The following is a 70,064-nucleotide window of genomic DNA, read 5'->3' on the forward strand; positions in this document are numbered from 1 at the left end:
CAAGCGCTCAGAAAATGTTAATTACACCTGTGGCGCCCGGCCTCCTCCCTCTCGGAGCTTCCCTGCTGCCGGACCCTCAGCTCGGGAGAGCCTGCGTCTGAAGGAACCAAGCCCCACCCCCTAGCCAGCAATCTCCGCCCCTCTACTATCACGCCTGCGCAGTCTACTTAGCTCGCCCTTTTCTTCCCCAGGGTAGCTATCAGGGCGCAGGCGCAGCTCCGCCCCTCACGCCCCTCTCTGGTCGGGCCCTCCCCCTGGGCCTAGCACCGCCTCTTCCGCGGTCTCGGCAGAGCGATTTGCAGGTGGGGGTGCGCGCGGCCGCTCCCGCGGGAGTCAGCGGAGGTGAAAGCAAGTCAGTGAGGTATCTCTCCGAGCAAACTGGGGCGGGGGTCTGGGAATGAGTCCGTGTGCCCGGGAGAGGGCAGTCAGGGCCTTCAGAGGGGCCCAAGGTAACCACCCGATTCTGCTGCCGAGGGACAGCCGGAGGGGACTTTTTTTAGGACTGTCCTCAGGGCTCCATCTGTGACCTGTTGGGTCTCCGTCCGTACGGGATCAGCGCACAGCGTGTGCTCCCGGGGTCAGGGCTCGGTCAGTGTCCGAGGTCGAGGCTCAGTCTGTGGCCGGTTTGAGACTCAGCTGTGGCTGGGCTCAAGGCTCAGGCAGTTCAACGCCATGAACAGTTTTCATACGAGGAATTTATGAAATCTTTGTACTACGTTATTTTAAAGTTAACTGCTGTCATTTATTTTGCAATATTTAAAAGCTCCTGACCGGTGCGAGTGGCTGTCCAGTGGGGAGAGGTAATAGTGTCAGGTGCACTCTGTCTCCTTAGACAGCCTCCAGGCTGCCTGTCAGTGAGTGGCACATCAGAGGCTGGCGCAGGTCACAGGAGTGAAATGTTGGAAGTGCTTGACTTTGGGGTCAGGCAGTCCTCGGATCAGACCTCATTTTTGCTACCTACTGGCTGTGTCCTTGGGCAAGTCATTTCCTTTCTGTAGAGCTTCCATTCCTTTTCTATAAAATGGGCGTGATAAGATCATTATGAAGGTTGAATAGGATTACATGTAAGTGTCGTAGTGTGGCACCTGTCATGTAATGGGTGCTGAATACATGGTACCTATGATTTCTAGCAACAAGGTCATTTTGGACTGGGGTACTTTAGAGAGGCCCTGGGTGAAGAGTTGATGAGACCTGATCCTTGAAGCCTCAGTGGGATTTACAGGTGGAACTGACCTTGCAGGAGGGGAAGGGAACTAATGTTTATTGACCACTGCCTGTGTGCCAGGCACCGTGCTGGGCAGGTGATGTATAGTGCCTCACTGGATTCCCTGGTCATCAACCAGGTGCTTTCAGCCCCTCTCAAGAGAGCTGGGCTGGAATTGAAGTGAAGGGGAGACCCAGGGTTAGGTTTTTATATGGAACTGAGCCAGCTAGAGACTTTGGTGCCCCATCCCACCAACTGCTCCCACCTCAGCTCCTCTCTTTCTGTTCCGTAGAGTTGTTTGGGCTCCTGACTTGGTCTGGGAGTCCTGTTACTTTAGTACTTTAGCAGGTATTGACAGGGCCTGGCAACTCAGACTGCATGAAGCCAAACCAGGGGAGAGAGAAGCTCTGTGAACAGGAGCTGTTAGAGTCCAGCACATGTTAGGAAGTATATGTGGCCTCCTATTATGTGGTCCCATAATACTTTTTAATAACTTGGTTCCTTTTGCATCTTCTTCATGGGTGCCCCTGTGATATTCCTGAGACACCCCTTAGAAACCTCATTGCCTACTGTATAGAGTTTGGACCCTTCAACCTCGTAGACAAGTCCTTCCATAACTTATTCCCAAACCTCTGTCCTGCCTTCTTTCCCTTTGTCTCCCCAAAGCTGCACCCTGTGCTCCAGTCAAAAGCAACGTCTTTGTTCATACACTCGCTGCATGTTCCTGCTCCAGTCTTTGCTTGTATTCCCTCTTCCTGGAGTTCACTCCTTCTCATCTTTCAAGGCTCATGTCTCATGGGACGTCCTTGGTGAAGCCTTTTTGATCCCTTTGCTGAATTAGTTGTTACCCTTCTTGTCTTCTGTAGCAGAGGCAAGGGACCATGTCTGTTTCCTTCCTTCTCTGCTTGGCATGGGGCTGGCACATAGTAGGCCTCTGCAGTGTTTGTGGTTAAATGAGTCAGTGACATATTTTTTTATATGCTTTGGTCCTTGTTTTATGAGCCATCAGGTTCAGAATGGGACTTTGTTTTTCCTCCTCTTTGTACCTAAGGAGGATCCTAGTTTAGATTGATGATGCTCTAATTACAGGCATCAAAAGCAAGAAAGTACAGAGATTATGCACAAGCCAGGATTCTTCATGGCTGTATTGTTTTCAGGCTCTTGTCTTGCCTTTACTGTGAGTTTCGTTGGGAGGGAGGTCTAACTGGGTGTGATATCATTCAAGCGGGGGAAATCTCACAGGTGGCTTACTAATCAGTTACTCTGCCCTTGGCCTTGGGAAACAGTAGTCCCTCCCATCTGGGACTAGCATCAACAAATTCACATTTTTCCTTGCCAACAGCCTCAGCATATGGAACAGAAGAGGTGTTTTTTTTTTTCTTTATGAGAAAGAGTCTCGCTCTGTTGCCTGGGCTAGAGTGCAGTGGTGTCATCATAGCTCACTGCACCTCAAACTCCTGGGCTCAAGTGATCCTCCTGCCTCAGCCTCCCGAGTAGCTGGGACCATAGGCATGTGCCACCACGCCCTACTACTTTTTCTATTTTTAGTAGAAACGGGGTCTTGCTCATTGCTTGAAGCAATACTCCCACCTCGGCCTCCCAGAATGCTAGGATTACAGGCGTGAGCCACTATACCCAGCCAGAAGGTTCTTTCTTAATCATAGAAACTTGATCATAAAATACACATGGTTGAAGGTAGAAGCAGGCCGTTTGCAGTGGCTCACGCCTGTAATCCTAGCACTCTGGAAGGCCGAGGTGGGAGGATCACTCGAGGTCAGGAGTTTGAGACCAGCCTGAGCAAGAGCAAGACCCCATCTCTACTAAAAATAGAAAGAAATGATCTGGACAGCTAAAAATATGTAGGAAAAAAAATAACCAGGCATGGTGGCACATGCCTGCAGTCCCAGCTACTCGGGAGGCTGAGGTAGAAGGATTGCTTAAGCCCAGGAGTCTGAGGTGAGCTAGGCTGACTCCACAGCACTCTAGCCCGGGCAACAGAGCGAGACTCTGTCTCAGAAAAAAAAAAAGAAAAAAAAGAAGGTAGAAGGAGCTTGGGAACCATCTGGTTCAATGCTTTCATTTTACAGAAGGGGAAAGGCCTAGTGAGGGAAAAGGACTTGATCAAGTTTACACAAGGAATGAGTCAGTGGTGGAGATAGTTCCAGAAGTGAAACATCATGATGGTTTTTTTTTCCAGTTTACTACATTGTTGGTATAACATCTAACACTTACTGTATACTTACAATATGCTAGAAAGTGTTTTTTAAGTGCTTTTAACTCTATTTTATAGACTTAGAAACTGAGGCAGATCATTCAGATCTATTTTCTGATTCCACAACTCTGGTTTTTAGCATGGTTTTAATGGCAGTCACCTCCTAACCAGGGAATAAACAGCTCTCCAAAGAGCTTATTCCCAGATCACCTACCTCTGTGAGTGAGAGGTGTCCTGTCCTCCCAGCAGTGTGTCCCAGTATGCTGGAGAGATACCCCGGGAGGAGTCCAGAGTGTGTTGGAAGAATGGATAAAGGAATGAAGCAAGCCCACATGAGTACAAGTGGGTCTTAGGAATATTAATATACTTCAAAAATTGCCTGTTTATTAAGTTAGATAGTAAATGCATAGTTTTAGAATAACCTGAAGTGTAGGATCTTTCTGTAAAGATTCCCAGTCTAGGGTGGAAAGATTCGATTCAATAAGTACATATTGAGCTCTTGCTATGTACAAGACCCTGGTATTGAGAAATACACACAGAGGAAAACAATACATTTCCTGCCTTCCTATAAATAATTGTCTTCCCAGAACCTTCTCCCTCCAGTGTAGTTGGGAAGATAGATAAGCACATAAATAACTGAAATCAGACTGACTATGGTAAATGTAGTTGGGAATGTAAACAAAGTGGGAGTTTGGGAGAAGGAGAAATCAATCCCAACGTGACCAGAGGATTCCTGAAGGTGGAGAATTTATGCTGGGCCTTGGAGGGAGTTTATTCCTGGGAGAAGGAACAGCTTGAGCAATGGTCTAGAGGCAGAAATGTGCAGGGGCGTGTGTATATGCGTGCATGTACATGCGCATTGGAGTAAGGGAGGGGAGTTGGTGAGGAGGGAAAATAAGCTGAAATTGTGGATTGTAGCCAAAATGTAGAGAGGGAAGGGGGAGAAGAACACCAACATTTACTGAGTGTCTCCTCTGCTTTGTGGCTTGCAATATGCTAGAATCTAGATGCTTTATTTGATCTTCACAGTCTTGTATCGCCAACATGAAGATGTAGCAACCAGACCCCAGAAAGATTAAAGTGACTTCCCCAAGGCCAGGTAGCTAGTAAGTGGCATAGCTTAGTTCAAACCTAGCAGTGCTGGATTCAAAGGCCTGTGTTCTTTCCCTTATGCTGCACGGCTTCAAATGCTATGACTATGGCTCTGTTTACTCTGGCTGCAGGATGGAAGTTAGACTGGAGCAAAGAAGGTCCCAGAATGAAAACCTCAATGAGGTAGCTTAAACTGTGAACCACTGGCCAATATGGAAGCTGCCTGGTCTAGGTCTGCTTGATTGATTTAATACGTGAGCATTTTGGCAGCTCCTGCAGTACCATAAATCAGTGCATTGCCATCGTTAGCTAGTAGAATCTCAGAACCAGTTTACAGAGGCTGTGGGCACTCTTGTATTTCAGGCACAGGTTCTAATGTGAGATTGGCAGTTCATTACAAAAGTGTGTCTGTCTGGGGAGGGAAACCATTTGGCATATCCTGTTCCTTTATTTTCTCACCCTCAAATGCAACAAGAATCTGTAATGGAGGAAAGAGCACTACACTTGGAGGCAAGAGGCTGGCATTAAAGTCCTGGTTCTGCTCACTATTATCTGTGAGTCCTCAATCTCAGCTTCTTTTCCCATAATGGGGGAAGTGTTTGGTTCACTTCTGAGGCCTTGTCTCTTGCAAATGTCCTGTGTTGCTTCCCTCTTCCTGGCTTGGGGCAGTATAAGGAAGTGGCTGAGAATACGAACAGGATTCAGAGAGACTAGGATTTAAATTCCAGCCTCTCATCATTATAGGGAGACAGCAGTTAGGTGAATAGACTCTAGAAAACGACTGTGTGGGTTTGAGTCCTGGCTCTGTCACTTGCTAGCCAAGTGACTTGGGCCAGTTATTTAACCTTCCTGAGTCTCAGTTTCTTCATCTGTAAAATGAGGATACAAATATTACCTACCTCATGGGATTGTTATGAGAATTGAGCTAACTTATAAACAGCACAGTGCCTGGCACACAGTAGGTCCTCAAGGAATGTTAGCTTTAATAGTAATAATATCAACAATTATATTAATGCCCAGTTAGGTACTGTTTTTATAGAAAGTATATTTATTAGGGCCATTTCCCTTACTCTGGCATTGTTGCCTTCTCTTTCTTTCCATTTCCCTATCAGGAAACTTTGAAATACTAAATTGTTCCTTTATGGGGTTGCAAAGTATAACATGACAGAAAGTGCCCATAGGAAAAGGGTCAATAAAAAGTCAGTGGCTTGTTAGAAAATCTTACCTGACTTGTGTTTTCACTCGCCTCTTTGCTCAGTAAACAGGAACAGAGCAGGTGTTTATTCCGTTTTGCACAGCCTTCTGCAGAAGAGCCTAGCAAGAACCCCCAGTTCACTTGCCAAAAAGTTCAATAACAGCATCTCTGGAAAAGTGGTACCTAATTTGGTGGTTCTTTCTCTCCAGCTTAAACCCCTCTGGCCTTAACTTAAGCCATTTCTTCTTGTTCTATTTTCCATGAATATGGAGAAGTTCCTTCTGATTATAAAAGGGAGGATGAGATCAAGATTTTCTCATGAGAACCTTTTCTGTGCTTAAAGCCAGAATCCAGTTAGGCCTCATCTCCTCTTCCCCCAGCTAAACAGCCTTGGTTTCTTTCACTTCACTATTAAAACCTATTTTCCATTGCTCGGATCACATTGGTCATGCTGCTTTTCCTTCTCTTCGGTTTTTCTACTTCCTGGCAGTGACCCAGACTCTGCTTAGTCTGCTATTAAGAAGAGTCCAACTAAAACAGCTTAAGGGAGGAATAACGTCAGGTGTTTGCACTCATTCATTAACATTATTGAGTGGTTGCCCAGTGCCAGGGCCTATGTTAGGTGTAGGGGACCCAAGGATAAAGCAGACATAGTCTGTGCCCTGTCCCTAGCTCACAGGGGGAGATGTGTGGTTAGAGCAATCAGGAGGAAATAGATAGTCTGTTTTGACTGGGCTGCAGGTTAAGACATCTGTAGAGGAGTGGCGAGACACAATGCAGGAGAGGTGATCTGGGGCAAGATTATGGAAGCCCTGAGTGACAGCACAGAAGCTCAGTTACTCCAGAGGCAGTGGACACCCATTAGAGGTTTTGGAGCAAGGAAGTGACAGACTCCTGATCTGGCTTTTTGGACCAAGAATGGAGATACCATAAGCCTTGGTCTTATCTGTGCCCCACTGGTGTTTTCTGTCCTAAAAGTAATGTGATGGATCCCTTGTTTGTATACTTGGGGGTTTTTTGTTGTTGTTGTTGTTGTTGTTGTTGGCTCTAAACTTTTATAAAAGGTCTAGTTCTTGAGCTCTGGGGAGATTTCATTCCCAGTACAGCAGGAAATTCATGAAGAATTGAAGAGAGAATTAGGTACCTAACCAGGCCCAGCCTATTGAAGACCCAGCTGCAGGCCAATCTGTATTGGTTTGGTCTGGCCATGGTCACCCTTCCCCACCCCAGCCCTGTAGCAGGAGGAGATGCAGAAATGAGGAGAGGGTTCCAGGGCCCTTTAGGATATTTGGTAAAGAATACTGAGAAGGTTTAAGCACTGTGAGAGTCAGACGTTCTTGCTAAGGAGGAAAAGAGGCCCAAAGGAATTTGAAATGGGGCCAGAGGGAATCAGGGCTAACCAGGTACTGTGTCTTCTATCTGAAAATCTCCAAATTCTCTCTCTCTGCCTTTGTACTTTGCTGTCAGTTTATTCCCTCCTGCTGCCCAGTTGTGGTTTACGGAGTGGCTGAGTTGCTTTCCAGATCTGGGTAAGCCATATCACAATCTAGAATAATAGTTACTAGTTATCAAGTGCCTCCTGTATGCCAGGCGTTGGTACCATGAGCTCCATATACATTAGCTCACTCAATTTTCACAGCAACCCTGTGATTAGGTGTTAGTGCCCCCATTTTATAGATGATGACAGTGAAGCATGGAGAGGTTAAGTATTATGTCCAAAGCTATCTGGTTAGCAAGTGGTAGGCCAGAACCTGAATCTAGGATCTAATGCTCAAAATCCCAAGTGCTTTCTGCTTCCCCAGCCTAAGGTGGCTCCAAATGGCAGAATAACACAAAGTCCATAAAGGAGTTCTGAGATTTTTTTTGTTTTTTTTTTTTACTGTAGGCCAAGGGGTTGGCAAACTATGGCCCATGGGCCACATCTGGCTTACCACCTGTTTTTGTGTGGACTGCAAACTAAGAATGCTTTTTACATTTTTAAATCGTTGGGGAAAAAATCAAGAGAAGATTAGTGTTTTGTGATACATGAAAATTATATGAAATTCAAATTTCAGTATCTATAAACATAGTTTTATTGGCATATAGCCACAGTCATTCATTTACATATTATCTGTGGCTGCTTTCGCTCTACAAAGGCAAAATTGAGTAGTTGTAACAAAGACCATGTGACACACAAAGTGTAAAATATTTACTGTGTGGCTCTTTTCAGAAAAAATTTGCCGACCCCTACTGTAGTCAACAAGAAGGGACCAAGTGGAGTTAAAGTTCAGAGGTGTTCAGGGCTGTCCCTGGAATTGCTGTGGCAGTGAGGAGAGGAAGTGTAACCTGAGTTTCCTCGAGCCCTGGAAATGGTTTCGCTGGGCTACAGAGATTTGTTTGGGAACAAAAAGCACAGTAGGGAGGACCATCCAAGGTGCTGGTGTCTCTATTGGGAATTAAGACAATATTTTGTGGCTGAAGCAATTCATTCAGATTCACTGGAGCCCTTTTTTTGTGCCAGATACTATGTTAGATGCTGGTAATGCAAAGAGGAAAAAGGTATGTCCCTGCCTTTGAGGAGCCTTTGGCCTAGTGGGAGTGGCACGTATGTGCATAGCCTGCTCTAAGCGTTAGCATGGTGTACTGTGGATTTGGTGTACTGTGGATCCCACTGAATGCTGGACGAAGTAGAAACAGAGTCAAGACTGATTCTGTAACTTGCAAAACTACTTTTTCAATGGGCCTTGAAGGATGAATAGGATTTATTTTTCCAGGAGCTACACACGAGACTAAGGGAAAGCCTGACAGTGTAAGCATTTGGAGTTTATGAGGATAGAGGAGAAAGGGATATTAGAAATGGTTTAGTCTACAGCCATACCACCCTGAATGCACCCGATCTCGTATGATCTCGTCTGATCTCGGAGGCTAAGCAGGGTTAGGCCTGGTTAGTACTTGGATGGGAGAAATGATTTAAAGGTTCTGTAGCTGGGTAACTTGCAGGATGATGTGATCTGATCAGAAGAAAAATTGGAGGAAGGAGGCAGTGGTTGGGGGTTGAGGACAAGTCTAGTTTGGGACATGTGGTTTGAGGTGATGGTGAAACACAGCCAGCTTACAGTTAGAAAGCCTTTTTAGAAATTTTGGCACAAAGGCCCAGAATTCAAATTTAAACTGCATTTTCAGAGTTTTACCACTGGGGAAAGGGGAAATGTATATTTATTTTGTAGAGAAGTTGATGATGCAACTCTGACTTGTGATAGCTAGAGCCATGGGATTAAAAATAGCACTGAACATACAGAAAATGAAGTAATCAGATTCAAAACTAGCAGCAGTTATGCATTTGGCACAAAACCTTGTTCCCGTTCATGCCACATGCTGCTCTCAACATCTACTTTATCTTTCTAGCTCTGTTGCCTCCTGCCTGTGAGACTTGGACCTGGTCACTAGGAGACAGAGCCAGAGTTCATTCATCTCTAAAAAAAGTGGGCAACAGAGAAATGTCAGCTTTTACCCTCTGCATGAGACTCTTCAGAACAAACAGAGGTGTCCATCTCTGTCATCCAGGTCTAGTTACATCTTTTTGGGTCTGTAATTCCACAATGGAAACAGAATCTATCTGAAAACTTTAACTCAGACCCTTGTTAAATCTTCTAGTGCTTAATGTCAGCATTGTCACATACTCAACTGTCTGATTTTAAAGGCTGGGGAACTCTGTGACTGCCTTGTGTATATCGACTTACTGGTGTAACTCATAGGTATGGGGCACATTCAGGTTGATCTTTATCTTCTCTGGTCCTCTTAAAGAAGTCAGCATTTTTTTGCACAAATTTATCGGGTACATGTGCAATTTTGTTACCTGCATAGATTGCACAGTGGACAAGTCAGGGCCTTTAGGGTATCCATCACCCAAATAACGTACATTGTACCCGTTTACCAATTTCTCATCATCCTTCCCCCTCCCAACCCCTCACCCTTCAGAGTCTCCATTATCTGTCATTCCACTCTCTGTGTTCATGTGAACATAGTTTTCAGCACCCACTTATGAGTGAGAATATTTGATATTTGTCTTTCTGTGCCTGGCTTGTTTCACTTAAGATAATGACCTCCAGTTCCATCCATGTTGCTGCAAAAGACATGATTTTATCCTTTTTATAGCTGAATAGTGTTCCATTGTGTATATATACCACATTTTCTTTATCCATTTATCCTCTGATGGACACTTCTGTTGATTCCATATCTTTGCTGTTATGAATAGTGCTGCTATATACACGAGTACAGGTATCTTTTTGATACATCCATTTCTTTTCCTTTGGGTAGCTACTCAGTAGTGAGATTGCTGGATCAAATAGTAGCTCCATACTATTTTCCATAGAGGCTGTACTAATTTACATTCCTACCAACAGTGTATAAGAGTTCCCTTTTCTCTGCATCCTTGCCAACATCTGTTATCTTGGGGGGAGGTTTTGTGGGGTTTTTTTTTTCCTTTTTTTTTTTTAAGAGACAGAGTCTCACTCTGTTACCCATGTCACCCAGGCTGGAGTACAGTGATGTGATCATAGCTCACTGTAACCTTGAACTTCTGGGCTAACGTGATCCTCTTGCCTCAGCTTCCAGAGTAGTTAGGACTATAGGCCTATGCCACCACACCTGCTAATTTTTTTTTTCTTTTTTTTAGAGAGATGAGGTCTCATTATGTTGCCCATGCTGGTCCCAAACTCCTGGCCTCAAGTGATCCTCCTGCCTCAGCCTCTCAAAGTACTAGGATTACAGGCATGAGCCACCATGTCTGGCCTAATTCTAGAATTTTTGTTTGGTTTTTTCTTTAAAATCTATCTCCTTGGTAAAATTCTCACTCATATCCTGAATTGTTTTTCTGTTTTTTATATTGGTTTTCAGATTTCTCTTACATCTCCTTGACCTTCTTTAAAGTCAGTATTTTGAATTCTTTATCTGGAGTTTCAAGAATTTCTTTTTGTTTAAGATCTATTGCTGGAGAATTATAGTGTTCCTTTGGGAGTGTCACGTTTCCTTGCTTTTTCATGTTTCCTATGTCTTTAAGTTGATATCTGCACATCTGGTATAACAGTTGCTTCTTTATATTTTTTAATTTATTTTTTGGTGGGGGGGACTTTTTTCTGAAGATGTGTCTGTGATGTTGGTTAGGTAGGGCCCTTTGGCTTTGCTTTTGGATGCATGCAGTAGTGAAGTCTCCGTATGATTTCTTTGGATATAAACAGCGTTAGTGGTATCTGTGGTTTCCCCGGTGTATTATGTTGCAGTTATTAGTGGAGGCTGTGGTGAAGTTGTGCTGGGGAACTGGAATGCCAGATAGGCCCATCTTCAAGCTTCAGTGGTAGCGGTGATGGGCTAAGCATGCCTATCCTGTGCCCTGGGGTGCCATATGCTGGTTGGTGGTTCCAGGTGGGTCCAGGCAGGCTGATTCTTGGGCCTTGGAGTGGCTTTCTTGGGTGCCAGTTGTGGTAGTGGTAGACTGGGTGGGTGAATGGGCTTTTGAGCCCCTGGGCAGCCTGCGTGGCATAGACGATGGTGGTAGCAGTTGGTAGCGAAAAAAAAAAAAAATTAGCAGGTGTGGTGGCATAGGCCTATAGTCCTAACTACTCTGGAAGCTGAGGCTTTTCTGGGTCCCAAGTGCTGTGCACTGTTGTTGGCAATGGTCGCATTAGGCTGTGCAGGCCAACCTTCAGGCCAGCAGGTGGCACTTGCAGGTAGGAGCCATCTGAGGTGTTGGCAGTAGGGTGTTTAGGCCCAACCTCAGTCCCTGCTGGAGGAGTGCTTGGGTGTCCCATGTGGTGTAGTTTGTTGTGCAATCCCCAGGACCCCAGACCCCACTCTATGTCTCAGGCAGAGTGAAGCTGAGTGAAGCCGGACTGAATAGGCTTATGCTCAGGCCCCTCAGTGGTAAGTGCACACACCAGCTGGGACAGGTGGGGGCAGGGTTCCTGGCAGAATGTTCAGGTGAGGGGCGGCAGCCACTGCATGGAAGTCCTGCCACAGGATGGGGCTACCCCATTGGCCACAGTCCCCAGTCCTAGTGGGGCTTACTCCCCAGTCTTGTGTGTCACAGCCAACCCAGCTGACCCATAAGACACAGCAGTCCACACCTAGCCTGCAACTCAGCCCCAGGCCATAGGAGCCCCCGCCCCGCTAAAGACCAAGACTCCACAGCAATTCCCATCCCACTTAATTCCTGGGGCCAGTACCTGCTTCCCAGTACTGGCCACCACAGCCCATGCCACTCTCACTTCTCAGTCCTGGCTTTGGGAGCTCACCCCTTATTTGCGCCCCAGTTCTGCAAATGCCAGCCTGAGTTTCCCTAACACCTAGGGCTGGCACAGCTGGGTCCCAGGACAGCACAGCCTGTTGAAAGCTAGGATTGTGGCTTACACCTCACACCTATAATCCCAGCACTTTGGGAGGCTAAGGTGGGAGGATTACTTGAGGCCAAGATTTCAAGACCAGCTTGGGCAACATAGCAAGACCCCGTCTCTACAGAAAACAAAATAATTAGCTGGGCATGGTGGCATGCGCTTGTTGTCCCAGCTACTTGGAAGGCTGAGGCAGGAGGATTGCTTGAGTCCAGGAGTTCAAGGTTGCAGTGAGCTATGATTGCACCACTGGACTCCAGCCTGGGCAACATAGTGAGGCCCTATCTCTAAATAATAATAATAATAAGATAAAATAAAAATAATAAAATAAAAGCTAGGATTGTAAATGGCATCTTGCTGTAACCTGTTAGGTGTGAGAAAGGACATGGGACCCAGGGCAAGTTCCCTCCCTGGAGAGCAGTTCCTTCTCACAGTCTCCCAGCGGTTCCCCAAGTTAAATTCAGGCCTTGGGAGGGTCAAGGTGCTCTCCTATGGCCTGGACTGTATGATTCCTCAGTGGGGAAGTGGACTGCAGAAAGACTCTCTCACCCTCTCCCCATATTGGGGAGTCGCTCCCAGTGCCTGGCTGGTCCTGGCCAAACAGGCTATTTTCTTTCTCCTTCCTAGTTTTTGGTGTTTCTTTTTGCTTTTCTGTTGAACTCCCACATTACCTCTTGGATAATGAATTCAACATGTGATTTTCTGTGGTTCTTCCAAGTGGATGAGCCGTGCGTGAAATGCTTCTAGTCAGCCATGTTTACCAGTTTATTATAAAGCATATCACAGAGGATACAGAGGAAGGGACGCACAGCACAGGGCGAGGTATAAGGGAAGCGGCGTGCGGCTTCCATACCCCTTCTGGGCGCACCACCCTCCAGGCACCTCCACGCGTTCGGCTACCCGGAAGCTCTCTGAACTGAAGTCAGCATCTGATATCCTTTCTATTTCTGCTTTTTGAAGGTTTTCATGCCAGAGTCCAACAGAGAACTGAAGAACACTGGCTGCATACAGAAGCCATTGAGACACTTCTTGTACCTGGAAGATACCAACCTCCTGACAGGAACATTATTTCATTTGAAATTCCAAGTTTACAGAGGATCATTTCTCGAAATTTGGGAAAACCTATAGGTAAGGTTGGGTGTACATTTTACTTATCCCTTTAGATTACTTCAAATTGAAATGAACTGATATGGCCAGAGGAAGGGGTGGGTCAGAGGTTGTCTAAGCAGATCGTGGTTTTCAGTATTTAGTTGGACAGCTAGGCTGGCATGCCTATGAGTTACTTGGTAAGGAGGGACACATTTCTTCCAGATTAACATGGCAGAGGGCCGTAAGGAAAAGCATGCAGTAAGTAAAACATATTTATTTACTTTTAATTATAAAAGTAAAACAACTGGATCATAACAAAACAAAATAAAATACAACAGAAGTACAAAAAGTGAGATTCTTGCATCTGCCCAATCTCATTCTCCCCAAGTAACCATTGTTAATAATTTGGAATGTATCTTTTCTGGTTTTTTTAAAAACTTATATATGACATACATGATGACATTTTCAAGTGTTCCGTGCTACACTCTAACCCGAGGTTCCGTCGTGCCTGGCGGGTTGTGAATAACACCTCATTTGTAGATCTGGGTCGGACGAGGGCTGAGTGGGAATGGTTGCAGCCTGGTCTGTGAGTTTTCACAGTCCCATGCTGCTGCGTGTTACCCTTCTTCACGTGAAGCTCCCCCGTGGCACTACTGTCTACCCTGCTCCCCAGCCAGCTCCCCGTCCTGAGTGGTACTACTTCTTCAATGGTACTGCAGTTCTCATGGTTACCTGACTTTAGCTAATAAACACGTATTCATAAGTGTATATTGAGGCTCCCCCACCCCCCGCCCGCCCCGTGCCTGGCTCCATATTAGGCAGTGGAGATAGAGAAGAATTAGACATGCCCATCCCTTCAAGGAGAGTAGTGGTCTTTGCCCCTCTGCTCTTTCCAGTTGCTTGGCAGGACTGGCCCTAGTCCTTGCCTTGCCCCAGGCTGTTGCAGCAGCCTCACTTAGCCCCCCGTCTCTCTCCAGCCTCCAGTTGGTTGTGCACATCACAGCCAGTTTGATGGCCCCAAGGCACAGCTCTGGTTGTACCCAATCCCTCCCCATCGCCCAGAACAGTGGTTCACAAGTGTGCCCTGCAGAACCCAGGGCTCCCTGAAACCCTTTCAGGGGATCTGTGCAGTCAACACGATTTTCATAATAGTACTAAGATGTTATTTGTTGTTGGAAAGCAACTGTGGGTAGAACTGCTGGTGCCTTGGTCAAGGAAGTGGCCCTGAGTGTGCTAGTGGCCATTGAATTCTTCCCTGCGGTGCACTCATGGTTTTTTTAAAATGCCATTTTTGTTTCAGATTGTCCTTAATGAAGCAGCAAAAATTATTAATTTTATTGCATTTCAACCCTTGAGTACGCATCTTTTAAATATTCCGTGTGACAAAACGGAAGTGCTCATGAAGCACTTCTGCTGTGTGCCCAAGTACAGCGCCGTCTCATGGAGCAGCGCTTGTGGGATTGCTCAAACTGCAAGCTGAACTAGCCACTGGTTTCATTTGTACATGAAAGAATGACTAACTGTTGGGTGTTGAGTCTGGAAGTTAGACGGGGAGCACAGGTGGGGAGGGCCTCATAGGCCATGTTAATAAGCTTGGGGGAACTGACCACAGCCTGACTTTCCCAGTTTTATACGCACCAGTCCTCACTCAAATCCAGTCCTTCCCTCCTGCTTGCTGTATCTTCAGCACACAGTTCCTTTTCCCCTGTTATGTCCTTCCTCTGTCGTTCCTTCCACCAAGAGATGCAGTGACAGCTCTGAAGTGTGCTTGGGATACCAGAATCAGAACAGAGGGAGAAGATGGGCTGGAGTTGAAACCTTTTGCCTCTGGGATTTACACTCCCCAGCCCTGCTTGAGGCCTTTGTGGATCCCCTGCTGGCACCCTGGCAGTCCCATCCCGTCCCTGTCCCCCCGCCCCCTCCAGCCAGTTTCACTACAGCTGAGTGAGACACTGCCGTCTGCAGGATGCTGGCCAGCCTCACTCCACACAGGCCTCTTGGGGACAGAAGACCGTAGCCCGTGCAGCCTCACAGACAGACTGCCCTGTGAGTGAGCTGATTTTACAGATGACTCCTTTCATCTAGCATGTTAAATTTGACTCAGGCCTGGCACGGTGGCATGTGCCTGTGGTCCCAGCAACTCAGGAGGCTGAGGCAGGAGGAGTGCTTGAGGCTGCAGTGAGCTATGATTGTGTCTGTGAATAGCCACTGCACTCCAGCCTCGGCAACATAGCGCGAGACCAGCTTCTGTTTGAGTGTACCCTTTCCTTGTCCCTGCATCAGAAACCAAATCAAACAGTAGGTCAGGCAGAAGAATGTGGCCTTGTACCTGATACCAGAACTGCCGTGAAATAATGGGTTTTGGCTTGTAGCTCATGTTTCATAATATGATAAAACACAAAATACAAAGCAATCTCAGAGCAAGAAGAATTGTCTGATAAATTAGATTTTAGACGAATAGAATACTGATAATGTGGTAATAATGCCTTTGTATTTATGTAATATAGAATGGTGCTGCCCAACCTTTTGACATCACAGCACACACATAATACGGTTGTGCACACTTGAGTACCAGTAAGCGCGGGGACCGCAGGCCTGACAAGAGGAGCCGTAACTCATTCGCTGCACATCAGCAGGGAAGCGCTGTGCTCAGGTCTAGGAACGAGAGCATTCTCGTTGGCGCCTGGCTAACTTTTACTGGCTGCCCCCTTCTACCTCTCAGCCTTAATGTTTAAATACAGTATAATGGATAAAAGCTTGAATTACGAGCCGTGCTGTCTGGACTTAAATCCCAGCTCTGCCACTTACTAGCCACAGGGGCAAATCACTTAATCTCTTTGTACCTCGGTTTCTTCATCTGTAAAATCTGGGTAATAATTACATGGACCTCATAGAGTTGTGAAGATTAAATAAGTTAGTGCATGTAAAGTACCGTATTTGTTAGGTGTTCGGGACGTTGCTGGCGTGTGGTGAGTACCATGGATGTGCTGTGTGCTGTAACCGCTCCTGCTACTGCTCTTGCGGCTGCAAAGACGTGAACGTTCTGGGGTCAGGCTGCCCAGGCCCGTCCTCCTTGCTTCCTCCTCTGCCTCACATTTCTGAATTTGGCCACTTCCTTAAGAGTGCCTGTTACACTTCCTTTCCGTTCCTCGTTTTCTGTTCGTTTTCTCAGCTTTCTGTTTGCTTTGGAGCCTCAGCGAGCGCCTGCCTGAGCGGGCAGCCGAGTCAGTCGTTAGACCCCTCAGCCTGCCCTCACCGCTGTTTCTTCTCAGGAGAGCTCTTATGGCTGAGGAAATAGTCCTTCCCGGTGGGGAAGACCTTGAGGAGAACTCTGCAGTGGCTGAGAGAGGAGCGTGAGCTACGTTCGCAGGGTGGCGTTGGCTGGCACGGTCACGTCCTTAGTGGGGAAGGTGAGCATCTTTGTGTGGCACGGCAGATGTGAGGGCTGGGGGGTCCTCTATAGGCTCTGTCAAAATTTGGAGTATAGATCTGGTGACTTTGGGGTCAATGTGGCTCATAAGACTTTATTCAGAAATGACGGTTCTTTCAGAATATGGGCCTTGAGGTCCCTTCTGGGACAGCACCGTGGATGAGTCCCTGCATACTAGGAATATCTGCTGCTTTTGCAGCCCTGGGCAAGACTGCTCAGCCCTTCCTCCTCTGCTTGGGAGTCCCCTGGACCCCTCCCCATGCAGGAGCCAGGTCGCTTCTTGGATCTGTATCCTTAACACCTAGGATGCCTCCAGTACAATTAGCTCTCCTGGACAGGTTCTACTAGGAAACAAAAATTTGCATCCCTATTTTAATGGAGAAAACAAGATAAACTTATGCCTAGGAATAGAAACATTTGTTGTTACTGATGATAATGGGACTGCTCAGTGATCTGACTTGTCAACTTGAGCGATGAGCAGTGGCCCTCACCAGTCCTGCCACCCCCCCTGCAGGCCTCAGCCCTGGTCTTTCGTCGTCTGGAACACTCTCTGCTGGGTCCCGGCCTGGCCCATCCCACGCCTCCTCCAGGCAGCAGCATAGCTGTGTCTTCCAGCTGGGTTAGCATCCTCTCCTGCTCCACAGTACCTGGCGCTTCCCTGTCCCAGCACTCGTCCTACTGTGTTGAAGTTGTTTCACAGGTCAGCAGACTCAGATGCCATGAGGGCAGAGACCATGTCTCCTCTTGTATTCTCACTGTCTGGCACTGGACAGTCAGGAAGTGCCCAATAAGTACAGTGTTGTTGAATGAATAAGTCAGCGGTGCTTTCACATCTAGTTTATTATTTGATCCTCACGGCAGCCTTGTGATGTAGGCAGCTGGGGCCTTCCTCTTACCTCGCTGCGTGTGTAAGGAAACTGATCCTCAGAGACGCCGAGCAACCTACTGCTGTCCGTGCAGAGGAGCGAGCCCCTGGCCCCCAGGCTCGAGTGTTCAGTGCATTTGTTTGTTGTTTTTACAAAGTATTTCCTTTTAAAAAGATAAAAATAAAAATAGCATGCGTTGTTTTTCATGATTCTAAAATTAATATCTTCAGGGCACCAATGTTCCTTAAATGTTTTTTCATCGCTGAATGTTGTATTTCAATATAGCAAAATCTAGACACAATTTTAAAAGCTGTAATCAGATTCTAAATTCCAGTGCGTATTAGAGCAAGATTATCATGTATTTTATTAAAAAATAAAACTTAATTTAAACAATAATAGCATAAAAATAAATTTTACTATATATGATTTGGAGAATACTGAAAACTACAAAGCATAAAATAAAAACCATTTCTTCACACAGAGAAAACTACTCACTATAGATTAGAAATGGCCGTACTAGAAAGAGCAGCCTGGAGTTTGACTCCCAGTTAAACCACGAACTGGATGTTTGATGTGGAATAGGTTACTTAACCTACCGGCTACCTGCTCTGAGCCTGTTTCCTTACCTGAAATGTGCTAAAATATTTACCTTTTAGGATTATTATAAGAATTAGGGATAAAGTATGCAAAATACCCAGCATGGCACCAGCACATAGTTGGCTATCTTTAAAATTATAGTAGGGTTGACAGTTTTGTGTATGTCTGTCTAGTCTTTGTAGTCTATTGTGTGTTGCTATGTGTATGTACATACCTGTGCATATGCGTATGTTTTTGAAGCACATTTATATTAAGTATATCATTGGGTCTTACAGCAACCCTGTAAGAGGGACAGGGCAAGTGTATCTTTAAGCCTATTTTATAGATGAGGAAACTGAGACTCTAAGAGGCAAAGTAACTTGACCTTGGTGCTTTGTCTGGTGGTATCTGAACCAGGCCTCTTACCTTGGTCTGCTGATGCCAGCCCAGTGCCTTGCCAGTCAGCAGTGTGCCTCTTCTCCAAAGCCACTTCCACCAATATACAGACGTGGCGCACAGCCGGGCCCTGCCCAAGGGGAAGGCAAGGGCTGGGGGCAGCGGAAGTGCTGGTGCCTTCAGACCCAGGTGGGAGGATCCCCTGAAAACTGAAAAGAAGCACTCACTTCTTGCTCTAAAATAACAGACACACTACCCAATCCTACAGCAAGGACTAGACTTCTGATTGGAAAGTTAAGGGCCTTCTGTGTCATAGGCCTTTTTTGGAGGGGGAGTTTGTCAGGGAATTGATAGAATTCCTGAGCTGAATTCCTAGAACTGAACAGCCGTACTCCGTGTTGTCCACAGGGCAAAGGTATGCCCACATTTCTTTCAGCATGTGCACTTGGTACCTGAAGGGCCTGAGCAACATGCACTGCGCCTGACACTTAGTTTGTGCATCATTTCATTTCATTTCTATTTCAGTGCCCAGTTTCTGATGGCTGATATGTGACTGATACTGTGCCACAGCTTATAGGTAAGACAGAGATGAGCAGGGCACAGCCCTTAGGAACATGGGGGAGCACTCGAGGCCAAGTAAAACCAGTGCTCCTATGGAGCTGCTCACAGGGTATTTGGGAGCAGAGGGTGGGGCACCACTGCTAGTTCTGCTCAGTCGTACCCTCTGTTTGCACGGCGCCTGATTTCCAAAGGGTTTGCACAAACCTTAATTCATCTGGAGTTATCAGGAGCTGCAAAGGCATGGGGACTGTTGGGCTGGGTTTTGATGGCCGAGAGGAATTCCAAGGCCAAGGGACACAGGTGAGCCAAGGCGCAGCCTGCTGGTGGGGCCTCACGCCCTGAGGAAGCACTTCCCCAGTGAGTGCGCACGCCATGACTTAAGGTCCCACGGACCTGCTGGTGGTAGACTCTGTGGCCAGGCTCCAGATGGGGAACTGTCAACCCCTGGATGAGATTATGACACCACTTCCTTCCCCCCACGTAGACAGAGAAGTTAGGCATGTTTCTTTCACTTCAACATCTTCCTACATTTTTCCTTCCTAGTTTCAAAAACAGCTCTCCTTCAGCAAGTTCTGTTTCCGAGGAAAGTCTTAACCATTTGGCCCTTCTGGCGTAGCCTCTTCCACTGAAATCCATGCAGAATAGACCAGGTACTCTATCTTTTTGTGTGTGAAACCGTAAAATCTAATATTGAGTGTGTGGCGCTGCTCAGAGGTATGGTTCTTGCACAAGAGGCCGCCTCAGCCCTGCCGTGGTAAAAGCCAAGTATAAATTGTCGCTAACAGGGTTTTCTAGTTAGAGTCGTAAGTGTGTCTGAGCATCCCCTGTGAATGGTAACACCGCCAGCTCCCGTGCTGCTCCTGTGTGCTGCCTGCCTCGTGGCTGTTGTGCTTGTCCGTAGGCCTCCATCAGAGTGAAGGGGGAAGGAAGGAGAAGGAGCCGAAACCCAAATCTGTCTGCTCTGCTCTTGGCTTGCGGTGCTCATGAGAAAATAGGCGGTGACAGGGGTCACCCCTGGACTGCTCACAGGGTCGGGGCGAGGGGAACAGTGGTCCCTGCTCCTCAGCCTGCAGCCCTTGTGGCCAGCGCCCCCTCCCTGAGCTCCTGAAGATGAGTGACGCTGTTTTATTTCTGTAGAATTTCTCACTATGTTCAGTAAATGCATTTGTGCAGCCTTTTTCCTTTCAATTTACCTTGGCGAGGGTGGGTGTTCTGATGCTTAAGTGCTGATGGTTAAGTTTAATTCTTTGAATTCGTAGGGTGTTGCAGTCCTCAGATATTTCTGGTGCTTAAAACTGGTCGCTAGAGTAATATTTTGAGATCCTCTGTGGATTCCTTTTATCTGTGTGTTTATCTGTTCTCTAAAGTATATTTGAAAATCCACTGTCATCAGGTCCCCAAAATGGAAGGAAGACTGTGCCTAAATGGAGCTGGCAGACTCTGGGCTGTGTAACCGTGCTTTCTGGACTGTGGCGCTGGACAGTGCCCTTCTGTGTGCTTTCTCCTGCCGGCTGTTTGCACTTGCCTCTGAACAGCACATGAACGTGCATCAGCACTAATCAGTCTTCCTAACAGACTTGCCATTTCTCTGGTCGTGTTCAGCCGGATCCTCTGAGAAGAGAGTGGGCCTTTCCCTTCAATGGGCAAAGAGCCAGTTTCCATTTTAAAATCTCTCAGAAAAAAGGAAAAATACCCAACAACCCAGAGCCTGTGTTTATTGAAGGTTGGTCTAAAAGTCTCTCACATCATATGCCCCACCAGTGCTCGAGTGCCTCTATTTTAGAAGGATGTAAAGGTTTAATCACCCTGGTGGGGATTTAGACCCAGAGACTTCAGAGAAATCTTATTATTTCTAACTGCAGGCAAAGAGTATTAAGGCTCCACTCTGGATCAGGGGCATGACATGTTCTATAAGTAATTTATCTTTAACAGGGGAAGGCCCATGCCAGAGTGTCTTAGAAACAGGACAATGATTGGGCACTGGCTCACCGTTCTTCCTTTTCTCCTTCCCTGTCTCTGTGTCCTGCTTATTCTTTCTGTCCTGACCCATCTGTCCAATGTCTAAATGCCTGCCTCACAAATCCTCCCTTTAAGACGGGGAGCCAGGTGCTTGCCAGCGAGAGATAATAATGTTTTTGCAGTAAGTGACCTCATCCAGCAGCCTGGCGTAGAACTGTCAGCTGCAGACTTCCTTATGGGCCCTACCTGCAGCCCTTCCAATCCAGCAGCTGGGGAGGAGGGAGAGGATGCTGTGCACTCTGCATGCACGCAAGTCTGTGCTCTTAGACTGGAAGTCATTTGGGGCTATTTTCAATCCCATCCCAAGCCCTATTGTTACCTCCACAGAGGCAGTCTCCACTGAAGGCTTTTTGCACCCCTGTGCACAGCCAGGGTTGCTACTGAGCCTATGATTTTTTTCTGCATGGCCCCTACTTCCACCCTCCTTCCTGCCCAGCTCCCTGGGTCCTGCCTTTCTGGCACCGAGACCGGAGGATGTCCGGGACGGGGTTCTGCCTGTGGATTCATTGTTCTGAGTGGGAAATATGGTTTGACTGGTGGCAGATCTAAATCCGTGTGCCAGTGAGCTTGGTTAAAGCAGCCTTCTGCTGTCCTCTTTTAATCTAGCCTGCCTGTCTGAGCTCCTTCCCTCAGTTAATGATCTCCTATAATGGTTTTGCCTTTAGTTTTGCCTCCTGGGTCAAAACAAATCAATAGTCTTCACAGATATTTAAAAACCATCAGTGTAAAGCTCCTGGGTCCCTCCATCCACTACCTTTTTTTCCTTCTGGGTAAATTTATAGCTTGATCAGTACAGTGATGTTTCCTTTATATCTCCTCTTATCTCCCAGAGATGGGCAGCAGCGAGCCCCTTCCCATCGCAGAGGGTGACAAGAGGAAGAAGAAGAAGCGGAAGGCCCGGGCCACTGACTCCTCGCCAGGAAAGTTTGAAGGTCGTTCACACAACCCTCCTAGACCTGGGCCCGTGGCTCCCAAGCCTGGGAGGAATGTCCCCGTAGCCCATACATCCAGACCCACAAGAGGGACTATCTTAGAGCCAGCTCGTGGTTACCTGTGTGACAGGGAGGAAAGATGGGGTGAGGGAGTTTGTGTGCAAGAGAGTGACAGAAAAGGTGGGAAGGCTCTCAGATGATGCCACGGCATCCTTCGAGTGGCTCGAGCACCTCGTCAGTGGGCTGCAAGACCAATCTATCCGAGTTGTAGATGGAGTGAGATGCCTGTGGTGTTCCAGCTGCTTGTCAGATGTGACTCTTCCCTCAGCTGTTCCTGGAGGGGCTGCCGAGGGGTAGAGCAACCATGAAAGAGGAGAGAGACACATCAAGGCCATGGCTGCAGGGGAGACGTCAGTCTCCTAGAAGCAGAGGATTTGCCTCTCAGAGACTGCAGCTACTTGTGCTGTGTTTGAGTCCACTTTAAGGAGTGCATGTTGTGTTCAGAGGACACACTGTTGTGTCAAGAGACATTTTTGGACACTCTACATGCGAGGCACTAGGCTAGTCCTATTATCGCTGGGCATGTGATGGGTGAAGTGAGTCACTGGACACGTCTACAAAGGACCAAAAAGATCAGTAGCTGCTTCTAGGAGTAACACATCCCCTCTATCTGTTTTGTTTCTTTCGTTGTGAGACCCGAAATAGCTTCCCTTCGTGGTCCCTCTTTGCAGCCTTGCAGGCACGGTAGTGAGTTGGTTGTTTTGTAGGTGGTTCTAATAACAAGCTCTTTATGAGTCAGGAGTATTGGACCTCCAGCCACCTACCTATTCGATATGCATAAAGAGCTAATGCCCAGGTGTGCACTGTGGGAGAAGTGTGCCATTTAAGTTTCTCACAGTGTGCCACAGTGTTCTATGAACAGCGGCAAGACCAAAAACCATGATGGAACCAAGAAGGTGCTTGTGCAGAGCATCTTGTTTGCCTTTAACTCAAACAGTAGATGTGTATATGGTGGGGGGAGAGATAAGTCCCAAGGGCTTTAGAATAGTTTTTGGATCAACAGGTCTTTTGCTCTTTCATCGAACACAAGAGAGTATTTCCTGTTATTTAAGGATCACTTGTGCAACAGCAGGACTTCTGACTAAGAGTGATAAAATCTAATGCCATGGTTTACAAGTCTTCTGCTCAGTCTGTGGGTTTAAACTCGAGGCTGCCTCAAGAACAGTCTGCAGAGTGGAGGCGGAGGGAGGACGGGTCAGCTCGGCAAGGGCCGTGATGGAGGCGTGGCTTCCTTTGGAAGGGGCTCGAAGAGCTGTGCTGTTTGTGAGCTTGGGCAGGTCACCTAAATGTTCTCTCAAGCCAGGCCTGTTACTCTGTTAGAACCACTATGACTCAGTACCGCAAAAACCTCAAACCTTCGCATTCCTACTTCTGTCTCTTATTTCCTGTGGGTGACTTCTGGAAACTTCTCAGAAACCTCCAATGATCTCCATTGTATGTGGTATAAAATAGAATGGTGTTTTATTCCCCTTGGTATCACCAATGCTTAGCACAGAGCTTGGCACATAGTAGGTGCTTAGCAAATGAGTCAATGAATGATGTTCATTCAAATTACACCCCTTCTATGAGGATCCTCCAGATTCCCTGAACAGATTTAACCTCTTCTTTCCCCTGCTTTCTTTTTCTTTTCTTTTTTTTCTTTTTTTGTTTTTACTATACCTTGCCCCTCTGTGAGAGTACTTGCCAGTGCCTGGTTTATTCTGGGGTCACTTGTGTCTGTGTCTGTCTTCCCCACTCGGCTGTGACCATTAGAGGGGAGGGACTATATTTTATCCCTCACTCTGTCTCTGGGATGCTCTCTAGCACACAGTAGGTGCTCAGGAAGCATGTGCCGAATCGAAACAGTTCACTGGCCTCATCTCTAAAATGGGAACAGGATGTCTTCTGTGTGGTCTTGTTGAAAAACTGAGTGCTGAGGTGACAGAGAAGGCCATACGTCTTCCTCGTCACTGAGAATTGCAGCCTCAGCAGGTGGCTGCTCTGCCTGTGTCGTCTGACTGAGGAAGCCGAGTGACAGCCACTCCTCTTCCCATCTGAGCTTGCAGTGGGTGACTCATCCCCTTATCCCTCTCACCCATTTCGCCCCAGATGTGTACAAGCTGACCTCTGAATTGCTCGGAGAGGGAGCCTACGCCAAAGTTCAAGGTGCCGTGAGCCTGCAGAATGGCAAAGAGTATGCTGTCAAAGTGAGTGTCTCCCCTGCACGCCAGACTTCCCTTTGCATGCAGTCATTCCTAGCTTATCCCAAGCCAAATAAATTTCATATTCCATTAGAATGGGAGCTCCAAAGCTGTATTCACTGGATTCAGATCTTGGTTTCTCTACTTACTCACTTGCTTGCTTTGTTACCTTGGGCACGTTACTTAACCTCTCTGTCCTTCAGTTGCCTCATCGGTAAAATGGGTGTAATGATAGAACCTATATAGAATTGTCATGAGGATTAAATAAGTTAATATGTGTAAAGTGCTTAGAACAATGCCTGGCTCATAGTAAGCCGCTTATTCTGACAAACGAAGTCACCTTCAGGGAGTGGACAACAAGCTTTGGAATTAGAAGGGCAACCTGAATTTCTGTTTTGACAAACTATTACTATTTGGCTTAGGGCAAGTCACTGAGCCTCCTTAAGCCTCAGTTCCTACAGCTCTAAATGGTGATACACCTGCCCTTTCTGCCTCATAAAGGTAGTTATGAAGATAAAAATAAAAATGCACCGGTATAGATAGAAACACTTTACCAAGTGCAAAATCCTATACAAGTGATATGCATTATCATGAGAATGAGGATTAAAAACTAGAGTGACTGAGCCCTCAGCTTTGGGGCAGGAGAAGGGGCTTCCAGCCTCATCGCAGCCTTTAATGTGCTGCATGACCTTGGAGTGGCTCATTTTACCCCTCTGCTTCCATTTACCCGCCCCATGTGCAAGGAGGCCTGGATCTAGAACATAGTTCTCAAAATTTAGTCCATGAGCCGGCAGCATCAGCATCACCTGGAAACTTGTTAGAAGTACAAGTTATCTGGCCCTAGCCCAGACTCACTGAGTCAGAAACTAGGGGTGGGCCCAGCAATATGACTTTTAACAATGATACTCACTAAACATTGAGAGCCACTGACATAGATAGGGTGGTTTTAAACTTTAGTGTGTATCACAATCACCTGGGGAGCTAATGAAGCCCAGAGATCCAGCTTTCTCGATATAAATTAGGCTGGGTCTTTATAGTTTCACCAAGTCCCCAGGTGATTCTAATACCCACCAGAGTTTGAGGACCACTGATCTAGAGAAAGGGTCTTATTAGATCCAAGGGGGCAATTCAGGCTTATTTCAGATCATCCACCTGAGCCACCAGGGCTAAGCACGGCCCGGAACAGGAAAGCCCAGACAAGGTGCCTCCGGAAAGAAATGTTTTCTCTTCTTCTAACAGCTTCCCACAGTCCCAGCTATGGATTACAAAGGAGAACACTCCTGCTAAGCCATGTTCCTTTTTTCTGGAGTATTGTTTCACATGGTAACAAAAGAGCTATCTCAATTTCTTTTTGGAAACAGATCAGTATAAATTACAAATAATTTTTTTAGAAATAGGCCAAAGTGTGGTAAAAACCACAAAATCATAAATTGATTTTCAAAGGTTTGAATGCATTTATGGGTGACAGGGATCGCAGGGTTGGATCGCAGGAGGAAAACCTGGCCCTCTAGCCGTGCCCCACTGGCATCTTTGGGCCACCATTGGACCCTGTCTTGGCAATTCTTTGGTGTCAGCAGTTGTGCCCGTGTCCCGTGTCTCCCCTGTCCTTTGAAAGCTCCCTAGAGGTGGGTTGCTTCTCCTAGTGTGGCTCTGGGTCCCTTGTCTTGTCATAGTTTTCCCTGCAGGCACCCAGCTGATGAATCCTAGAGCCTCGGGGTTGGAATGGAATTTCAAGATAATCTGATCCTGAATTTCCTCTGTGGCTCCCCAAACAGTTGTCCATGTTCTGCTCCCCCATCTTTAGTAGCGAGAGTCCATTATCTCCTCAGAGAAAACTGTGCTGGAAAGCTTGCCTGCCAGAAAGTTCTTCCTGACTTTGATCTGAAATGCTTGGTGAATGAAGCTGAATAGCTTGGAGTTGAACAGCTTCTGTTCTACAGCACTCCACTTCTCTGCACGGAAAACGGGCCCACGGTGGTTTGCTAACAGATGCAGACTTATTTAGAAAATTATAGCTGGTCATGAGTGGTTGTGCTACAACATACTGGAGAAGTTTGAAGTGTTCTGCATAGCAGTGTCTGAATGAAGGAGCAGGATGCCATCATCTGTGCTGCTACTTTGCCTGTGTGAGCTGCAAGGCAGCGCCTTGCTCACAGGCTCCATCTGCAACAGTCTGGGACTCTGGATGGGTCCAGAGAGGTTTTGGAGGCAACCAGTCCCTGCATAAATCACCTGCTCATCTGTTGGCTTATCCGTTCCTCCAGTCAAGCACCTCCATCAGTCAAGGTATAGGTGCGGAGAGGAGCAGTGCACAGTATCACGGGAGAGATAAAGCCTCTAGGTGCTCCAGGAAGCTGTTCAGGGGCTAGGCAGGTATAGGGGAGCAGGGGTTTTGGAATCAGCCTCATGCTGTGGGCAAATGTTTCACACCTTCCTGTCTTTTGATGTTGTTGTAAAGGTTAACTGAGCTTATGTAAATAAATTACTTAACATAGTGCCTGCCAAAGAGTAAGTTCTCAGAAGAGGAAGAATGTGCTTCTGCTGGGGGGAGTTGCAGAGGCAGCGTCTCTGTGGAAAGATCCTTCCACAGAGCTGGTAAATGCTCACCCTCATGTCAGAAAGAGATGCCTTGGGAGTCGGAGCTAAGTAGGGACGGCTCTTTGTCTTGCTGGCTGCCTCAGTCTCCCTGGGCAGCTGGGGGCAGCAGCCTCACACTCTTCCTTGGTGTTGTGCTTGGCCAGAGTCTAACGGGCTCAGCTGGCTGGGAAGCCCTGGGGCCAGTCTATTGTTTTGCTGACAGAGCCACAGTGCCTGTGTCACCAAGGCCTACTCCAGACTTCTGCTCCAAACTGGATTTGGACCGGATGTGGCTTTGCATCTCCCAGAGTGCTCCTGGCGAGGGGCTGTTTTGAAGTCAGGTGGGTGTACAAGACGGATTTTATTCTTCCCACAGATCATTGAAAAACAAGCAGGGCACAGTCGGAGCAGGGTATTTCGAGAGGTGGAGACACTCTATCAGTGTCAAGGAAACAAGTGAGTATAGCGTGGGGTTACTTGCTGCTTCTCTGGGGGATGCTTGGCTGCAAAAGAGGAGGTTATTTCTTACCATCTCCTGACCCCAGCAGTTAGTGCTCATGCATGTTCCCTCCACCCGCAAGAGCCTCCTGCCATCCCTCAGTGAGAGGGAGAGGAGGGCAGCAGTAACAGCGAAGGTGCTTCTCTGAAATACTGGAATGTCAGCAATTTAGGCAAGTTAGAAGAGTGACAATCTGAATCAGTGGCTGTTGGGGAAAAGATGGGGTAGTCTTTCTTTCAAGTACCTGTGGGAACTAGGCTGAGCGTTGCATGGTCAAATCTTTAGGGACCTGCTTCAATACTGAGACGAGGATGAGGCACACTGTGAAGAATATTTGCTGCTGTTTTCTGTTCCCAGCGTATCTGCGTATGTGCAGATACCACTAAGGTCCTGAAACCTGTCTGACACTCCTTGATAACTGGGCCAAGGTAATCTCTAGCCCGGCTTGGTCTGCCCACCACCAGCTCCAAATGAGTGGCTCTCCCACTGTGGCTTTAAATCAGGGTCACCTCCAAGACTCCACTTCCCCCTCTCTCTTCCTCCATGGCAGGGTCAGCAGGGAGCCAGTGGCCTGGTATTGATGGCTTTGTCATTAAGCTTGCGGGATGGGGCTGCTGTTGATTTAACTCCAGGCACTGCCTCTACAGTCTTTCAAATTAGGCCATTTTGCCCATCTTATTTGGACGCCTTCACACTAGTAAAAGCCTGGTATCTCCCAAAGTGGTCAGCATTTTTTTATGAGGGACAGGTTTTTATTTTCAGCCCTACAGCTTCTTAGTTCAGCATTAGAGACTCTACTTGGTTTATTTTGTTCTTTAAAAGGAAAAAAGCCCCCAACACCTCCGATATCCAGGCTGGTGGCTTCCCTGCTGAGCTACAAGACGACCTTGTTGGCAGAGCACTGAAATACTCAGGCAGACAGAGAGTGCTCACCGGGGAAGGCCACAAGTGCTACGGTGGCCAGGAACGCGGCCGTTTCATTAAGCAGCGCTTAGCAGTTAGGGTCTAGCGGTGCCCACGTTAGGCCCCAAGTCTATTTGACAGATGTTTCCATTTTCTCCAGGCAATGTAAATACTGCCCCGTGATTTATGGGCAAGAGGGAGGGCAAGTAATTATTTGCTGCTTGCCTCCAGGACACACACCTACTATTCAGTGTTATTAGCCGCAATTGCTTCCAGTCGGCTGCAGATTTTATTCAGTTTAATGTGACCGGGACTTTTTTATAACTCTACCTAGTGGGTTTTAGGGCTGGGGTTTGACAGCACGGACTTGGTGAAAACACCAGAGACTAAACATTATGGAAAGATAAGGTGACCTGAATCTTGCTAACACCATTGGCTGCTTCCACACGTGGGTCTTTAATAAGCATTCTGATTTCAAGTTGATTTCTGCCCCGCTACAGGGCGTTGTATATTTTTTTCATTGTATATTTGTAAGTAGACTTTAATATATAATACCATTTCCCCCCCTTTTCCCTCTCCTCCTATTTTCCCTATTTAAGGAACATTTTGGAGCTGATTGAGTTCTTTGAAGATGACACAAGGTTTTACTTGGTCTTTGAGAAATTGCAAGGAGGTACTTACTGTCGAATATGTGTTTGGACTTCTGATTAAGATGCAGGGTGGTGATCATCCATCATGAATCCCAGAGACTTCTAAAACGAGTCAAGCTAATAAAAAGGATGAAGGACTTAAAAACTGCCCTTGATTTGGGAGAAGAGAGGCCGGAGGGAAGGATGATAATTAGCATTTTGCAGAGCTTAGAATGTCACCTGTGTGGGCATTTTATAAATGCCTTTTCATTATAATAGGAGTCATATATAGATACATTTAGTCATCAATTTATCAATCCCCTGTTTTGACACATTCACCATTTAACTAAATTAATTATGGGATGGAAGCTCTCAAATACACTGTGAAGTCTAGAAGAGCTAAAATGGAGGAGAGGAGAGTCCCATTGTTTGGGACACAGACACAGGATGGAGGGGGAGGCCTGAGAATGTACCATCCTTCAAATGGAAGGGTGCCACCCCCCACACACACAATCACTGGGTGTATATTTAAGTTGCTTTTCTGACATAATGAAGAGGATAGAAGGCAAGGCAGAGAGTAACATTCTACATACTTCTAAGACAGCCCCCAGCATACCCAACTGTTTTAATCATACTAACAGCTGACATTGAACCCTTAGTGCCTGCCGGGCACTGTGCTAAGTATTCCACATGAATTATCTCACTGACTCTTCACAGTAATCCCATGGGTTAGGTGCTCTCAATATCCCTATTTTGCAGATGAGAGTTTGGAAGAGGTTAAGTGACTTGCCCAAGGTCACATGGCTGGTAAGTGATAGAGCCCTTTCCCTCCCTGTCACTCCCCCAACCCTAGGACACATTTGCAAGGTAAATGTTGCAGGGATGTCTGAGCTGAGTGGAGGGCCACATGGAAGGGCTTGTTTTAGGAACCAACACAGGCCAGGCGCAGTGGCTCATGCCTTTAGCCCCAGCTACTAGTGAGTCTGAGGTAGGAGGATTGCTTGAGCCCAGGAGTTAGAGGCTGTGGTGAGCTGTGATCATGCCACTGCACTCCAGCCTGGGCAACAGAGCAAGACTCCATCTCTTAAAAAAATGTCAAATAAATTAGTTAAATTTTTTTTTAAAAAAAGGAAGAAACCAACACAGCTAAACTGAAGTCTAGCTCCATCACTTACCAGCCACGTGACCTTAGGCAAGTCACTTAACCTCTTCCAAACTCTCATCTGCAAAATAGGGATATTGAGAGCACCTAACTCATGGGGTTGCTGTGAAGATTCAGTGAGATAATTGATGTGGAATACTTAGCACAGTGCCCAGCAGGCACTAAGGTTCAGTCAGTGTCAGCTGTTAGTATGATTAAAACAGTTGGGTATGCTGGGGGCTGTCTCAGAAATATGAAGAATGTCACTCTCTGCCTTTCCTTTTAACAAATTTGGAAACAAGTCTCACTACAGCAGAGCAAGCTAGGGCCTAGTCAGGAGCCAGTTTTCTGGGAATGTTCCCTAGCGTGTTGGAATCCTTTGATCGTTTCATCTGGCAAGTGAAAGATCCTTGGCAATCCTTCCCCTTCTTTTCTCATCCCCTCCCTTTGCCAAAAAAAAAAAAAAAAACACATAATAAGTAAAAATGTGCCATTTTTAAGACACAGAGATGATGCCTTCAGCTGAGAAATCCTGACTTCCTGTAGTGAGTGTAGACCACATGATGCCAAGCCACATATTCACACCTGTGTCTGCCCCACGCTGCCCAGCAACCCAGGACTGGCTGTCACTTACTCGTTTGAAATGCTAGATGCAGCTGGGGTCCTCTGTGGCCGTATCACTTAGCATAGTTATGCTGAGGCCAGACCCAGGGGGTAAAGAGAATGTGGTTGGCTCAGGACAGTCTGTCCCCTCAGCAGTCGGGTCACAAGCCCTGCCGAGGGGAGTCTGCACGGACTCGGGCCTAGCTGTACTGAGCCCGGGTCCTCACTTCACCACCTCCTGGCCTGTGAGTTGGGCGAGTTGCGTAACCATTTTTGGCCTCAGGTTCCCCGTCTATAAAATGGGGATGATTATCTACCCATTTTGTATAATTGCAGTGAGAATAAGACAATTTATTTAAAGAGTATTGCATAGTGCTTGGCACTAATTACTCAATAAATGTTAGCCATTGCCAACAAAATAATAATAAATGGGAAAGTTCAGAGCAAAAAGCAGTTGTTCCCCTTTTTCCAGACCTTTACATATCAGGCAAGGGTGTGGCATTTCCATTTGAAGGCCGTGCTCTTTTTTGGGTCTGAGATTAGGCGGGGAGGAGAAAATGTTCCTACAGAGAGGCCCTGTCAGCTCCACGTGCATTCACTTTTAGTTCCTTTTTGATTCTAGAAGCCCAATCAGCCCAAGTGGCGTTAATATTTTTTGGCCATATAAATAGCTGTTCTCTCTCCCTTCTGAGTCCCTCATAGACAGATGCAGAAGCTAGCAGTACAGTTCTGTTCAACAGACATGTGTTGGTACCTCCTCTGCACATGTGTTGCTGGACATTTAGTGATGAGTAAGCCTATGTCCCCACCCCAAGCTTGTGAAAACTTGGCCTCTAAGAAGTTATGCTTACTAAAGCCTGGAAAGGCATTCTTCCTTGTTCCCTCTGCTTCCCAGGCTCCATCCTCGCCCACATCCAGAAGCGGAAGCACTTCAATGAGCGAGAAGCCAGCCGAGTGGTGCGGGATGTTGCTGCTGCCCTTGACTTCCTGCATACCAAAGGTGACCCAAGCCGTGGCCTTGGTGGGTGGCTTGGGCTGGCCAGCCTCTGGGTACCAAGCGAGGGGGCAGCCAGGCAGAGGGCTTGTCCAGGCAGTGGTGACGTGAACATGCTCACCCACAACAGGGGCGGGGACGGCAGTACAGGCCGCTTCTCGGCATCTGCTGTGGGTGGAGGGTAGATGGTAGAGCTATTAAGCGGGATAGGGATACAGGAGAAAGAGCAGGGAGGAAAAAGAATAAATTTCACATTGAACAAGGTATGCTTGAGTGTGTGTATATGTGACTGTGAACATGAATGATGCTCCTTTTCTTTTCCTGGTGAAGAATATAAAGCTCATACATAATACAACCATTCTAGTGTAAATATATCAGTGTTACTCCTTCTAGTCTTTTGAAATACATCACCTGTATCTCTCTTTTCAAAACTGGAATGATGGGATATATGTAGTTTTATATATCTTGTTCACAGGAAATGAAAAATGCATTTTTCTATTAATATGTAAGTTTGAGATATCTGTTGAACATCACAATGGTAACTAGCAGGCTGCCTTTGTTTGAATTACACTTTGGTTTACGGTCCCTTTCCTAGGACTGATTATTCAAGAACTTTTGTAGTGAATTAAATCTTTTTGTGAATTATATGTTTTTGTATTTCCGTAAATGTTTGACTGTTACATAATTTTTAAAAATTCACCTAACTGTGGCACTATGGGAAAATCCTTTCTTCCTGCTGTGTGTTCCCTTAGTGCTCACGCCTGCCCGTGTGAGAACTGAGAGAGAGTGACGTCATCCACAGTGGCTAACACGTGGATAGCACTCGTTAGGGGCTAGGCACTATTCTAAGCCTTTTATAGGTACGAATTTGTTTACGTAACCATGTGTGTCTTACGTACTGTACATGTAAGTGTAGATGGAGCATGGTTCCTGGCACATAGTAGTTCTTCAACAAGTGTTATTTCCTCCATCCTCATCCCCCACCAGGCAGAAAGCATTTTTATTCCTAAGTGGGGGGAGCAAATAATTGGTGACTTAGGTGTACTCCCGTTGTGGATATTGGCAGCAACACTGGTGCGTGCTCAGGACCAATCGCAGGCATGCCGCTCACACGTCCCACTCAGGGCCAGCATCCCGTGCATACTGGCCTGGCTTGTGCGGGGGCTGGGGGGTGGGGTTCAGGTTCATTGACCCACCTCCCTTCCTCCGGTAGCTGAAAGAGATCTGTGTGCTGACAGTGCCCGTGCTGGGGCCCTGACTTGCACCTAGGATGGAAACTCCTAGAAGGGGGAGTCTGGCCCTTCCGCAGCATGATGAATAGCAGCAGTTGTGTTTCTGAAAGCTGGGATGCATGTAGGTAACACCTGCCTGACAAAGATTTACAACTGCTCCCCAAGCTGCCTCCGTAGATTGCAAAACTGGGTCACGCTTTTTACAAGATCCATACCTTGGAGGGGGTGGTAAAGGCGGTTTTATTTTTTATTTATTTATTTATTTATTTACAAGAATGCAGTAAAGGGAACAGAGGCTGGTGGTGTCTTAGGGGGTCTGAAGTGCTTGTTAACATCTAGCTGGCCGGCTGCCCATGTGACTAGAAGTTGGAGGGGATGAAAAACGATTTCCAGCTGAACTTGGCTGTTTTCTAAATAACTTCACACTGGGAAGATGAATTGGGCAAGAATGGGTCAGGCCTGAAACAAGTTCCATACTTTTAAATACTGGACACACTGCAGCTTAACCTCTGGGAAATGAACCGGAGCGGCTGGATGGCCGGTGTGCTCACACAGCAGACCCATTATTACCGCCGGGCTCTCTGAGTGCTCAGGCTGCGGGACAGCTGGGCCACGGGCACCTATTTGGAGAGTAAGGCTCCGTGCGCGCCTCGTGATCCTTCTGTGGGAGCACTTGCTGTAATGGAAAATATCTTTCACTTTTAGTGTGGTGAGCTGCAGCCCGACTCAATTTGTGCAGCCTGGACTGAGTTGCTCTGGGTTCTCATTCAATTAGGTGACTGATGAAGTTACTTAGCTCGCTGGAGCTCAGGTTTTTCCTCTCTAGTGAGGTGCCTCAGGTGGGCAGGGCTGGGCCTTTGCCATCCAGTAGGGAATCCGAGGGCCGCAGGACAAGGTGATCATCGAGGGAATTCTCGAGAAGCAGAGTCTGCTTCTCCTCATCACCCAGGAACCCTCTGCGGCTTTGCAGTACTTCCAAGCGGTAGCTGTTTGACTGGCTCAGCCTCCCAGCTCCTCTGTCTCTGTACTATGCATGCTACGGAAGGAAAGAGGAAAGGGAGGTTTCCGTGTCCTCCACCATGGCCCCTGTGACTTGGTTCTTTGTCCCTTTCTTTGGTTAGAAGGAGGTTCTCCCCCAGCTGCCCTCCTGGCCAGGTCAGCAGGTTAAAAGCTCACCCCTCCTGGGCTAGGCTGCTGTTTCCAGTCTCCTTCAGGACACCTGGCCAAAGTGCAGGGGAGTCATCTCTTAAAAACAGCACCCTCGGGCCAAAGCAGGCCTTGCTCCGCTGCTGGCAGGGCTGCCTGGGGCGTGCAGAGCAGGGGAAGAGGCAACCGGACAAGCTCTGGGAGATCTGGTAACTAACACTGACTCCTTTGAACATTCAAGGAGTCGCATTGAAGAAATATTTTTTTTAATTGGCCACACAAGAAGAAATGAGGTAGAGCAGTCTAAGCCCCCTGAGATGCTCTTAAACAAGGCACTAATTATTTCTGCATTGTTGTCCCAAGCATTGCCATCTGCAGAGCTCTCCGCTGTGCTTTGCGTTAGGCTTTCTTGTTCTTGGTGGTCACTGCAGTGCCGAAAGGTAGGCTGGCCGGGATTCATTTAGCTCTTCTTATCCCTGCCAGACTTTAAAGCCTCTGCTTCAGAAGAACTTGCTTTTGGTTTGTGTCTCTCGTTACTTCTGCCTCCTTCAGCTCGTTGATTTTTTAATGTACCATAATTGGGAATTAATCTGCAAACAATAGCATTTGGAAAAAATTAATTGTGTGTGGAATGTTTGATAATTATGTGCATATATTAACCATTTCTTTGCTCTTTGTCATTTCAGGCATTGCTCATCGTGATCTGAAGCCAGAAAACATATTGTGTGAATCTCCAGAAAAGGTACTTAGGGCCTGATTTGGGACGTTACAGTTTATACTGATCTGGGAAGCCACCCTTGCTTTCCATATAGATTGTTAGCCATGCTCATGGCCTCGGGTACCAACTTGGACTAAAGAGAATATTATAATACCTAATATGGAATGTTTCTACGATCCAAGTGGCATTAATCCTTGTCCCTTCTGTGCTCTTCATCATCAGTGTGATTGGCTTAAGTCAGAGTTTGCATTAATAGAATGTGAGACCCGCACAAAATTAATATTTTCTAGTCCAATGCACCTATCTTTAGAGCAGTTGATGTGAGTCATAAACAACTCAATCTTATGCGGAGCAGATCTCTACCTATAAATGGTATTTGTGTTATGGTATGTACCAGATGGTATCCACCACTGGAAGTAATAATTAGGAACAAGTTCTTGAAAAGGACTTCTGTTTCCATTTTTATTTCCAAAGATGCCCATAAAGAAAACATTTATGCTCAGTGTTGAACAAATTCTACCTATTTTACATGTTGCCTTAACTCAATCTACTAGTAAATAGAAGTATTTGCAATTCCATTAGTGTATGAATCTGACAAATTCTGTGTTTACAGGAGGGATTTAGGCCCAGGTTTTGTTGGGACCCATGTTCACAGCTCTGCATGTGTGTACACATGTATGTATGCAAGAGCATGCGTGTCTTGGTCTGGATGAAGCTATGGCTCATAAATAAGGGATGCCTGTGAGTAAATATGTGAATCCACCTGCTACTCACACTCTTTTGTGGGGAATAATAATGGATTAGCTCAAATAAGATCATGTGACTTCCTGTCACTCGTCTAGCGTAGAGCTTTATAATTTATCATTATTACTATTAATAATTACATTTAACGTGTCTTGAGTGCTTATATTATGCCAAGCACTTATTTAGTAATTTAAAGGTATTGTGTGAAGTAGATACTATTATTATCTTCATTTCATGGATGAGGACACTGAAGCTCAGAGAGGTTAAGAAACTTGTACAGAGTCACTCAGCTGGTAAGTAGAAGAGCCTAGATGTCCAGAGGTGCTCTCAACCACCTGTTACTGCCTCTGGTGTATAATGTGCTTTCATGGCCTTTGTTTCATTTGATCTTCCTGGCACAAGTTTGTTAATACCTTTTTATGGTTGAAAAAACTAAAATTAAGAGAGACTAAGTGTCAAAGGGGATTATCAAGAAAGTAAAAAGATGTCCTACAGAATGGGAGAAAATATTTGCAGATCATACAATTGAGAAGGGTTTAATATCCAAAATATATAAGGGACTCCTAAAACTAAACAAAAAGACAACCCAATTAAAAAAAATTGACAAATGATTGAACAGACATTTTCTCCAAAGAAGATATACAAGTGGCCAACAAGCACATAAAAAGATGTTCAACATCCTTAGTCATTAGGGAAATGCAAATCAAAACCACAGTGAGATACCACTTCATACCTACTAAGATGGCCATAATTTAAAAAATGGAAAAATACCAAATGGTGGTGAGGATATGGAGAAATTGGAACCCTAATACATTGTTGGCGACAATGTAAAATGATACGACCATTGTGGAAAACAGTCTGGCAGTTCCTCAAAAGGCTAAACACGGAATTACCATATGAACCAACAATTCTACTCCTAGGTATATACCTAAAAGAGTTGAAAACAGGGACTCAAACAAATACTTGTACACTGATGTTCATTATAGCATTATTCACAATAGACAAAAGGTAGAAACAACCCACTGGCCATCAACAGAGGAAACAGATAAACAAAATGTGATACCCACACACAATAAATATTATTCAGCCATGAAACAGGATGAAGTTTTGATACATGGATGAACCTTAAACACATGCTAAGTGAAATAAGACAGACACAGAAGGACAAATATTATATGATTCCACTTACGTAAAATATCTGGAATAGGCAAATGAATAGAGGTTACTTGGAACGAAGGAGAAGAAGAATGGGAAGTGATTAATTAATGAACATAGAGTCTCTGACTGGAGTGATGGAAAAGTCTTAGAAACATATAGTGGTAATAGTTACTTAATGCCAATGACTTTTAAGTGTACATTTTTCATATACATTTAAAAATGGCTAAAATGGGCTGGGCATGCTGGTGCACACCTGTAGGTTCAGCTACTCAGGAGGCTGAGGCAGGAGGATCACTTGAGCCCGGGGGATCACTTGAGCCCAGGAGTTCAAGGCTTCAGTGAGCTGTGATCATGCCACTGCACTCCAGCCTGGGAGACAGAGTCTCTTTAAAAATATATATATATATATATATATATTTTTTTTTTTTTTTTTTTTACTACAATGAAAATGAGAGGGACCAAATAAAAAAGAAAAGAAGAAAAAGGGAGGGAGGGAGAGAAGGAAGGAAGGAAGGAAAGAAAGAAGTTGAGGGACTTGCCCAGGCTTCCCAGCAGTAAATGGATGAGCTGGGCCTCACAGAACCAGCATTTCCAGCTCGCTCTGTGCTGCTTCCACCGTGGAGGACGCTGTCACGTGTGCACCCAAACTGCCCTCCTGGTTGGCTCTGGAGACGAGTCACCCTGTCTCGGTCTCAGGTGCAGCATCCAGTTCTGGAGGGCTTGGCTGCTGTATTGATGCCGCCTAGAGTGACCGACCATCCCAGTTTTCCAAGGACTGAGGGGCCTCCCAGAACACAGGGCTTTCAGTGCCTAAACTGAAAAAGTCAGTCACCCTAAGCCAGTAAGGTGGCCAAGGGTTTTACTCCAAGCTCCTTTGCCCTCCACTGAGTGGGCTGCGAGGAGTCTGTCTCTCAGGAGTGCTTGTGAACTCCTCCAACTCCTGTGTTGCAGGCCACACCAGTGTTTGCGGGCAAGAGTTCCATACTTATTTTATGCTAAGTTCACCACAATCCACACCATATAGTTCACCCGTTTTTCTCTTAGTTGGGAAATAAGAGAGCATGGGGAAGAGGACACCTTGGAAAAAGTCCTCTAGGGACTTCTCGTTAACCCAAGGAGAGCGAATATGACCTGAGAGATAAAGCCAGCTGCAGTGTCACGTTGGGTTATTCATGCTCTGTGGTTCTTTTTGATTTTTAGACAGGGTCTTGCTCTTCACTTGGGACTACAGGTGTGTGCTACCACATCTGGCTAAATTTTCTATGTTTTGTAGAGACAGGGTCTCACTGTGTTGCCCAGTCTGGTCTCTAACTCCTGGGCTCAGGCAATCTTACCACCTCTGCCTCTCAAACTGCTGGGATTACAGGCATGAGCCATTCCGCCAGCCCCTGTAGTTTCTTATATCTGTGACCTTGGCTTCTGTTTTCCTTTTCAGGTGTCTCCGGTGAAAATCTGTGACTTTGACTTGGGCAGTGGGGTGAAACTGAACAACTCCTGTACCCCCATAACCACACCAGAGCTCACCACCCCGGTATGTGTGGCTGGGTACCCTGTGTAACCTCCTTCTGGGCTCCTGTGCATTTGGAGTGCCCCCTGAGCCAGAGCTGGGGAGTCCAGAACAGAGGGCGAGGGAAGGAAAGCCGTGGCGTCGAGGGGATCCCTCGTATCAAGTGGATCTATAGCACTTCCCACTGCCCAAGTTGTCATTTGGCTCATAGACTGTGGGCTCTGTATTGTCACTCCCGAGCCCGCCTCCCACCCCTTAGTTGCTAATGAAAGTGACATTAGGGCTTTTAGTTTGGGATGGGTCCTCCCTGCTGATGAAGGGACAAATTGTAACTGTAAGCACAGGCTAAGCCCTGACTCCTGACCCAGGTGAAAACAGACTGGACTCCCAGGCCAGGCCTTTTGCATTTGAGCATGTGGATAGTTGTGTAGAGCCTGTCCCCATTGTGATGGACGATGGGGGCCGTCCTCCCCTACCTTGGAAAGGGTTGTCTGTTTCTAGCGGGAACTGTGAGGCCCCAGGCAACGTGCACATGGGATCACTAGGCCAAGTCATCCCGTCGCATCTCTGACTTCACATTTCATGCCCAGGTGGTGCTGCTGCTGCCTCTTCCTAAGACATCTCTTGTACATACTTGATATACTATAATTATTATTATTCTTTTAAGATTTGTATGTTTCACAAGTAAATTTTCCTAATAATCCTTTTTTAAGACATGCCTTTTTTTTTTTTTTTTGAGACAGAGTCTCACTCTGTTGCCCAGGCTAGAGTGCTGTGGCATCAGCCTAGCTCACAGCAACCTCAAACTCCTGGGCTCAAGCAATCCTTCTGTCTCAGCCTCCCAAGTAGCTGGAACTACAGACATGTGCCACCATGCCTGGCTAATTTTTTCTATATATTTTTAGTTGTCCAGCTAATTTCTTTCTATTTTTAGTAGAGACGGGGTCTCGCTCTTGCTCAGGCTGGTCTCGAACTCCTGACCTTGAGCGATCCTCCCGCCTCGGCTTCCCAGAGTGCTAGGATTACAGGAGTGAGCCACCTCACCCAGCCAAGACATACCTTTAAATATGCCTATATTGTGTCTTATTCTAAGCAACATTATTGGGAATGTCTCTGTGTTAGCTTCTAACATTCTGGGCTACCTTGGTCTCAAAGTCATTAACCCTAATTGCCAATAACAAGGAAAATATCCTTTCTTGAGAACACTTAACCTTCTAATCAAATTCATTTGGGAGGGTTGTTTCTTGGTGAGCCTGACATAATCAGGAGGGAGTGAAAAGAATGTGTTTTGTCCTCATCAGCAGTTTTCCTAGGGAGGTGAGAGGGAGAAATCCTGGGTTCTGGCCCCAGGTCTGCCACTGATGTGCTCAACAGTCCCTGTCCCTTTCTAGGTCCTGCCTTTGCCGCCTGTAAACAGGAGGGGTGGGAAGATCAGAGTTGTTCAAAGAGCTCTTCTAGCTTTGATGGTCTCTTAATTCTAAATTCTTGCGCATCCTCACTGTGAGCTAGCAGGACAGCTGGGCAGGATTCACTTTAGGAAATCCTTGCTGTGTGGAATTGGATCTCCACAGATCTCCCTCCCAGAGCCGTGTTCCTGGTACATTTAAGTACCCGTGCATGAAGTGTCTGTTTATGGAGAGCTGGGGCAGGGGCAGATTCCTGGAGCTTCTTGGCCAAAGGTCTCTGCCCGCTGGAGAAGGACCTGCAAACATACGGCTGCTTGGAGCTGGTCGTATGGATCATGGGGGATGATGGGGCTCAGTTGACAAACGCTGGCTTGGCTCAGCTTCTCTGAGTGCCTGGGTGGCATCTGGTGGGCTCTCTGGCTGGCCCTGCTGATGACTTCCTGCTCTGTACCCGACCCCTCCATCCTCTTGCTGCAATCCTGGTGCAGTCTGCCCTCTGCCATGCCCTCCCGGTGACTGAGCCTCTCTCTCTGCCATTTCTCCTGCCAACCCTGGCCCCACAGTGTGGCTCTGCAGAGTACATGGCCCCCGAGGTGGTGGAGGTCTTCACGGACCAGGCCACTTTCTATGACAAGCGCTGTGACCTGTGGAGCCTGGGCGTGGTCCTCTACATCATGCTGAGCGGCTACCCGCCGTTTGTCGGTCACTGCGGGGCCGACTGTGGCTGGGACCGGGGTGAGGTCTGCAGGGTGTGCCAGGTGAGTGCGGCCCCAGGGGCTGCTGCGTAGGCCCTGCAGGGGGTCCGCGTGGTTGTGGGACGCGAGCAGGACCAGCTGGGAGGGTGCTCCTGATCTGGAAGGGGCTTTATAGTACCCACCCACCCCGCTTCTGTCAGGGCAGCCACAAGGTAAAATAGAGATAATCAGGCACTCGGCCCAGCCTGGATTTCAGGGAGGGTTGTTAGAGATCATACCTGAGCTCACTGTTAAAAGACAAGTCTTGCCCAGGGAAGAGGGGCGAGAAACACAAGTAGAAGGCACAGGCAGAGACGGGAGGGACATGTGAAACATCAGTGTGCGCAGGGTGGAAGCGTGGTATGTAAGGCGGCTGGTGGTGGGTGGTGAGGCCTGAGAAGGTCACAGAGGGCCCTCTAGGAAGGACAAGGAATGTGGGCTTTGTGCAGCGGGTGATGTTCCCACCCATCACCATCCAGTCCCCCAGGCAGCACAGCCCTCCCAGCCTGCCACGGGCGTTCTGTAGAGTCTGATGATTTAAGGGAGAGTGGGAGTGTGGGAAGGGGCCCTGGGCTGTGGCATCCCAAGCCATGAGCTGCAGCCACAGCTGAGGTTGATTGAAGCTGGTGATCAGATCAGTGACGGGCATATCCTGCCCATCCCTGGCCAGTGTGGGCTCAGGCAGAATCTTCTTTACCTAGAACAAGCTGTTTGAGAGCATCCAGGAAGGCAAGTATGAGTTTCCGGACAAGGACTGGGCGCACATCTCCAGCGAGGCCAAAGACCTCATCTGCAGGCTCCTGGTGCGAGATGCCAAGCAGAGACTCAGCGCTGCCCAGGTTCTGCAGCACCCGTGGGTGCAGGGGGTGAGTGACCCCAGGCCTGCGGCATGGCCACGAGGAAGCGCTCATACCAGCGAGTGCCAAACGCCAGCCAGGTGGCTGACCTCAGCTGCAGGGGGATCCTGTAGCAGCTCCCAGCCCTGTGCGTGGGCAGTGAACTGCCTCCTCCCTTCGCCCAGGCTGAGCCCCCTTATGGGCCATGGCCTTGGCCACAGACTAACCCCCAACAGAGCCATCTGGGGGATTGGCACATGCATTCCACTATTGGAAGAGGCACCCAGGCCAGGAAGCAGCCTGGTGTCATCATTTGAGGCCCGCAGCACCATCCTCTTACACACAAACATCATTAGCTGAGAGCACCCAGGAGCAAGCACAGCGTTGCCCTGTGGCCATGATGGGGGCACATGGTTTCTCCTCACAGCCTGGCGCAGCTGACCTGGAAGACAAATGGTAGTGGCTTTCCTGGGCTAAGGATCCAAATCTTCACTAGAAAATATTTTTTAAAATCCTCCTTGGTTAGTCACAATACCTGACCTCTGTCTCTCCAGGGGATCTGCCAGACTCCTTGGTGACTTATGGTGTCTCCTTGGTCTGCCAGGCCCTTGCTGGGCTCCGTGGCCCTGCCGGTGGAAGGAGGCAAGCATTGCCAGCCCACGTTACCGACAGGGACCTGATCCAAGAGCGTCTAAGTGGCTAATTCCCAGGCACCCAATTCGCACACCTACTACATGCCAGACACCGGGAGTGCAGGGACAAGCGAGACCCAGGCCCTGTCGCCATGCTCTAGTGGAGAGAGGTAGACAAGGGAATAAATTACAGGACAGTGCGATAAATGCTTATTAAAAGGGAGGTCTGTAGGGTGTGCCAGGTGAGTGCAGTCCCAGTGGCACAAAGGGACCCGGATCCACCTCTCCTCGAGTGGGTAGGGAGGTAGCAGGGAAGGCAGAATGCTTCAGCGGAAGTGACCCTTGGGCTGGGTCTTGGAAGAAGACTGGAACTCTGCTGGGCAAAGGGAGAGAGGGACTCTCCATACACATTGGGGGTTGTACCTTCAGATTGTACCTTTCTTGCTCTCTCCTTAGAAGGCCTGACCCCGCAGGCAAGCATAGCCACGTCCCTGTGCTGGGCCCAGAGCCTGCAGTAACCTGCCCACTCTGTGCTGGTCTGGGTGGGGGCAGCCCTTGGAAGGAGGGAGCAGCGCTCACCCCCACATCTGTCTTTCCCGTTCTAGCAAGCTCCAGAAAGGGGACTCCCCACGCCGCAAGTCCTCCAGAGGTAAATGCTCACCCCAGCACCCTTCTGTCCTTGGCTTTGACGGTCCCTCAGGCTCTCAGCCAGGATGGGTGTGGAGATGAGGGACGAGGAGCCACCCCCGGGCACAGGTAGCCTTCCTTCTCCCTGCTTCCTCTCCTCACCCTTTCCCTCTGCTCTAGATCTCTTTTTGTTTTGTTCCTCCACCTAGATTGCTTCTTCTGCCCTCCAGCACCTGTAAGGCCCCTCCTTGCACTATTTGCCTACCCACTTGATTTGTAACTGGAAGTCACCACTCACAGCCCAAAGACAGACCAACCGAGGCTTCCCCTGTGCTGGCAGGTGTAGAAGCAGGAGTAGGGCACCATAAGGCAGTGGGACCAGTCGTCACACACACTACTGCAGACCGTAATCATGACCACCGTGTACTAAAATCCTGACCACGTGTCAAGATGTGGTGTTAGGAGCTTTGTATATGTTATGTCCCTATCATCCCATTTCATAGATGAGAAAACTGAGGAAGAGAGAGAGCAGGTTAACTTGCTCGGAGTCACACAGTAGCCCTGGCCGTTTGACTCCAGAGCCTGTCAACAGCTGGACTGCGTTCCCAGTGAGCAGTGCCCTGTTCCCACAGGGCAAGGGCTAAGCGGTATGGGAAACCCCTCCGGAACCAGCCCTGTGGCCGGTTTTTAGGAGCCACACAGGGAAGTCTCACTCTTCCGTAGTCTCGGTTTGTGCCTAGGAATGCTGTTGCCCAGCGTGGGTTCCTACCTGACGCTCCAGAGCTGCCCCTAGATGCTCGGAGGCACCAAACCTCAGACCCCACATAGAAGATTTATGCAGCACACCCCAAGTGTTTTACCCGCCAGCCCTGAGCTGGGTTCTGGGGACACAGGCATCCCTGGCACAGGCCCTGCTCTGGGAGCTCTGCCATTCTAGCCTCCGTCGAGCAAGATTTCAAGCCCAGGCAAGAACTGCTTTGGAGAGGGCCTGTGTGGGCGCAGGCAGTCTGGTGGGCACGCAGGACCGCGGCAGCGAGCGGGGCTGCCCCGCAGCTGGCCCGCTGACCCTGAGCCCTGCCTCCCTCTCTCTGTGCCTTCCCCGGCCCCTGTAGGAACAGCAGCACAGTGGACCTGACGCTGTTCGCCGCAGAGGCCATCGCCCTTAACCGCCAGCTGTCACAGCACGAGGAGAACGAGCTGGCAGAGGAGCCAGAGGCGTTGGCTGAGGGCCTCTGCTCCGTGAAGCTTTCCCCTCCCTCCAAGTCTCGCCTGGCCCGCCGGCGGGCCCTGGCCCAGGCAGGCCGCAGTGCAGACGACGGACCTGGAGAGGAGGGACCGTGCCCGACACCCGCAGCACTCTGAGCCGCTCCGGTCACACCTCGTGGGCCCTAGGCCTGTCCAGTCATGGCCCCTGTGGAAACCTGTGTGGCCCAAGTCTGCAGAAAGGCAGCGGGGCCTGCGCTGTGGCTCCATCAGGGCTTTTCTCTACAAAGGCCCTGAGGTTCCCACTCAACCCCATTTCCCCAGGGTCCTGGAGGAAAAAGCTTTTTCCTAAGGGGTTGTCTTTGAAAAGGAAAGCAATCACTTGTCACTTTGCATAATCGCCTGTGGCGGGAACAGCTCTTTGCTGGGCTCCACCTGCTCACCCGCCTGCGGATCTGGATCCAGCTCTCACCGCTGTGGAGGCGCTGGGGCCGCAGCCTTCAGGGAGCCAGCTTGCAGAAGCCAGGAGCATCCGCTGACAGCCGCTGCGACACGTGCCTGTTCCCCCTCTGCACTGTCACCCTCCTCTGGCTGTCCTCCCACCTTCCTCTGTCCTCCGCACGTCCTCTTTGCCCGTCCTCTCCCTTGGCTGAGCAAAGCCATCCCCTCAATTCAGGGAAGGGCAGGAGCCTTCCTCGTTCAGGAAGCCAGATCAGTTTTCCAGTGTGTAGCACAGAGAAGCACATAATCTTTCTTCGCCGTGGCCGAAATGTGCTCCTCATTTATCATCCTCTTCTTCATTTGTGATTGCTGCTAAAGTCCGTATGTCGTTTTTATAAAGTTTGTTTTAACCAGGCTCTTCCAGCAAAGATGGGCCTTTAAACTCCCACCGCAAGCCCGTGGACTTCCCGGAGCACGTAACGGCTTGCTCTTCTTTCGGGAACGTCCACGCGTTTAGGTTTAATGGGCTGTTCCCTGTTTTTCTAACTGGTTTTAAGCTGTTACTATGAGGAGCAACTTAGAGACAATGGAGACAGGGTCGGTGTCAAGTCTTGCATGGGGGGGCGGCACAGTTCTGGGCAGTTAGGTGGAGCCCTGCGCCCGAGGCAAAGCCAGGTCAGAGCAGCCCCAGGCAGCATGAAGGTACAGCCCCCGGCACAAGAGCTGAGCTATTGATTTACATGAAGAAAATAGATTTGCATATGTCAGATGTTTATACAACACAAGGATGGTTTTATACATTGTGCTTGTTTTAATAAAACTGAAATTCTAACTGTGGCCTACTCGGTGGTCCGTCCTTTACCTGCAGACCTGAGAGGGAGGCAGGCCTTCTGCACGGGGGCCGAGTCCAGCCAGCGGGGGAGAAGGTGCCCCTTGTCAGGACCCCTAAATAGAAAACCAGATTTCATCCGCACAACAGGGTGAAGGAGACATTGCTTTTCTTTTTTAAGTAAGGAAGTGAAATTCATTTGCCAGTCACTTCTGTGCAGGAGGTAAGAAACAGCCTCTGCTTTTTAGGAGCCCCCCACTGAGCAGCAGAAGTGGTGTCAGCTGTAATATGACACAAGTAGACTTCAAAACATGCTTTTATAGATGTCCCTTGGACCCATTCAGCCACAAGCAGAGGAACAAATTTCCCCTCTGTCTAAAGCATTCCCAAGCCTTTATTGAGAGCCTATCATGTGCCCTGGACTATGCTTGTCCTGCCGGAGTTGGCAACAAAGAAAAGTGGTGCCTCCCAGCCACAGCCCTTGTGTATGTAATGCAGAGGACCTTCGTGTCTGTCATCCCATGTAATCCCCAGTGCCATACTGGAGAGGGCTGGGCTGGAAAGGACCTTTATAAGTTCCCAAGGAGGTAGCAAGAGGGAGGTCAGCGTCGGGGCAGTAGACTGGGTGCCAATGACAGCTGTTTGCCTTGGGAGAGCAGAGAGGGAGATGGGCTTAGGGGCTCTTCACTGTCCTACACCATGGATGCCTCCACGTTAATGATGACATACAGTTTTTTGACAGTCTTCCCTTTGCAGTAACCCTGACCATCTTCACAGCCCTTCATCTGCTGGGGGGCAGGAGGCGGGGTTGGCTGGAAAAACAGACCTGCAGAATCTGAGCTTTTTGGCCCAAAGTCATTTAGCCTCTGGGGATCCAGGGTGTGAGATGAGTTCTGCCCCGGACTCCAGCCCCGGCCTGGTCGGTCTTCCCCTAGGGCCCAACAGGAGTGTCACTGCAAGGGGCTTCCTGGGTTAGGCACTGTCCTCCCTGCGGTGCCGGCCCACACCCTGTCCTGCTGCAGCTCCCCGGTGTGTTGGCTCCGGCTGTGCCCTCTCCCAGCCACCGCCCACTCTGGTCATCCTCCACAGCTCTGCTGAAATGCCACCGTGCCTACTCTGGTTTTGCTGGCATTGTTGTGCACTTACCGAGTAACAGGTACTTTCTAAGAAGTTTACTGGCATTAGCGTTTAATTCTCACAGCAGTCCTGTGAGGTGGGTACTATGATTTTACCCCACTTAACATGAAAAACCAAGCAGAGGAAGGAAAAATAGCTTGCCCGGGGCTGTACAGCTAGCAGTGGTGGAACTGGAATTCCTTCCAGAGAGGCTCGGGCCCCAGAGTCCTGCTGTCCCTGTTCAAATCCCAGCTCTGCCACCTACTAGCTTTGGGCCTTGGGCAAGTTACTTAATCTCGGAGAGTCTCTGTTTCTTCAGGTGTAGACGATGGTGATAGCGCTTACCTCATGCTACTGTGCGAAAGTTATGAATTAATAAACGTAGTGTTGAGAGCAGTTCCAGGCACATGTGAGTGCACCATGAATGTTAGTTACTGCAGTTTAGTTACACAGTAGTCCCCTTATGCGTGGTTTCGGTTACCTGCCGCCCACCGCCGTCTGAAGGTAGGTGAGTACAGCACAGTAAGATATTTGGAGAGACTACAGTCACATAACTTTTAATATAGTATATTGTCATAATTATTCTATTTTATTTTAGTTAATACCATCTTACTGTGCCTAATTTATTAATGAAACGTTCTTATAGGAGTGTATGTATAGGAAAATGCATAATATTTATATAAAGAGTTAAGTACCATCTGCAGTTTCAGGCATCCACTGGGGTCTTGGAATGTATCCCCCTTGGATAAGGGGGGACTACTGTGTTTCCTGTTGTCTCCAAGGGCAGAATTATTCAATTCACGGTCCCAGTGCTAGAGGGGAGCCCTCCCGCTTTCCTGGGCTCAGGGAGCCCTGTGCAGAAGCGCCGTGTGGTGTGCGGATGGATCCGGGCCTTTCCAGATGAGCCAAGCCTTTGGTCTTCTGTGGGATCCTCCTCTTGGGGGGCTGCCCTGCCCTTCTGGGCTGGAGTCCTGTCCCAGAGGGGCAGCTGTGGCACCAGGGGAGGAGCCTGAGGTTGAGGCCAGGGAACTTGGGTTCTAGTCCTGCCTCTGCCACTATTCGCTGGGTGACCTTGGGAAGTCCTGGCTTGGCTGGGCAGAGGCAGATAGGCTGGATGCTCTGCAGGAGGCTCTGAGACCTGCTGGATAGAGGCCGGTTCCCCAGCTCTAGGTCTCACACTTGGGCTGGGCCTTAGAAGGAGAGAGCTGGTCCCAGCCAGGTGGGGTGTCTCAGACCTCAGGTTCTTTCGTCAAATCCAGTTAGCAAGTCTTGGCTCCAGTCCCAGTCCAGGTTCAGTTAGACCCTGAGGCCCCCTGTCTGATGGCTTCTCAGTGCAGAGATCACCCAGTCTTTGCCCCTCTGTGTGTCTACCTGCTGGAGCACTGGGGGCCCCTCCCTCCTGGCCAACTGCCCCTCGCCAGACCCAGCTCCACAAACAGCGGAGCCTTGGTCCTGTGCCAACTGCTCCAGCTGCTTCAGGTCTGGAGGGGGCCGAGGAGCAAGGTCCCCCCAAGGCTGGTAGTCCTGTTGCCATGGTAGCAGTTGCCTTGGAAGCGCTTCCCTGACTTCGGCTTCTGAACAGTCCAAGAAAGCTGCCTGTCCCCTGGGGGATTGGAGAATTAATCACGGTCTTTTCCAGGGTTCTTACCCCTCAAGGAAAATAAACAGAACCAAACCAAGCTGAGGCCTTTTCACCCACCGTTCCTCCCCACCCCCCACGCTGTACTTGGACTTGGTGCTGTGAGAAGGAAAGAGCACAGGCAGACACCCTGCAGCCCTCGCCTCACCAGGAGACACAGAGGAGAGACTTTGTGACGGAACCCAGCAATGCGTCCCTGGCCTCACCACACCTGAGCACTGTGGTCCTCAGGAGGGCCCAGGCTTGGGTGAGGAGGCACCGATGCTTCTGAGGGGTGGGGGATCGGGGGGCCGGTTGGGCTCTGGTGCCTCGGGCCTCCATCTCAGCGAGGCCCACAGAGAGAGGTTCCTTAACTCAGTCACCTCCTACTATAAGCGCATCACCCAAGGACCGGCACGCACTCTCCTTTCAGGAGATGATACGGCCCACGTTGAGGAAAGCATGGGCAAGCCGCCCTCTCTACTTTTGTAATCCACGAGGAGCCTTTACTGATGCTCCTGGTGGTGAGGGAAAGCCACAGGCCTTGACTGATTCCTTGAACACAATGTCTCCCGCTCACGGCGGGGTTGCCCATCCCTCCCGCCTCAAATAAGACACTAGAGATTCAGGGGCAGAGATACGCTTGAGGACTTCCCAGCTGGGCAGGGCCCTGGACATGTAGGTTCCTTCAAGGACTCGGGCACCTCCTGTACCTCCCTGTGTCTTGGTTTCCCCATCTGTTTTGTAAAGGAGCTGGGATGGCTCTGTGGCTCTGTGATCTTGTAACTGACGATGGCTTAACGTGTCTCTCCCTACTTCCTCTCCTGAGGGATTGACGATGTCAAAGAAAAGCTTCAATTTAGAATTTAGTCTCCAGTTTGGGGAGGTTAGAGTGTTTTCTGGAATCTAAAACAGTGCCCTGCCTCCCTGACTCCAGCCTCAGCCAGCACCCGCATCACCAGGTGAGGAAAGTGAGCTCAGCGGGGTGGAGTGGCCCAAGTGCCACAGCACGGGGCGGGAGACACACCCCAGGAGCTCTGCCATGCTGACGATGTGCCTTAGACCACAAGGGGAGCCAGCCCAGGGCCCGCCCGGCCCAGAGTCACCCAAACCAACCCTGAATGGGGGAGCGGGGGTGGGGGCATCGTGGAGGGTGCTCAGGTCCCCAAAGCTCGACCTCTCAGGAACATATTTTCAGGCACAATTATTTTGGCAGCTCTTTCTAAAACTAGTCAGTGGGGGATCAATTACATGTGACAGAGACATGGCTGTCATTTGGAGCCTAATTAGAAGAAGAATCAGACCTCATCCTGGCAGGAGGCACAGGGGATGTTGGCAGCAGCACCACGGCGGGGAATGCCCGGTTCCAGGGGCTTCCTCTGTATGGGAGCCAAGAACATGACCTAAGGGCTCATCCGTGCTCTGCGGTCACCCCTCCTCTCTACAGGGGGGGGCCTCACCCAGGCCTCTCTCCAGCTTCCTGGCAGTGAAGATAAAGCTCCCCCAGGTGACCCTGGGGACTTCTTTGGCCCCACTCCATACCCAAGGACTCTTGTCGGAGACGGAGCTTCCCTGGTGCCCACAGCCCCTCTCTTTGCGGACCCGAGCTGGTTGTGCATGTCCAAGCTCTCCCTGAACTCTGTGCCTATGTCTAGAAGCCGAGCCCGGATCCCTGCCGCCATGGCATTCTGTGGCACTCACTCCCAGAGCCTGGACTGTGCCCGGTCTCCAGAGGACATGGAGAGAACAAGGACAGCTAGTGGGCACTTCATCATGGGGCCGTGGGAACAGGACAGGGTCGTCAGTAAGGGCTTCACAGAGTTGGGGCTGGCCAGGCAGGGTCTGGGTGGATGAGGAGGTGTTTTCCAGAGCACAGGGAGGGCAGGAAAGGAGAGGAGAGGGCTGAGGGGCAGGGCAGCTGTGGAGGCAGGAGGCCGTGAGCCTGGCTGCATGGGACTGCATGTGGTGGGAGAGAGGCCAGTGGGTTCAGTGATAAGACTCTGAGCAGGGTGATGGGACCCTGGGAACTGTGCCCAGGTGCAGGGCCAGGCCAGGGCCATATTCTGGGATTGGAGAGGCCCTGATCCCTAAAGGGCCAAAGAATGCAATTAATGACGAAGGCTGGAACTGGGCTCTGGGGACAGGGCTCAGGGCTGGGCTGGGCTGGGTTTCCACTGCCCAGCCTCGGTATGCTGGATCCTGTAAGTAGGTCAGACAGGCTGGGTAGAGTGCTCAGTCCAGGAGGTCAGAAGGCACCAACCAGGCCCCAACCTCCCGCTCCTGCCTCCTGGCCCGCCAGCCCCAGCCCCTGACAATTCCTCTTCCCAGCCCTCCTCTCAGGGGTTTCCTCCTCCCCGTACCCACTGCTCCTCCCTGTCAGTCACGGCCGGGGACCCCAGGGCAGCCAGCAGGCTCACCCTCTCATCCCATTGGCAATGAAAAGGGGGTGGGTACAAAGCCCACCTAAGGAGAAAGGGTCCCCTGAGAACAGACTAGGAGCCCTCAGCCCTTCCTGGGAGCCCAAAGGTAGACAGGAGGGGGGGCACGGCAGGGGCAGAGAGTGGACGTGGAGGGACACCTCTCGCTGTCCTCTTCCTGCCCCAGTCACACTTCCCGTCTCTGGAGCTGTGACCAAGTCTCCATCTCTGCGACTCCCAGTGAGGCCCCGGGTGCCCCTCAGGCCAAAGGGCAGAGGACAGCACAGGGGCCCCGGAGCGTGTGTCTGGGAGGCTCTTCACATCCCTGGCTTCTGAGCCCCGTGTGAAGCCACCAGCTCATTCTCCCGGCTCAGGAACCCACAGTGGAACCTGGCTGACTGCCCACCGGGCCTCTGGGGCCCAGGCGGCAGCTCGCATTGCAGCCTCATAAATAACTCAGTGCCTCCCTCCTGCCACACCTCTGAGGAACCCTGTCCCCTGGACCAACGCCCCCCAGCCCTGCCTCTCATGGCTTTAGGCTTCCACAGGCCGAGCCTCAGCGGCAACTGAGCGGCTCCAGGGAGCTGGGCAGGATGTCCTGGGCAGGGGGGCTTGGGCTCTCCTGGGGGGAGGCAGGCAGGGGAGGAGCCCACGGGGATGCCTAGAGCTCTGGCAGCCAGAGCGAGAATGTGTCCAGGCAGGGGTCCCAGGAGTGGCTTCCGGCTTCAGAGGCCTTTAGGGGAGGAAGAGTAAGTGGGGGTGACCTGGTAGAGATCCCAGGTCAAGGTGGGGCTGGGAGAGCTGTGGGATACGCCCACAGACTACTCCAGGGGTCCCCAGCCCAGAGCCCTACTGCCCAGAAACTCCCACCCTGAAGGTGGAGCTCCAACAAGGAGACATCCGAGAGGACAGAGACCTCCAGGACGTTTCGGGGACAGGCCTCGCCAGCTGGAGGCACTGCCCCGGGTAGGCCTGCATGGACATCCCCGGCAGCAGCAGAGACCTTCGCTGCCTGCAGCTGGCCTGTGTGGCCCTGGGCCTGGTGGCCGGCAGCATCATCATCGGCGTCTCCATATCCAAGGCTGCAGCTGCCGTGGGCGGCGTCTTCATCGGCGCTGCTGGGCTGGGTGAGCAGGTGCCAGCGGGCTGGGCTGGGGGGGCTCTGGGGAGAGGGGCAGGGGCAGCGTCCTGTGAAGGAGAAGAGGAGGGAAGGGCTGGGGGGAATGGCAGCCACAGGGGCCCAGGGAGGGGGCGGGGACTGGAGGGAAGCCGGCTGTCATACTCCTTTCTGGCTGCTCCCCCTGCCCTCCTGGGCTCTTGGGTTTGTGGTGGGATTGATTCCTCAGCCTGTTTGGGGTTGATGGGGCAGGAGTTCCAGAGGATCCTCGGAGCCGAGGTGGGCTCCAACTCAGAGGGTTTCCTCTTCTTTCCCGGTTTGTCTCCACCGCAGCCCTGTCTGTGTGTCTGTCTGGGCCAGGCCCACGGATATCCCCACGGTGATGCCGAGTGCCATCCCCCAGCCCTGAGCCAAAAGCAGAACCAGAAGCACCGGGCAGGGGCTGGGCATCTGCACCTGCAGATTCTGGCAGACACTTGGTCTGGGGGTGACGTGGCTCTGGGCAGGGCAGGACTCACTCTGCTGCCACCCCCTCCCCAGGTCTGGGTGGGGAGGGGCTGAGGTGCTCCCAGTCCGCCTGAGGGGACCTAGGGAGGGTGGGACGGGGGAGAGTTGGGAGTGGTGGCTGCTCAGCCCATTTCCAGCAACCTGCTCTCTACCTGGGCAGGAGGGAGCCAGGGGCCTGCGGCCTCCACGGACTGTAGCCCCTTCCCCAGACAGGCGCTGTCCCCCAGCCCGGGCTGCATGTCGGGGCATGCCAGGGTGTGCCTCACGCACACACCCACAGGCTCACGTTTGCACACACAGTTCCAGTCCTGCACACTGTGCCCTCCCATGCACACCCATATCCCGCACAAACCACCCCCCAGGCTCACAGCCCAGCCACGCTCACCAGGACCCCTCCCCGTCACAGAACCCCCTGTGTCTCTCTCCTCAGGGATCCTCATCTTGGCCTACCCCTTTCTGAAGGCTCGGCTCAACCTGGACCACATCCTGCCTGCCATCGGTGAGTCCTCCCCCCGCCCCAGCAGACTCCTCTGCCAAGGGCTGTGCGAGACCCTTTCTGTGTAAGCCCGTGGCCCACTGTGCATCTGGGTCGAGCCCACCAGCCCACGTGTGAGACAGCTGCTGGCTGGCTGTGTTAGAGTCGCCGTGTGTGTGTTGTGCAGGCGTTGCCATGACTGCAATGTGGCAGAATCCAGCCTGCTGCTTGCTGCAAAGGTGCCTGAACCAGCTCAGGGAACCTACAGTGTCCACCTCTCTTGAGAGATTTTCCCTCTCCCCTCAAGCCTCCAACATCTCCAGATAACTCCCTCTTCCTCCCTGAGCCCCATTAAGACCCTCCATCTCCCTTAAGACCCTACAAACTCTGCACAGCTCCCAACCTCATCTCAGCTCTCCCCACACAGACTTCCAACTCCATCAGTCCTGCGGGGCTTGGCATGTCCCCAGTTCTCCCCAGGGCTCCCACCTCCCTAAAAAATCTGCCATCTTCTCCTTCAAGGGCCCATTTCTTCTGTCCCTCCCCAGATCAGCCCAGATCATGTGAGAGAACTAAAGGAACGCAGCGAAATAAATACAGCAGGAGGGATGGAGATTAGACAGCAGGAAGGACTTCCCTTTCCAAGATGGGCTTGATTTAGGAATGGCTTATTAACCAGGGAGCTTGGGGTGGTCTCATCCTACAGGGAGCCTAAGAATCCACCCCCATCCAGGGCCAGACCAGGGGGAAGGAAGATCCAGCACCAATGGCAATAAGGACGGTAAGTTCCAGAAATTTCAGAGTCCCTCTTTCATTTTCTCTCTCTGACTCTGTGGGGTCCAGGGAGCAGCCCTGTGGGGCATGCAGAAGGGGCTCTCCCAACACGGAGCCAGTGTCGTTGGGCAGTTCTTCATGGGTTCCGTCAACCCTTCTTGCTCCAAGCTGAACTGATCACCTCTTGTTTGTCCTCAGGGCTTCTGAATCGTGCCCAGCAGGACACTGGGACATGGGGACCTCACTGCCCCTCCCCCTCCCCTAGGTCCCATGCCCCAGTTCATCCTCCCACTCCCCTCTCGCATTGTGGAATCCAACTCTCTGAGCTGGTGCCTGAAGCTGGGCATCTCCTTGTCCCCCCCATCCCCACACACTGAAAAATTCCAGGGCAGGAGTTTCTCAAAGATGGCCCCAACCCAGTCTCTGCCACCAGTGGTAGGACGCCTAACACTCAGCAAAATGTCCCATTCCAGACACTATTCCACGCACTTTACCTATATTAACTCATTTAAATCTCATGGCAACCATGTGAGGGAGGTATTATAATGAGCTGCATTATATATATGGGGCAGCTAAGGCACAGGGTGATTAAGTGGCATGCCCGAGGTCACACAGCTAGGAAGTGGGGGAGCCAGGAGGCAGCTCCAGAGCCCTGCCTCTACCCCCGGCCCCTGCTGCTGTCCTCTTGAGGAGCCATCCTGACCACGGCTGCCCCTCTGAACTGGGCTAAAACTGCCCCCGGGATGCCCCTCTCTCCTCATTCTGTCCCAGCCCAGCCCTGGGATCACTGGGCACTCCGACCTCAGGTCCCTTTACGTCCCTCCCACCCTGACAGCTCTGTGGGGAACCTGTCTGCTCAGGCAGCCCTTGTCCTTGATCTCTCCCTCAGGAGCCCGCAGTGGCCTGTCCACCGTGAGCAGGACCCTGGAGAAGCTGAAGCCGGGGGGCCGGGCGGCTGAGGAGTCCTGAGGGCCTCCCTGCCCTGCTCTCCCTCCTGCTGCTGCCCCTATCTCGGGGCCCTCCTGGCTCAGAAGATCCAAACCGGAGACGAACCAGGCCCTGGAGCCACCGCAGCTGCATTCGCCCGGCCAAGGCTCTTGGGAATGGAGGCCACTGGGGGGGCCAGAACCCTCCCACAAGGGCTCCCTTGCAGCTCTTAGCCTGGCCTTGCCTCCTGCACTGCGGCTCAGCTTCGTTCCCTCTTTGATCTACTGACTGGTTTCCCTGGAATCCAGGGCCCAGGACCCTGACTGCAACCAGGGTGCCCCAGCGCTGTGCTTCGTCCTGGCTATGGAAGTGGACCACGGGCCCACAGGAACTGTGGCCGGGGACTCTGGGCCTGGCCCTGGGGCTCTAGAGCTCACCTGCCAGATAGAGGGGCTGGGCCGCCTTTTCAGAATATCACAATCTCCTGGGCAGTTCCTCAGGGCCAGGCTCTGAGCAGCAGTGAAGCAGACAGGGGAACCTGAGGGACTCCTGGTCCCCAGAGGAGAGAGACTCACAGAGGGACAGACAACCTGGCCTGGGGCTCAGAGGAGGCGACTTCCGAGCTGCCCTGGGACTCTTGGTGTCTAAGTCCCCCACGCAAGGCCTCCAGCCCTCCCTCTCCTCCATCCCCTCGCTGCCCCCTGAACTGGCGAAACATTCCTGCCTCCAAGCCTTGGGGTTCAAGAGGGCCCCCCTGCTCCTCTCTGCCTGTCCAACCTCCCCACCTTTATAGGCCCCGTTCAGAAAGTCCCCTCACCACATGCTCTCCTCACCCTCTTCCACTGGCCTCTCTCTTGACACCCTCTCCAGGCAGGTTTGAAGCCTTCCTTCTGACAGAACCACTATTAAGCCCACTTAAACACACTAACTGTTGCCCCTTTTCCAGTCCCTAGCACCAGGCAAGGCACTCAGTAGGTGCTTAAGTGTTAATGGCTTAAATTTAATGTAAAAACAATTCCCCAGGCTTTCCCTGGAGAGCCACTTCAGAGCCCCACCTACCCACAAGGTTTGGGGCAAGGAGGCCCCGTATGTGCACAGAAAGCAGTGCTCCTCCCTCCACGCCTGCACCCTCCGCATGCAGCAGAGTTGTTTGACCTCTACAGAGACGCCCACTCCATGTGGCCTCTGTCCTGGTTTGGTGAGCAGAAGGCAAGCTAGGAATAGTCTCATTCTTCCAGGATCAATACTGAAGACACCTCCTCTTGGAAGCCCCCCCTGACTTCACTGTGCTCCCATAGCCCCAGGCTTCCCTCCATCACAGCCCAGTCACACTGAGTGGCCCTTGTCTACTTCCCCTCTTGAGAGTGACAGCAGAGGGCCAGGCACCCAGGAGGCACCTGGGATGTTGCAAAACCAAAGCAAGTTAGGAGAGCCCATCTCATTGTGCAGATGGGAGAGCTGAGGCCCTGCAGGAAAGAGCATCCATGGAGTCCCACCGTGAAAGGCCCTAGCCAGGCCTTGCATCTGGTCTCCTATCTCTCCCACCAAGACTCTCGCCTCTGCTGTCCTCTGCACAGGCCACAGGGATCCACTCCCTGACCACAGTGGGACAGACCTGCACGGAGGGGCTAAATTTCACAAATGCCGGCCAGTTGTGGAGACTTTGCTTCCTCCAGCTGAGGGAAGTCAACTTTCTCCCTCCTTGAATGTCCCTCCTCTCCACCTTGCACCTATTCCCTGCTCCTTCTCCTTTCCTTCCTCCTTTTCTTCAACATCATCATCATCAAGAACTCAGGCCTGGTGGCCACTCCTTGATCAGTGAGGAAACTCTTCCTCCTATCCATCTTCAGTCCTCACCTTGGTACCCCCCGAAGAGATGCCCAAGGGTGGAGGGTGGGGGAGAGGGGCATGGAGCCTGAGCTGTGGGGAGGCTGGTTCCCCACCCCAACCCACCATCAGCCCCTTTCGGCCATGATCTCCCCAAGGCAGGCCTATGGAATCCTGGCTGCCTGGCAGGGCCAGGCACAGAGAGGTGCCGGGGGATCGGGGTGCATAAATTAAGGAATGAGCACATGTAAAGGCAAGAGCTATATCCATTGAGGAAGACTGTGTGAGGTTTCAAAGGATCCTGGAAACTGGGTGGGAGGTCTCAGGGCCTGGGCCTCCAGTTACTCTCTTTTCCCCTGCTGTGGGCTTCCTGAAACCTCCTTCCTTCCAATTCAGATGAATGTCCAGATACATCCGCCCACGTGCACCTCCACCCCCAGCCTCCCTACTCCCTCCCCCTGTCACAGGAGTGGCCATGTGGGGACATGTGCCTTTTGCCTTTCCATGGTTTGAGAAAAGGGGGCCACGCGGGCAGAGTGGTATGGCAGGTAGTGTTAGGGAGATGTGCCTTCTCACTCTGAGCAGCAACGGAACCCTCCGATATTCCAGCATGGGAGGGGGAGTGGACAGGGCCACGTAACTGGACCCAGCTCTTCCAGCTCTGTGTTCAACAGGTGAAACTGGTTCTTTCCAATAGCCATTCGGACACCTCAACTGTGTCTGGCCCTGGGCTGGGTGCTGAGAACACAGCAATGAACCAAAAGTGGAGAATGCTTGGTCCAAGAAGCCCCCTTGAAGCCACATCCCTGCTGGGCCACCCTGGGGGAGGAGTGCCCCAGCTGTCCCCGGAGTCTAGAGCTAAGACTCACATCCTGGTTCTGCCCCCCACAGGGGCTGGGGCCAGAGGCTGCAGGGTCTTCAGCACGGGTTTCCTCATCTGCAAATGGAGGGTGGTTGTAGCGCCTCCCTGCCAGGGCCACTTGGCACACGGGCACAACAGGTGGGGTGTGTGAATGGATGAGTGAATGAACAAAGGCGGAGGCTGGAGGAGATGCTTTCAGCTGTACTCCAGCGTCTGGAAAGTAAGCATCGCAGATTTCCACCCAGTCTCTCCAACACAGTCCAGCCTGGAGACAGGCCTGCCCCCCGCCCATGCTCCTACACATCCCACCAGGAGACAGAGTCAGCCCCTAGGCGGGCTCAAGGCCACACCGTCTTCTAGGGTGCAGGATTGGTGGAAGTTGAATGGGGAAAGGGTGCTGAAATCAAGCGGCATCCCTGGAAAAACCTCCCTGACTCCATAGCTCCGGCCCAGGGCAGGTGCAGCAGAGCCTGTGCGACCCGCACCCCTCGCCCTAGCGTGAGTTGCAGTGTATCCACGCGGGGCTCTTGGAAGGTGTGGGCGGGCTAGGAGTTATTTGCAAGAGTGCTTGCAGACCGCGAAACCTACAGAGGGGAAGAAAGACGGCACGGAGCTGGAAAGGGGAGGTACGTGGTGAGAACGCCTGTCTCCCCCACCACCATCCACTCCCCGCGAGGCTCTGAGAGGGGCTCCGGTGGTGGCGTGGTGGCGGGAGGCCGCTGGGGACCCGCGCAGGCCCGCACTCCCGCCCGCCGCCGCCACCGCCGCCGCCGCGGGGGCTGCTCCGAGGGAGCCGAGCCTGAGCCTGAGCCTGAGCCCGAGCCCAGGGCTGGCCGCCCCCAGCCACCCACCCCCCTGCTCATCCCAGATCTCCAAGCGGCGCGGCCCAGGACCCCGCCCCGCAGCCCCGCCGCCGTGGGAGGGGGCGACCCCGCCGCTCCTCCCCCTCCGCCTCTCCCGCGCCCCGCGCCCCTTGCCCTGCGGCCGCCGGCCCAGCGCCTCCAAGTCCGCGTGCTCCCCTGGCTGCCCTGCGCTGGGAGTCCTGCCCTCCTGCCGGCCCGGGGTGCTCAGGGGCAGCGGGTCAGGACCCGCAGGGGAGCGTCCGTCCCTCCGCTGACCGCTGACCGGCTCAGGCAAGTGAAGGCTGCAGGAGTTGGGGGAGGATGGGGGCGCGCGGTAGGGAATGTAGGAAATACACCGTCCAGTCCTGAACTCCGGGGAAAGGAGTGCCCAGACAAGGGGTCAAGGACCTGTAGCCTTGAGAAAACAGAGGTGAGAAAGAAGAGGGATGCAGGAGAGGGGGAGACACAGCGCATGGACAAGCTGCCCTGGGCCCCTGTGCTCTAACCTGGTCGCTGCCTGCCCTTAACTCAGCGAGACTCTGCCCCAGAGTCCACCTGCACCCTCCACCCTCCACATCCACCCAAAGGCCCAGAGTGAGGAGGGAGTCAGGAGTGGACATCCAGCAGCTTCAAATCCAAGAGCCAGGTGAAGCCAGGAAGGCAGAAGACAGATGTGGTGGCCCTCTGGCCAATGCTTCCTTTCACTATTTATTCAACCACATTCACGGGGCACATGGGGCAAGCACCCCCACTGGGGACACTGCAACAAAGTGGACATAATCCTGGTCCTCAGGGGCCTGCAGACCTGGGCACAGGAGTCATGGTGCCCCGGGGGACTTTGGGAGCCCTGATTTGGGGAGTTTCAGAAATCTGAAAGAAGGAAGCAGCATCCCAGCTGCACTCTGAAGGTAGAGCTGGGGTTAGGCAGGGGAAGAGAAGGTAGAACGAGGGCTCAGGCACAGGCAGCTCACACACCTGGCGAGCAGCTCCCCTAGAGAAAAACCAAGAGGCTGCCTGGACGGAGCTGGGCTGGGGCAGTGGAGTGAGGATCCCAGGGGGATTCTAACTGCGACGGGAGAGAGGGGAGAGCTGCTCAGCCCTTAGACTGGGGTGGGGGGCGGGAAGGGATGGGTTTGAGAGGGGCTTGGAGGGGAAAGTCTGCAGGGCCTGCCAACGGGCTGGAAATGTGTGGGAGGAAGTGGAGGGGGGTATGGCACAGAGCTCAGGATGAAGCCCTGGTTTTCTGGCTGGGCCTGGGGCTCTGTGGAAGAAGGTGAAATTCAAGGAAGCTGTACCCCAGGGAAAGAGAATGTTTCCAGGAGGGGGCTTCAGCAGGGCCCAGGCTGTGGAGAGGTCAAGGTAGCTAAGGGCAGAACAGTGTTCATTGAATTCAGCGGCAAGGAGCCGGCTGGTGGCCTTGGTGAGAGCAGAGTCGGAGCATGATGGGGCAGAAGCCAGATTGGAGTGGATTACTCTTGAGAAGGAGGTGAAGTACAGTATAGATAGCACTTTCAAGAAGGGAAGAGAGTGTTAGCTGGAGGCATTTGTGGGGTTGAAGGAGAGTTGTGGTTTAAAATGGAAGAAGCTTGGGTGCCTCCAGGAGATGTGGTCCAGGGAGGGGCTTGGTGAGCTCAGACTAGGAAGGGGGAGGTTTCCCCACCATCCTTGAGGGCCCAGTGAGGCCAGAGACAGATGCACAGAGGGCTCGCACTGCCCTGCTGTGATTTTCTTTTCTCCTATAGGCTTAGTGATTTGGGCATAGACTTGAGGAGGCAGAAAGCCGGACCAATGCAAGGTTGAGGCTTTGCTGGTAGCCTTGGCAGAAGGACAAAGGGACAGGTTAAGCTGCAAGAGAGTAACTGCAGTAAGTCAGTGTGGGTTCTCGGGTGGATGCAGAAAGAAGTGGAAGCCAGAGGATCGTGGAGGAAATGTAGAGTTCCAGGGACTGCATGAGATTGCGGTGCAGGGTCGCGGTGAAAAGCACAGACCTAGGAGACAAACAACCTAGGTTTGAATCCCAGCTCTGCCATGTACTACCCCATGTCTGTGACTTTGGGCAACTACTCTAACCTCTCAGAGTCTCTATTTCCCCATCTGTAAAATGGGGACAGATGGCAGTAATGTATATGAAAGGCTTAAAGCTGTGTTTGGTGCTGTACAAGTGTGTGTATAGGGGTAGCAATGAGGTCATAGTCAAGAGTAAGAGATCTGGGTTTCTCAGAGGTGGAATGGTTCAAGGTGATAACAAGGATGATAAGGTCCTGGAAGTGACAAGGGGAGGGTGGCCAAGGTGGAAATGGAAGAATTGGAGACAAGGAGTCAGGGCGCTAGGAGGGCAGCAGGTGGGTGGTCGTGTAAGAGATGCTGAAGTCCCCAGGGAAGTAGGACTTAGGCTGGGGAGGGGAGAGTGGAACTAGACCCACAGCCTTGGAAGGAGGCAGACAGGAAGGGCAGTTCCACTCCAGCTGGTCTGAAGTCCTCTCCATCCACCCCTCCTGCTGGCCGCAGCAGCTCAGTTGTATGGGATGGAGGCAGAGGCCCAGAGCGAGCCTGGGGATCCCAGTCTGGCCACCCATATAATCCCTGCTGGGGACTGTGGCCTGAGGAGTCTGGTGGGGAAGTCTGAGAGCACCAGGAAGGAGCAGAGGGGAGCAGAAGGCCCCAGGGCAGCTGGGGTCACCTTTGCCTGCACAAGTGCGGAGGCTTGGTCTCACAAACAGAGAGCTGTGATTGCTGCAGAGAAGGCTGCAGAGTCCTGTGTCACTGGGGCCCCTCAGCTGTGCTGGAAGCCAGAGTCTGCAGGGCCTACAGAGACTGTCTGGAACAAACTGCCGCTCTACCAATGGCAAAACTGAGCCCCACTGAGGGGACCAGTGAGTGCTTGGCTGTTACAGGCATGCAGACCCCCTGTGAATGGGAGGGTACCATCAGAGCACCTGGAACAGACTCCTGGCCCCTGTCACCTCTTCCAGGGGCTCCTGCTCTCAAGCACCTCCCCTCTACCCCCCCCCCCCCACTCCCAGGCAAGAAGTCTCCAGAGAAGCCTCTGCTGGGCAGCAGCTCAACTCCAGAAGATGGGCAGGCCACTGATGGGTGTCTGCAGCTCTCAGTGTGTAACGCCCGGTCACTGCGCGTGCATGTTTGCGTGTGTGTGTGTGTGTGTGTGTGTGTGTGTGTGTCTGGGCATGCACATGTGCTCAGGTATGAGGAGCCAGACAGAGGCTGGAAAGCCATGCCTCAGGCTTCATCTTCACAACTCATTTCCAGCTTGGGGAGTGTGCGTGTGAGTGTGTGTGAGTGTGTGTGCATGTGTCTGGGTGGGGAAGGGATTGGCAGCTCTCTGGGCTGTGGGGAGGCAGAATTCAGTTGGCAGAAGCCGAGCGCTCCCAGGGTAGTGAATAAGCCCCAGCTGGCAGTGAGTAATAGTGATGTGGGAGGTCGCTGAGGATGGGGCGGAGGCGAGAGGGCTGGCCCAGACTTTCAGGGACTGAGGGAACAGGAGGGCTAAGACTAAGAGGAACAGAGCAGTTCACAGTGAGGGGTAAAGACCTCAGACTGCGCAAATGGGGGACTCAGTCTCTCACGGAGAACGGATGTCTAGACTGAAGCCCCAGCCCTTTCACTCAGAGGCTCTTGGGCCCTAGGAGGAAGAAAGCCGGGGCCAGGGGGCCTGGCAGCTGCACCTACTCAAGCAACTGCTCTTGTGTGACACATCCCAGAACCACAGGCTGGGGCAGTGGGGCAGACCGGCCTGCAGGGGCTTCGGGCAAAGACCCCTCCCCAGGAGCTCTTGCCTCCGCTGCTGAGGACATGCCCCTTGGGCCTCGAGCTTGTTCACAATCAGCTGGACAGCAATAACCAATGATGGTATTTTTTAATTATGAGACATCATCTACACCTTCCAGGAAGCAGCAATTCCGGTGTGGCAGAAACAGGAGCTTTTCAATCTGACAGAACTGGGTTTGAATCCCAGCTTTCCCCATTACAGCTGAGTAAGCCAGCATTTTGATCCTCAGTTTCCTCACTGTGAACTGCGGACAGGACTTCAATAGCTCACAGGGTTGTGGTGAAGATTAAATGTGTTAATGGAGGGAAAGTGCTTACTTAGCACAGACTCACTGCTCAACATGTTTCTCCCCCAGAATCAGAGCCCTGTCACCTGTGCAGCAGGCGACTTCTCAGGGAAATAACTTAATCCCAGCCCAAGGCAAAGAATTTGGTACAATGAGCAGGTGTAGCCACATTACAGATAAATGTGCCATTTTTATGAGAACTTTTGATATATTGACAGCAATTTCTGAAGAGGTCCCCATTTCCACCTTCACAAACCTCAGGTAGTTGAGGGTGGGGCAGCAGTTTAATGAGGGACCTCAGTTTGGGGACCCTGGTTACACCCCTCTCTTTACATTCAGAGGTGTTGAGGTCTCTCAGCTGTTGCAATTCAATTTACACCACCATTTCATCCTGTGGGCTGTGGGGGACCCCACAGAGAGGGGCCCCAGTTCTCCCAACTTGCCCCACCAGACCAAAATCAAAAGCCCTGGTTCATCTGAGGCTCAGCCCCTAGCATCTGCCTCTGCCCCAAACTCCTTCTGGACAGGATTCCTAAATAGAGAGCACAAGGCCTCCTCAGCCAGAGGCAGGGCAGCACGGAGGTGCTTGGCGAGGGTCCTGGGCAGCTGAATGGCAGTGTTCAGAGCCCTGGAAGGTGGGCAAAGGCCTGGTTCTGGTCTGGCTTGGCCACAAACTCCCTCCACTCCAAGCCTCAATTTCCCCCACCTATAGACGAAGGGATTGAACTAAGTGATCTCTATGGGCTCAACAGCTTGGTGTACTCACTAGAGTGAAGGTCTTGCAATCCTAGCAACTCACGATCCACAGCCATGGCCTTCCCTCCTGCTCAGGCACTAGGGTTGAGGGCTGTGCTTGGAACAAAGTAGAATGGGCTTGGAGGATTGGAGACAGCAGGAGCATCAGTTGGGAGTGTCTTGCTTCTGTAATCAAATACTCCAGTCTGGGAATGACGCAAGTAGCAATTCCCTCATCAGAATTAGCCATACAGCCCCACATGATCACAAATCAGCCAGGAAATGCCATCGTAACATGTGCTCAAAAGAGGAGAAAACCAAAAAGATTTAGAGAACAGCAGCAACTGGAGGCCCACCGTCCACAGATGAAATGGTGGCACAAATTGAATCGCAACAGCTGAGCAACCTCAACACGTCACCCCTGCACAACCCTAGGTCCTGGATAACCAGGGTGGAGGCAACTTCAGGAATAAGCCCAGCGCCCACATGCCTTTAGACCTTTCTGCACCTGGGGCAGAGACCCTGGGAGGGGTTTCATCTTACAGAATCAGCTGTGCCTCCTAGGAACAGAGGAGACTCGTTCATTAGCAATTAACACTCGGAAGCTCAGCCCCTGGGCAGAATTTTGCTTTCGTTGAATCTAGGAATCTACTAAATCAAGGAAGTAGCAAAGTAAATTTACCTTCCTTGAGACAGAGAAAACATACCCTGTCCTCCTCTGCTGTTGACATTTGAGCAGTGTAAATGCTAATTACAGGAGCTTATCTACAGGGCCTGAGGAGAGCCTGTGCCCTGTGCTTCCATCATTCTGCAAACATTCAGCGAGCCTAGCACTGTGCTAGGCTGAGCGCTCAGGCTTTGGGGTCAGGACACCAGGTTTCAAATCCTGGCACCACCACTGCCATTGAGTGGTCTTGGGTGAGTTTACCTCATCTTTCTGTGCCTCAGTTTCCTCATCTATAAAATAGGAATGTAATAGTGATATTTAATCTCATGTTATAAAAATTAAATGAGATATTATAGTATGTGCTCAGCATAGCACAATTACTTATTGATCTGAAAGTGTTAATTTCAGATTCTCATCGAAACCTCTGTTTCTGGCTAAAGTAGACTAGGTTGTGTCAGACCAATTCACCCACCAAGGATAATTTAAAAAGCTGGTTAAGCATTTAAGAAATCTGTTTAAAGGCATGGGGAGGCTGGTCGCAGTAGCTCATTCCTGTAATCCTAGCACTTTGGGAGGACAGAACAACACCCTTTCTCAAAATAAATAAAACAAAAAGAATAAATAAATAAATAATAAAGGCATGGGAGAACTACCAAAGCTGCAAGAATTTGAGGGGGCCAAGATTTTGGAGAGAAGAGAAATAACATTTGATTTCATTTTTCCCTTAAGGCATTTTCCAGTTTGTAGAAGGCAGTGGCCATGGGATTGAGGATTCAAAAAATGGAATTTAGGACTTAAAACCAGGAGAGGTCCTAGCTTTTAGTAGCTTTTAGTAGGGAGTCCCAAAGGGCAGCACTCTGAGAGTAATGGTTAACCAGACATAGACTAGACTCAGAAAGACTGAAACAAAGTTTGCAATCAATGCAATCCCAGACTGGGTTAAGGTGGCCTGTCCCTTCTTTAGATACCTGTCAGAAGCCTTCCCTTCTGGCAGAGCCTCGTGATGTCTCTATAATCTTTCATACACAATGTTGGGCATTCAGTAAAACATTATCTGGCATTCCAGGAGATAAGACCAGTTGACCCAAAGCCAAGAGCAAGAAAATAGACAATAGAAAGAAACAAGCCCACAGAAGATCCAAAAGTTGGGAGTTTTCAGATGTGGACTTTAAAGGGTTTAATATATTCAAGAAAATAGATAGCAAGAGGGAGTCTTTTAGTAGAAAACTAGAATCTATGAAAAAGTATCTAGTGGAAATTCCAGAACTGAAAAGTTATAACAACTGAAATTGAGAACTCAATAGATAAGATTTAGCAGCAGAAGACACATGTGAAGGCAAGATTAGTGAACTGGATGACAAATCAGTAGAAAAATACCCAGACTGAAAGAGAGGGAGAAAAAAGGCTGGAAAATACAGAGTGGAGTTTAAGAGACATGTGGGACAACATCAAATGGTTGAACATATGGGCAATTAGGGTCTCCGAAGGAGAGAAGAAAGAGAATGGAATCCCTCCTTCAGGCACCCGGCCTCCATCAGCCTCAGACTGAGCCTCCCACAGGAAAGAAGACCCTGCCTTTGTCAGATGATGTCAGATGTTGATGAGTGAGGTGGGGGAGAGGTCTGAAAGGGGAAGATCTGGGAATTCCACAGCCCCTCCTGAAGATCAGGCCCTTCTCTTTAAAATGAAGTAAGATTGTGTACGGTGTGAACCAGCTTATCTGTTCTCTGACTCTAGTCCCAGGATGTCTTTTCGTCCTTTTAGTGTAGCCACCAGAGCCCCAATTCACCTCCCTCTTTGAGCCTCAGTTTCCTCAGCTGTAAAATGTGACTATTAATAAGCATCCAGCAGTTGTAGGGATTCGGCGATATTGTGGATGTAAAAGTGCTTTGCAATCTGTAAATTGCTATATGCCTTTAGTGGTTGCTATTCCTGCCTGGCAGAACCATCAGGGCAGGTTACAGAGCAGATGGTTCATGCAAATGTAGAGCTTCCTGAGGAATCTGTGGTCTGTAGATGCCCTCAAGGGTCAAGATATACTTTCTTTGCCAGGATTTTGGGATTTCTGACTTCCTGCCAGCTTGGTGTGGCAGTAAGGTGATTCTGGCTGGAGTCCTAGAAGAACTGCCACCTCTCAGCATGGTGCTAGGAGAGGGTGTCCTGGAGTCAGCAGGTATGGACCGGCCTGGGGGTGGCCCTTCAGGCCCTCCAACCTGCTTGGGCCAGGCTGATGCCAACCTATGTCCAGAGTGAAGGATCTGAGCTCCCTGACACGAGCTCTCACTTTCACTCACTTAGTCACCAAGCTTTCTCTGAACCCACTGGGTGCAGGTCTGTACACTCAGGAAGGCACCTCCACCTGGGGGACAGACCAACTGTTCTATTTCCAAACCCAGCATGACCAACCTCCCAGATCTGAGACTTCATAGCCCCCTTCTCTGTCAATCACCACAACAATGACATGGTTAACATTTATTAAATACTGTTCTAAGCACTTTATTTAGCTTAAGGTATTTAATTATCACTGTACCCTTTGAGGTGTGTTCTACTGTTAGCCCCACATGACAGATAAGACTGAAGCACAGAGAGGCCACGTTTCCAAGTCACACTCCCTGTTCCTCACCCTGCATGCTCTCCTCCCACCTGGGTATCATCTGACCTTTCCTCTTTCATCCCCATCCAGGGCCCTTTTCTGACTTTTTTTTTTTTTTCACGATTCTAACACAGTTTACTAGCTATGAGCTCCTCCTTTGAGGGCCTTTGTAACAACATGTTCTATAACAACATGTTATAGAACAGCATTCTCAAACAGAAGTCATAAACCCCTAGGCTCATTATATTATTCTTGCTTCTGCATGCATTTCCAGAATTCTAGACTCCAGTGATAGACCCAGAACCAGAGACAACTAGAGAATGCTAGAATTCTATGGGCTTTTGAATCCAGACTCAACAGTAGAATCCTGAGGGGTGGAATGAAGGTAGGACTGAAATCTAACATTATAGAATGCCCAGTCTAGAAAGGGCCCAGGCGCTTTGGGTATGCTCCAGCCCAACCCAGCCTTGTGGGGACTGTCCCTTCTCACTGGCTGTCTGAAACATAGAACATCATCTGATGTTCAAGAAAGTTGATGTCACTGTTACCAGTTAATGTCATTGCCTACTAGAGCTGAGTGTGGGGACACCCAGGCCAGGTGGCAGGTCACCTAGGTCCTGGTCTGAGCTTCAGTTTCTTCATCTGAACAGGGAGGGGCTGGATCAGATTATTTCCAAACACTCTTCCACTTGGAGGAGTGGGTTATCTAAACCCCAAGAGCTGCCACCTGCCCTCTAAATTAGGACAACTGAGGATAGATTATCATTTAATGAGCACCTAGATCTGACTAGACTCCATGCTGAGCACTTTACAGTCATTCACTCAATGAGCCCAGGTGGGCTTCCTGGAGGAGAGGAGGTGGAAGGGCTGTGTCTGGATGACAAGAGGAAGGGGGGGTGTAGGATGGCAAGTCTAGCCATGAGGGACTGCAGGACCTAGATGGGGAAACAATAGGCAAATTCTTCCCATACAGGGTGAGTTGCTGCTTCCCAGAAGCAGAGGCAGGGGCTGGCCAAGGTGACCGCTGCGCTGCCAGGCAATGAATGCAGCCACAGAACCGAGCTGGGACCGGAGGCCGAGATACCCTGCTGACCCCTCCCTCTTGCTGTGTGCCCGCAGGACGACCGCGAGCTGGGCCCGGGACATGTGGGCTGTTTGGTGCCGGCTGCAGGAGGGAGCGTGACGCGTGCCGATGCCGCCCGCCGCGGAGAAGCGCGAGGGGGCCCCGGCCCTGGCGCCCGCAGGCCGCGTTCCGGGCCGGCTGCCGGGCCTGCCGTCGCCGGCGCTGTGCTGCGCCTGCGGGCTGTGCGTGCTGCTGGCGGGCGTGAACGTGACGCTGGTGGGCGCCTTCGCCTCCTTCCTGCCCGGACACAACGCGCCGCTCGTCGTGGGGCCGGCGCTGCTCGTGCTGGCGCTCGGCTTCTTCGCGGCCTGCTGCGTGGGTAGCCGGGGCCCCGCGCCTCGCGCGCGCTCCTCGGCGGCGGGCCAGGGCCAGGGCGGCGGCCGCGCCGGGCCGGTGGCGCTGGAGATGGAGAGCAGCGAGCGCACGGCGCAGGACACCACGGCCGTGCAGCTCAGCCCCGCCGTCTCGGCCGCGTCCTCCGGCCGCTCCAGCCCGGGCCCCGGCGCCTTCGCCCTGGACGCCCCCGCGGCCCTCTGCGCGCTGCGCACGGAGGGGCTGCCGCCCAACCTGTCCCGGGAGCGGGCCGCCCCCTAGCGGACCAGGGCCCCGGCCTGACTGCCGTCTGGGTTCCCACCGTTCAGTGCCATTTAAGGGAAAAACAAAAAGAAAAGAAAAAAACTTTTCCCCTAAGTGTCCGCTGCTGGGCATAGGTGGCCTCATCTGTCCCATCTCCCGAACTTCTGGAGGAGAGAACGTGGTGAGGGTGTCGGGGCTCACATCCTAAAGAAGGGAGCAGAGCCTGGGCCCCTCAGGTGGAGTCTCTGGTCCCTACTTGACCTCACCCTCCAGACTTGATGAAACTCGGCCCCTGGACCCGCGACCCCTCACGCTGCCCCCGCCCCGCCATGGCATTTGGGCACTATGAGCCGAGAAGCATCCACTCTGCCGGGCCTAACTACCAGCAAGGCCTGCGCCCCCAGCAGATGGAAGGAAGTGGGGAAGAAGGGAGGAATGTCAGTTTGGGCTGTCTCTGTCCCGGCACACTGTGAAAGACTTTGAGATTAATTTGGATGGGGAACTATTCTGACTGGAGCCAGGGTGGTCTCTAGGGTACAGCCGGGTTGCGCACACCCCATCTTTTCTGTCTGAGGGCAAGGGGAGCTGAGGCTGGAACGCTGACAGGGCTGAGTGGTGAGGGAGCTTCTCCCACCCTGAAGGTTTCAGTGTGAGCCTCCCGTGGTGCCTCACTCCTCAATAAAGCACCTCCAAAGCCAGTCCTCTGTGGTGGTGCAGGCCAGGAGCGAGGGGCCGGCTGTTGGGGCCCCTGGGTTCTGGATCCTCCCAGCCTGTGGCCAAGTGCTTCAGCATCCTAGCAGCAGCCCCTCTTGGGGACCTAGAAGAGGGCCCCGGCAGAGAGGAATGTGTGCCTCTGAGCAAAACACTGTATCTGAGGCTTTGTGCCTCCGAATGTCTGTGGGACAGGTGTGTCAGATTGGGGGGATGGCTATACATGGGCGTGTGACCATAGGTGCGATTGCCTGGTGTGTGTAAGAGATGGGGAGTGGCAGCTGTGTGGGTAACACTATCTGATGTCACACGTGTGTGTGGGAGTATGGGGGTGGCAGTAGTGGCGGAGGACATGTTCAGCTAGCAGGGATGGTGAGGGCCAGACTTTCACCCGCACTGACTGGGCTTGCAGAGTTTGGGCCCAGCCTGTGGGCTGTCCAGGCGGGTGAGGGCATCCAGTAGAGGAAGTGAGGCTGTCTTGCAAGAAGAAACAAGGGGACAAGGGCCTGAGGGGAAGCCACTGCAACTCTGGACCAACCCCTCCTCTCCCTGCAGGGACCTAGGCAGGCAGCGATGGTGGCACACACTGGCCCGCCACCCCTTGCTGGCCATGGCTCCCAGGCCATCCACTGTTGGCTTCATCATCAGCCTCTCTCTCTCTTTCCAGAGCAGACTCTGTTGCTCTTCTGCCATGACCTGGGCACTTTTCCCACCAGCCTTGGGGTTGTCTTCCCTCCTCTCCCCCATCTCTGCCCCTGTCTCTCCTACTGTCACCCTCTCCCATTGACCTGGAGAAGAGCAAACCCATCTCGGTAGGTGCTGAGCAGGTTATCTATTAATTCTCATGGGTTGATGGGCCCTAACTGCGGAAGCATCCAGTCCCTAGAGCTGATGACCTCTTCTTGGAGCACCTCCCCACCCTGACCCTGTGCATGTGTAAGGAAGGCCACCTCCCCAGGCTCCAGTTCTGTCTCTTCTGTCTGATGCATTTGTCTGCAGCCTTAGACGCCACCTGCTGCCTTGGTAGAGTAGGAAGTGACAGGGACTACTGCTGATGCTGCCCTGGGGTGTGGTCTGGACCCTACCCCCAACCCCTGCACCACCACCACCTTCCTAGGAGGCAACACCCAAGATTCTAGCCCTGCAATGAGAAGCCCAACCCAAACGCCTCTCCCACCTGCTGGCAGGTGCCTGAAATTACACTCTCAGTGCTCCCTCTTGTCCCCAAGACTTCCAGAGGAAGCCTGGCTGCTGAGGAGGAAGAGTGAGCATGCCATAAGGACTCAGGGCAGTGGGCTGTGGATCAATGCTGTGTGAGTGAGTAGAATGGGGCAGGGCAGGGACATTGGCTCCCTGGAGTCCCGTCCACTGCCACCCGTAGCTGAAGATCATCATTCAGCTCATCTGTGCCCCTCCCCCTCCACAGGCACACCAGAAAAGGTTCTCTGCACCCCATGCCCTAGGGCCCACTCTGCCGTCAGCCGCAGCAAACACCCCCACATCTCTCCAGGCCTGGCACATGGAAGACTTCCCCTCACACCCCTTCCCCGTGAGAGTTGAGGGACAAGCAGTACAGCCACAAGGCCCTAGGGCAGCCCCACTCCTACACACAGTGAGGCTGGAGGATGTGCTCTGTCCCCACCCCTCTGCAGGCCCCAGGCCCTAAGGGGGCCTCTAGGGAGGCAGGTTTCTGTTGACAGTAAAGAAATGACTGTGACAACACAGGGGCATGAAGCTCCCTGACCTTGGGGAATTTGAGCAGGGACTGGCAGCTCCTGCAGGGGTGCTTCAGAGGGGCGCTGGGATGAGGGCTCAAGCCTCTCATTCCCACCTCTAGTCCTGAGAGTCTGTGAATTGAGGCAGTAGGAGTAGCTAAGGAGGACAGAGAACTGCTCCTTCTGAAAAGAGGGGTGCTCCTGAGGGCTGGGGGTGCTCCAGGTGGTGAGCCCTGCTCAGTAGGTGGTGCTACTGCTGACCTGGACAGGGAGCCCATTAAGGGGCCAGAAACTGGGGTCCCCTCCCACTCTTCCCACTTGAACCATTTTTTTACTAGCCACTTGCAACCATTTTTTACTAATTAATACAACAAATAATTCCTGAGCCTTGCTATGTGCCTGCTATGTGGGACAATAGTGGTGAACAGGCTCCCATGGAGCTCACATCCTATTTAAGGGAGGCAGACAATGAAGAATTAAGTAAGTAAGCAAATGAGACAAAAAGTATTAGCTAGTGAACAGTGCTATGCAGAAAATCACAGTAGGAAGGTGTGATGGGGGACTTGGATGGTTAGGAGGTCTTCTCTGAGAGGTGACCTCTGAGCTGAGCTCTGAATAACAAGAGTCGGCCACACAAAGGTCCAGGGCAGGAA

The 70,064-nt window shown here is 51.0% G+C and overlaps 2 protein-coding genes across 11 annotated transcripts; both read left to right on the plus strand.

Annotated features, from left to right (window-relative positions):
- Positions 1–285: 285 nt before the first annotated feature.
- MKNK1 (MAPK interacting serine/threonine kinase 1) lies at positions 286–44,739 on the plus strand. 10 transcript variants are annotated; one of them, XM_045545497.1, is made up of 14 exons: positions 311–352; positions 13,029–13,196; positions 16,430–16,567; positions 21,836–21,937; positions 24,086–24,183; positions 27,131–27,210; positions 28,756–28,829; positions 31,395–31,529; positions 34,588–34,643; positions 37,957–38,052; positions 39,998–40,192; positions 40,870–41,034; positions 42,242–42,285; positions 43,376–44,739. In XM_045545497.1, exons 4-14 carry the CDS (start codon positions 21,838–21,840, stop codon positions 43,623–43,625), a joined length of 1,293 nt encoding a protein of 430 aa, XP_045401453.1. In that variant the 5' UTR covers positions 311–352; positions 13,029–13,196; positions 16,430–16,567; positions 21,836–21,837; the 3' UTR covers positions 43,626–44,739. The 10 variants fall into 10 exon arrangements, 9 of the variants coding, with proteins under 9 accessions (XP_045401452.1, XP_045401453.1, XP_045401451.1 ...); XM_045545496.1 differs by lacking the exon at positions 16,430–16,567 and having other exon boundaries at positions 286–361; XM_045545495.1 differs by lacking the exon at positions 16,430–16,567 and having other exon boundaries at positions 312–352.
- A 21,739-nt stretch (positions 44,740–66,478) lies between these two features.
- Positions 66,479–67,003, plus strand: TMEM275 (transmembrane protein 275). Its single transcript, XM_045545503.1, has one exon. The coding sequence runs from the start codon at positions 66,479–66,481 to the stop codon at positions 67,001–67,003; it is 525 nt and encodes a 174-aa protein (XP_045401459.1).
- Positions 67,004–70,064: the final 3,061 nt, after the last annotated feature.

Source organism: Lemur catta, chromosome 3 (genome assembly GCF_020740605.2).
Source record: "Lemur catta isolate mLemCat1 chromosome 3, mLemCat1.pri, whole genome shotgun sequence".
NCBI lineage: Eukaryota > Metazoa > Chordata > Mammalia > Primates > Lemuridae > Lemur > Lemur catta.

Bases quoted from the DNA above. Each gene is read 5' to 3' on its own strand.
- TMEM275 (XM_045545503.1), top strand. From the start codon at position 66,479: ATGCCGCCCGCCGCGGAGAAGCGCGAGGGGGCCCCGGCCCTGGCGCCC.
- MKNK1 (XM_045545494.1), top strand. The intron at 31,530-34,587 runs GTGACCCAAGCC...TTGTCATTTCAG, and splicing joins TGACTTCCTGCATACCAAAG to GCATTGCTCATCGTGATCTG. The intron at 42,286-43,375 runs GTAAATGCTCAC...CGGCCCCTGTAG, and splicing joins ACGCCGCAAGTCCTCCAGAG to GAACAGCAGCACAGTGGACC.